Source organism: Molothrus ater, chromosome 20, assembly GCF_012460135.2.
Source record: "Molothrus ater isolate BHLD 08-10-18 breed brown headed cowbird chromosome 20, BPBGC_Mater_1.1, whole genome shotgun sequence".
In the NCBI taxonomy this organism is placed as follows: domain Eukaryota; kingdom Metazoa; phylum Chordata; class Aves; order Passeriformes; family Icteridae; genus Molothrus; species Molothrus ater.
In genome coordinates, this window is record NC_050497.2 from 4252590 (window position 1) to 4324678 (window position 72089).

Consider the following 72089-nt stretch of genomic DNA (forward strand, 5'->3'; position numbering starts at 1 on the left):
GGATCACCACAGCATCTCAGAGCCTTGGCCCACCATGTCCAGCAGCAGCTGAGTGGAGCAGTGCCTGCCCTGAGCTGCTGGCAGGGATGCTGAGGGCACTCCTGTCTCACAGCTCCTGTGTCCGTGCAGCTGTGACAAGGAAGGGGAAAGAGCAGACACAGAGGAGGCAGGAGCAGAAACGGCCCTGAAAATTCCTCCTTGTTCTCTGGATCAGCACAGCATCTGAGAGCCTTGGCCCACCGAGCTGCTGGCAGGGATGCACAGAAAGGCTCTGCTGGGCTTGTCCCTGGCCAGGGAGTAAAGCCCAGCCTTGGGTGAGGCCACAGCTCAGGACAGGCTCCTTCTGCCACGGAGCATCCCCAGGCCAGGGCTGTCACCAGCCAGCTCTGCTGTCCCCAGCCTGGGTGGGCTGGGAGGGCAGGGGAGGAGGAGGAGGAGGAGGCAGGCACACCACAGTGCCAGCAGGACCTGCGTGGGTGAGGCACAGCAAGCCTGGTGCTGTTGAATCTGGGGATCAACATGAGAAGGAAATGGAGAATAAAGAGCAGTAAATGAGCTGGATTAGAGGAGCTGTTTTACATAGCCCTTCATTTAATCCTTTGCTTTCCTTTCATTGTTTAATTGGTTTAGCTCTTGTACTTTAAATGCTGCAGGCAGAGAGAGCCAACCTCTTCTTTCCTTCTCTTTTCCTGCCTTTCCTTTCCTCTCTTTACATCTCACTATCTAATCCCATTTCTGTCTTTCTCCTCCATTTCTGTCTCTATCCCTTGTTCTCATTCCTCCAGCTTCTTTCTCTCTCTCTTCAGGCCCCATATTACTCAAGCAGCTTTTGTTCGTGCTGTCAACTGCATCAGCCTGTAAGTGAAATTGTACTGTAAGTGAAGTTAAAAGTATTTCTATGGTGGGATATTTAATCATTTGAATCCTTGATAGGAGCAGCTCTTTTTATTTTCACTAGCTATAAATCCAGGCTCTATCTAATCTCTGATCTCGACGAGGAGAGAATTAACCAAGGGAGTGTGTGACTAGAAAGGAGAAGGCTGGAGAGAAGGGACCACTTTATCTGAGTGTGGAGTGGAGCAGCATAGGAATAAGGCAAGGAGCCATTCCCAGCTCCCTGCCATTCTTCTCACTGCCTTTCCCTGAGTCTACCTTCGCTCCCCTCCCCAGACACTCCAGCATATTGAAAATGCCATTTTCCATTTGCAGCTCTCTCTTTTCCCCCTTCAGTGAGTCACTCAGCCCATGGTGGTGGGGAGGAGTTGTGTTTCTCACTGCAGAGCCCTGGATTTTTGTCCATCTCCAGCTTGCACTGCTCTGGATTGGGGTGGCTCCAGGTGTGGATGGCACCTGTGGGCCTGACCCTCTCTTGAGGGGACCCTTCCTCTGCTCTGCTCCAGGAGCTGCCTGTACAAATGGATTATTCACCTTTTCCTCTTCACCTGGCTCTGCTTAGAGCAGGCATTGTATGGAAACCCCTACCCAGGCTCCCCACACCTTTTCCTACTGTGCCCAGAGCAGCTGGGGCTGCCCCTGGATCCCTGGCAGTGCCCAAGGCCAGGCTGGACAGGGCTGGGAGCAGCCTGGGACAGTGGGAGGTGTCACTCACCCCACACTCCTGGAGGGGAAGCAAAGGGCTAAAGAAGGGAAGCTGTTGAGATATGACCTTCATCCAGAGCTTTACATAAAAAGGATTTAAGTTAGAGCAGCAGGATGGGTGGCTTCACTGCACAGAGGAGTCCTGGGAATGTGTCTGAAGAAAGACCTGTGCTTTGGAGAGGTGACAGCATGGAAGGCAAGGAAACTTTCCTGCTGCTTTAGAGGCACACAGGTTATGAGGAAAAAGGAAATGTCCACAACTGTTGGAATGTGCTAGGAGAGAGGGAAGTTCAGTGGCAGGACTGCATCCAGATCTTCTGGAAGAACTGCATATTTCTGTCTCCTTAGGGCTGAGATTGGACCACCAAGCGAAGGCAGCAGCCATGTGCATCAAGGCAGGCATGGAACACAGAATCCCAGAATCCTACAATGGTTTGGGTTGGAAGAACCTTAAAGCTCATCCCATCCCACCCCTGCCATGGCAGGGACACCTCCCACTGTCCCAGGTGCTCCCAGCCCTGTCCAGCCTGGCCTTGGGCACTGCCAGGGATCCAGGGGCAGCCCCAGCTGCTCTGGGCACAGTAGGAAAAGGTGTGGGGAGCCTGGGTGGGGTTTCCATACATTGCCTAAGCCTTGCCAACAATTTAAGCTCTCTTAAACCCCCAGTCCAAGAACTCTAAGCAGAGAGCTGCAGTCTGATTACACTCCATTAGGGCATCAATATTTACCTTGAGAATTTGTCTGAAGGATGAAAAGCGCTACAGGTGCTCAACATCTTGGCTGCATTTCCCTGCAGGAAAAATCCAGGCTACCCTTTCTCCTCCTCCCTCTCACTTCCAATTCTCCAGCACTTCTCTTTTATGTCTGGCCTGCTTGTTTTGCAAAGTCACCACAGGAATCATGGCTTGCCAAGGAGATGCAGGAGCTCTGATGACTCCAGGGTGAGGCTCCCCCTCAGGATTTCAGCTGGTCAGTGATTCTGAGATACACGCACGTCCCTTTTCTCAGCCTGGCAGTTGAAGAAGGAGTCAGGATTGTTCTGTTCTCGTTTTCAAAGTTGTTTATTGTTTCTTATCTATAAATTCTTTCTCTGGCCCGCTGAGGTCTGTCTGGCAGGTCAGACAGAGGAACACTGACCGCCCTTGGAGGCGCTGTTGTCTTTTATGCTGAAAACTACGTGTGCATTATTTACCATAACTCCTTAATAGTCATTATCTATGTTAGACAGTGAGCTTCTACCTTAAACTAATCTAAAAGTGCCAGCATCACAGCAGAAGTTGGAGGCTAAGAAGAAGAAGGAGAAAGGCTGGACACGCTTGTGACCGTGTTCACAGGGTCTGAGGATGAGGGAAGAGATGAGGATCTGGCTCCATGTTTCAGAAGGCTGATTTATTATTTTATGATATATATTATATTAAAACTATACTAAAGAATAGAAGAAAGGATTTCATCAGAAGGCTGGCTAAGAATAGAAAAAGAAAGAATGATAACAAAGGTTTGTGACTCGGACAGAGAGCCCGAGCCAGCTGGGCTGTGATTGGCCATGAATTAGAAACAATCACATGAGCCCAATCCCAGATGCACCTGTTGCATTCCACAGCAGCAGATAACCATTGGTTACATTTTGTTCCTGAGGCCTCTCAGCTTCTCAGGAGGAAAAAATCCTAAGGAAAGGATTTTTCATAAAACATATCTGTGACACACACTTAGATTCTTCTATCTTGCTTCTTGAACTTCCATTCTAAAAACCTTAAAATTCTACATTTTCACTCTGTGATAAATTCACTATCATTCTACTCAAACTTTTGTGGCTTGCAGATCTTCATATAAGGTTGGCAATTTTTTTCTATGGGTCAAAATCAAAGGCACAGGGGGGTTGGGCTCTGTGCCAAGGTCTCTGAGCTCTTTGTCAGGATCTCGAGTCTTCTAGGGCAGCCAGAGGAATTTCTTGGGTTCCAACAGCTCCCCCCTCCTCCTCACTCCCAGGAGGTGCTGGAGCCATGGCTGGTGCTGGGCAGTGCTCTGCAGAAGTGGACACTCAGTCACTGTCACTGGGAGGGGAGGAAGCAGGGGGGATGCAGAGCTTGCCCAGAGCCCTGGCTGCACAGTGAGTTCCACACAGCTGTGCTGCTCCCAGTGTAAGGATGGACAGCCCCATTCATCACCAGCCTCCCTTCCTCAGCACACGGCCAAGGGAGAGGGATGATTTAGTGCCTGCAGCTGGAACAAGCACTAAACTTCTCTAAAACAGCAACATTTAAGAATTGGGGGTGTTTTGCATGTGTGTTTTGTGGTTCTGGGCAGAAGGGAGGAGGCGATGCCAGGAGCTGGAAGCTGCAGAAGAGGGGAGGCCTTGCAGGGAACCAAAAAGATTTTCTGTTCTCTCACATCTTCCACTCACAGGGATCTGCATAACACTGGCCCTAAGGATATTGTGGAGCAGGGTCACTCCAGCATGCTTGAAATCTATAGGAAAGGGGCATCAGGAAAAACAACAAATTCAGGGGATGGAGGAACAGGAGCCAGCATGGATGGAGTTGATCAAGAGGCGTGGGAGGATGCACTGAGACTCAGGAGTGAGGAGCAATGGTCCCAGGAAATGGGCAGTGCTGGACTCCTCCCCAGGGCCCATCCTGCAGGCCTGCCCCCAGTTTCCCCCTGTCAGAGGTTTCCTCAGTCTCCCCTGCCAAAGCGGCTCCTGCTCCTCACAGCAGAGATGTCAAAACCCTGAGAGATGGGAATATGGAACCTGGGGGGGTGGTGGGGTGTTTGCTGCAGAGGTGCTGGGAGCTGAGGGCTGGGCAATGCTGCAGAGGGTGCAGGAGGGTGCAGACATTGACAGAGACAGAGAAGGGTGACAGAGAAGGGTTCCCTGAGGATCTGAGGGAGGGAGGAAGGTTGGGCACCAACACACTGGGAATACTGGGGGTCTGAAATGAATAAAAGTTGAGGAAGAATTTTCTCCATCTCCTAAACCTCGTCACCCCCCGCTGCCAGGAGTGAATCTGCTCTCCTTTGGTGGCTGCAGCCTCCCAGCAGACAGCAGAGGAAGGAAATGGAGAGAGGGCAGCCCTTATCTTTCCATCCAGCAGCAGATTTACTCCTGCCATGCAGGGTCACTGTGCTGGGGCTGGCTGTCCTTGCCCATGCCTGGCTGTCACTTGTGTCCATCTTGCAGGCACGTTTCCATCCTGTGTGTGGTTTGCTCAGCCTGTGCTAATTATGCCCTTGACATATGCAGCAGAAGTGCCTGTGTCTATAACAGCACGGGGTGAGGGAGGTTAATTAACTCGGAGGAAGGAAGCTGAGTGTCCCCACATCACACCCCCTTCCATATGCATTAGTTTTGAAGCCTGAAGACACTGTTTAACCAAACACAGCCCACGACTTGCTAACTTTCCTGAATCCTGCCTTCCTTCCCTGTAGCCTGGAATGGATGGCTCCCCAGGTAATGCACAGCCTCACAGAACAGTGGCTTTGCCAGAGAAGACCTTGCCTCACTCTCAGGTGGATTTTCCAGGGAGTGCAGGCAGGATGCTGCTGTGGACAAGGCACTGGCACACTTCCCTGTCTGCCCTGGTGGCAGTGATCCTCACTGCACCCTCTGCAGTGGGATTTGCTGTAGGAGATGCACAACAACACCCCCAGCCCGGGGGTTCCTCCTCCCAGGGCTCCCAGACCATGTCAGCATCCTCTGCTGCTGGCAACCACAGGCACAGAGCTCCCAGATTTTCCTTGCCTTGCTGGGCAGGAACAGCACCTGCATGTTATCCAACTGCAGCACAGAACACCTGCCCTGCCCTTCCCCAGTTTAGGGAAGCCTCCTTGGAGCTGGGCTTGGGGTAAGGGTGTTTTACTACTCTAAATATGCTTCACTTAGGGGATTCCTGCACTCAGATCACACTTGAGAGGTACCAAAACCCTCAGGTGCAGCAGAGGCACCACTGCTGCCCTGCAGGGTGATCACACACATAAATACACCATGTGTGTGCCTTCGTCAAGCAGCACAAGTGTGTTTCTTGGAGATTAAATCTCAGAGGCTGAGTGGCAGCTGCTTGGCCCCTGACGTTTTCTTCTGTTAACACAGAGCCTTGAAGGACTCGCTGTCCTTCTTCTTCCTCACCACTGTGCACAGCCCTCCCCCCTGCACACTTTATCTCTCAGGGCTGTAAATCCTTTGCAGCGAGGCTGCTGCCTCTCTGTTTGCACAGCACCTTCTGCAGTGGGGCTTTCAGGTGCTGCTGGAATATCAACAGCAATACAGCTTTCATTATAAACCCTGGGAGGAGATGGAGACAGCACAAGCCACATGTTTGTGTCTCAATCAGGACACTCCACAGGGGCCACTTTGTCAGTGCAGCCCCATTTTTGTATCCATTGGGCAGCTGCTAAGAGAGGCCAGTTATGCTCCTTTCTTTCCACTCTCAATAATTACAGGTATCACAGGAAAAGTGGCCTTGGAGCAGAAATTTTAGAAAGGTTTTAAAAGATTTTATTAGAAAGGATTTGGTTCCTGTGCAATTATTAGTTTAACAAGGCACTTTGCTCACCCCCTGCTCTAGAAATGTTATTGATCACACTGCATTTATAGAGAGAGCAAGAGCTCTGTTTCTCTCTATTGGGTACACTGGCATATATTCATATTTAAACACTTCCAAGGTCCTGAATGTGTGCACAGATGTGTCCAGCTGTAGATATGAGCCCACAGAGCCCATGGGTGGAAAAGGCTGACAGGTATGGAATGTATGGGTCTGTCTGTCCTGTTGGAGTGTGTCCATCCTATTCACTGATGGCAACTGGGGGACATGGTCTGGGGGTTTGGGGAGCAGACACCCAACAGCTGCTCTGTGTCCTGGTCACAGTTTTGGTCATCTCTTCCTGGAAAGACTGGAGTGACACAATCCAGGGTTAGGTCTGGAATCCCACACAAGGAAAGGCTCAAGCTTGTGCCAGATGATGAGTTATTGCCCCCAAAGCAGAGAGAGCGAGCTGTAAAGATGTAAAGATCCAGAGTGCTTGAAATCCTGCAGTGACAAGTGCCACGTGCAACAATTATTGTTATTCCTTGCATTAGCAAATTTTGCTGCTTCTCATGATATTCATTTTCATCAGGAAGGATTCTGGAGCAAGTGTTTGCTCCAAGCCAGCAGGATCTTGAAAATTACTTTAAACACCTGAGCCTTCTCAAAGCCCATCCTTGCCCCAGCTGCAAACCTGGTTCTCCTGGCCAGAGCTTTATCCAGTGAGTGCCTGGTGCTCCCAGCACTGTGTCTTTCCCCTCTGGATGGCAGCCTGGTTCCAGCAGCCCATCTCAAAGGCTGCTCCAGGCACCTGCATGGTAGAGACAGGAGGGAAAAAGCAACTTAGGATAAAACTCTCAGCTGCTGGCTGATGCCGAACCAGCTCCTTTTGCAAAACAGCACAACTGGTCCAGGCAGAATTTAATTGTCATGTGAAACCTGGAGTAATGCAGAGAGGGAAGGAGCAAATCCTGTTAAAGCTGTGGTGCCCTGGGCACCCCTGGGATGTGCTGGTACAGAGTGGGGAAGGCAGCAGCACCCTCCTCTCCCCAGGTTAAAATCCCTTTCTACATTGCCCAAAAGTTATCCTACTCTCAGCTCAGGGAGGTTTAAGTCTGCACCTCCCCAGCCCTGCTGCTGTCCAAAGGCTGGACCAAGGAATTTGAAATACAGAGAAAATCAGAGTGGAGAACAACAAACTGAAGTTGCTGGTGCCCTGATGACAAGCCAGATTCTCGAGATATGTTTAACTTAGAGGTTTGCTGCCTTCAGCATGTACTGATATGATTGCCTGAGTTCAGAGGCTTTCCCAAGCCAGGGTCACAAAATCAGAGACAGCTCCTGCCTCTCTCTCTGTTTGTAGCTGGGAGGTTTCATGGTGTTCACGTGGCTCACAGGGTCCTTGGGTGCCCATCATTCCCCAGCCACCTCCATGCCTTTCCACAGGGAACAAGTTTGGTGTGAAACAACTGGAGATGAGCAGAGAAGATATTTTCATTCCCATTTTCACCAACATGAGGTTCCCCTTGGGTGGCTCTGGGGCTCTGATTTACCCCGTGGGAGGTTGGTCAGTCTGTACAGGCTGCCCAACAGGCTCCATGTTTATTTTAGCAGTGCAGGAGACATTTCAAATTTGTGCTGTTTGCTGGGCTCAAACCTGCAGCTCAGCTTGGCTGTGCAGAGGCAGGGCTGAGGCTGGAGGCAGCACTTTGCCCAGCCAATCCATTTCTCTCCCTTTGCATGGCAGTGGGGATTTTTCTTCACACCCATGTGCCTTTCCCTCCCGGTGCTCACACACCTCTCCTGCAGCAAATGACTCAGTGTGTTTACAGAGAAGGAGAGTTAATAGAAACCAGGCAGAATTCGAGCCTCTCTGGGACTGCTTTACACACTGACAAAATCATTCTTTCCTCCTCTGTTAAATATTCATGACACTCAGATTTTTAGATACAAAGGTACATTTTGTTACTAAATGTGTTGATCCAGAATAGGTTCCTCAGCACGGGGAGTTTTCCACCCATTTTCAGAGGGGAGAAAAAAACCAAAACCAAGCAGGGAGTGTGCCCCCAAAGCAATGCAGTCTGACTTCATTTCCATCATGTCTCTTTTGGGGGTTGTTTTGATTCAGGAGCAATTTTGCCAAGATATTTATGGCCTGAACTGCTATTTGTACAATGTTGTGCTTCTGTGTACACGTGAGTGTGTGTCCCTTGTACAAATAACGCATCAACATCTCCGTGCTTTCCCCCCCCCGTGCTTAAGCCCATGAAACAAGATGCTTTAACAAAAGCCCCATATATTACTGCCATTCTGAATATTTGTAATTTTGAGACAATATTTACACAGCCTGCTCAGACTAAGCTCCTGGGCCTGCTGACAGATCACAGGCAGCTGAAAGCACAGTGCGTGTGCTGCAGTTTAGTGCTAAGCAGGGAAAGGGAAAAAAGAGAAAAAAAACCAAACAAAAAATACAAGCAAGATAAAAAAGAGCAGACTTATGTATTAACAGACACATAAAGCAAACGGAAGAGAGAGAATCAGGTAGAAAATCAAATTGTACACAGCAGTGCTGGAAGGGAATTTTGCAGTCGAGCTTCCAGAGAGGTGTTTGGAAGTGGGGCATCACCTGTGCCCACCTCTCCACCTTTTTACTGCAAGCTGAAAGCAAGGTTTTCCCAAGAACTCAACTCCAGATTTGAGGTGAGATAAATTTTCCCCCATGAAAATATCACTAAAGGTAAAAAAACCCAAACAGCCAAAAAAACCGAGGCACAAATTTGGTCCTCTGCTATTTTCTGTTGAATTTGTTCTTGTTTACAAGCACAGCAATGTTACAAGTTCACTTTGGTTTCATTCTCTGGAATTGATCTTTGAGTACACAGGGAACAAATTGAGATACTGCAAAAACCTGGAAAATGATGTCCATAGCTCCCTTTTCCCTTTTAAAGGAGAAAGCTGTGTGGGGATGCAGCTGTGGCTTGGGGAAGCTGGCAGTGGTGTGTGCCACAGGCCAGACCCTGTCCCCAGACCTGAGGGGCTGCTTCCTGTGCCTGGAATGGCCATGCCTTGTCCTCTCCTCTTCCTGAGATATTAAAATAACCCCTACTAATTGTCCTTTTCCTTCAGCATGTGATTACTGAGCCATTCATGCAAGGAGTTGGACCAGAGGTGCCTCCTCAGCCACCCAGAGCTCCCCACTAAATACCCTTGCTGCTTCATGGGATTTGTCCCCTCCTTTTGTGATAATTTATTGTTTTATGGCCTTATTTTGGTGGTAGCTGACACACACAGAGTGCACATTTAGTTTATGGAGCCAGGAATTAGGGTGTGACTTTGGGAAACAGAAATGATGAGTGAATGGATGCCAGCCTGAGCACCTTCAGAGCCAGCCTAACCAGAACTGGGGCTGAGCAAAACATTTAAACAGGGCTGGGGGCAGAGTCTCAAATTCCTGCTGTCCATTGGGGAAGATCCACCAAGCTGCAGTGCCAGATCAGCTGGGTGTGAAAGGTCCTCACACCACAGAAACCAGAATCAAATTAGCACTAATTGGAAATTGCAGCTGAGAGACCAAAGACTGAACGGGCCATGAAGGCTGAACTCCACATTCTCCTCAGGGTTCTCAAATCAGCACTAAAATCACTTGTATTAAAAAAAAAAAAAAAGAATAACTATTATTTTGCAAGTTCTTGGATATTTTAAAATGTGTGATTCAGTCACACCCCACGCCCATGCAGGAATGATGTTTCATCAATATTATGCATTTGCAGAGTGGTGGAAAGTCCTGGTTTGAAGTCTTGGAGCAGATGCTGCACAAAGTCAGGATTTCTTTTAAAATCACCTCACAGCCCACAGGCACTGCTGGTTGTGCCTCACACTAACAATGGGTGTTTTATGGCTTCCATCAAATGTGGTTTAAAAGAGAATATCCCCACCAGGTGAGGCTACAAAAGAGCTCCCCAGTAGCTGCCTGGCCTCCTCTTCAGAGTCCCCAGGCTTACACAAGGAGGGTATGACCCCTGTGAAAGAAGACAAAAGACTTTTGCAGACACAGGTGTTTGATTTGAGCTGAATTCCTGCTCAATGGAGTCCTCACCAGTTTACTGAGTTGTTTATTGGCTGTAAACCATCTCCCTGTGTTTGGGGCACACCTTGCAGGAGCCTTTGAGTCTCAGTGTGGTTTCCATCTCCACACACCCTTGCTGAAAGCCTCACTGAACATTTCTTTTCAGTGAGCTGCCATTGCTGGCAAAAAAGGGTGAATCTTATTTCTACTTTGATTTCCTCTGGCTTTCTCCTCCAACCCTTCATTCTCTGTGTGCCTCTTGCTGGGTGTCTGCCAGTCTGTGTTTGTCCCTGTGACTGTGCTCTAATACCAAAATCTACAGTGTCCCTTCCTTCACGTTTCAGATCTGCCCTGCAGGAGGCTGTATCCCCTCTAGCATGCACAGCTTCCATGGCCCTCATCCCAGACTGTGCTGTCAACCCTCTCCCTAATGCCAAAAAATCCCTAATGCCAGCTCATCTCAAATCTTGGGAGAGGTTTCCAGTCCTGTTTCCTCTCTTCCTTGCAGTGATAAATGGTGGTTTTGCAGTAGCACCACACTCATGCTTCTTCTGAATACTCTGCTGGCATTCCCTTGTCCTGGGAACTGCCTGATATACCAGAGCTGCTGAGCTGCAAGTTACTCCCATGAACATCATTGATGGGTCCATTTCCAGAGGGAAAAGCAGTGGAACTGTCCTAACCTTCAGAGAGAGCAGTGAAACTGGCTCCTGGATGAGGGAGCTTCCACTGTAGGTGGGAGCAGAGACAAAATGAGCTCATTACTGCTTTCACCCAGTGCCAGGCATTAAAAGAATTTAACTGGTTTAGTGCAATTGGCCTATTTTCGTTATGTATTTGGGCTTCGTGATGGACGAGTCGTTAAAAAATAAATACAGAAGTAATGATGGTAGCAATCACAGAAAGCAATTCTCAGATATAATAAAGAGTCTCCTGGATGTGTACAGCCTGTGCTCCACTATTGATTTCTTCCTTTCTTTATTGCACTTCACTCCTCTCTGCTCACCCAAGCCCCAGCCCTCGTGCTTGCACAGCCTGCCAGCCAACCACAGCCATGAATTATTAACATGAAGGAGACCTTTAATTGGATGAGCTGCAATTAATAATTCATTGGAGGTGCTTGCAGAGAGAGGGAGGGAGGGAGGGAGGGAGAGCAAGCGAGGTGTCGATGCTGAGAATGGAGCCCACACTGTGGGAGCAAGTTGGGATGTTCCAGCTGGAGCCCTGGTGCAAACCATATCACAGAAATGATCCGTGGTTAAAGCCCACAAACACCTGCCCCTCACATCCTGCTCAGTCATTTCAGGAGAGGGATCCCCTTAAAAATGCCACTGCCAGTGCAGAGCGTGGATTTAAACCCCACCACCCCCTGCACTGGCTGGAGTCCTGCTCACCTCTTGTTCTGCTCCTGGTGGGCAAATCTGCTCAGACAAAGCAGATCTTGGTGAGCAGGAAAGGAGCACATCTCCAGAGTGAGTTACAGGCAGCTCATGGAAAAAAATGATCCTGGGGGCATCTGCAAAGGAGCAGCAAGAGGTGAGTGCCCCAGGAATGCCTCTGCTCTGGGGGTGATTTGTTATCTGTTCCACAGGCTGCTTCCATGGCCAGTTTCCCCATCCCTATAAAATGTTAATGTCACTCAATAGCTGATGGCTATGAGGGAGATAAAGCTGGAGTTTTCCTCTAGGTGACAGCAAACAGGGCCCGTTTCTGCTGTCCAGAGAGAAGAGCTGTCCTGAGCAGGTCCTGCTCCTGTGGGAGCAAGTGGGGATGTTCCAGCTGGAGCCCTGGTGGGTTGCTGTGAGCCTGGCTGCAGGAGGAGAGGGGCACAGAGAGGAGAGACCCGCCCAGAGAGTGAGGGATGCTTTTGGAAGTGTGACCTCCCCCTTGTAATATATGTTATAGAATAATTCATGCTTAAGGGGAGAATGTATAAAATAAAAATTGTGAAAATAATCTAACATCCAAGGGGCCTCTGACCACGAGCAACCTGGAGACAGATTGGTACATTGGAATAACAAAACTTCTGGTGGCAGCAGGAGAACAATGCCTCGTTTACTAATAAAAGATCATGGCTGCAGCAGAGATGGGCTTCCCCTGGAGCCATCAGGGAACACCCAAGGATGATCATCGCTTGGTAGATACCATCAATCAAGATAACCAAAGTCACCAAGGAACATACATCTGAATACACGACTTTCCTTGACATGATCAGCGGGGAAACAGCGATTGTCCAGCCCTGCACAGTTAAAGAAACTCTCATACATATGCGGGGTTACAAAAGAAATGGAGGCACCTCTGCCTCAGGCATAAAAATCTGTATAAAACAGTCCTGGAAACGGCATTCATGAGCAGAGGTGGATCCGATGCTATGGAGGCTGGATCCAGGTCCACCCAGCGCCGATCCCGGGCTCGACGCTGTCTCTTTGGCTGTGGGTTTTGAGGACTGAAAGAGACACGGGCGGGAGATCTTTCTCCTTTTTAATGCCTTTATTAAAAGTGATCAGCTCGGCTGGGGGAACCAAGGGGTCTGTGCTCACGCCGCCGCTGCTCCCACGAGTGACTCGGAGGAGAAGGAAGAGTGGAGCTGTGTCCGCTGGTCTGTGGGCAGAGCTGGGGGTTCTGTCCTCATGACAGCATCAGGAAACTCCCTGCTTTATGACATTCGAGATCCTCTGTCTAGCCGACATCTTATGTTAGAGTAAGGGGTAAAAAGGGTCTTAGTAGACACTAGGATTCTGTTCCTCACATCTAGACATCACTTTGATTCATCAGTTTTGTGTTGGCTCATTGTTTTTAGGGGTTTTTGGCCAGGTTTGGTGAGGGGCTTCTCCCGTTGCATGCTGGATCTGAGGTCATTTGCGTGCCAGCTCCGAGGTCTCCTCCTCTCCACCATCTGGGGGCCACCACTCGACAAAAGGGGGAATTGTTAACCATCAACAACAGGTAGTTAACGAAAACAATGGGTATTTACAATAACAAACAGTTAGAGCTCCACCCTGGCAGCAACTGACCCAACCTGTGAACTCTGCAACCCTTTAAAAAAATGGGCAGCTTTTCTACTCATAGCAAGGACCGTATTTTTGTGGCGAAAATAAAATCTTTCGCATTTATTAATTTGGATTTCTGGCTGATCATTTATAACACCCTCGAGGAGAGACCTGCCCAGAGGGTGAGAGATGCTTTTGGAAGCGTGAGCTGCCCCTCACAGACGGCGCTCCCAGCACGCCGCATCCGTGGCACCGTGCCTGGAGCTGGCAACACGAGGAGCACACAGCAGGGCACAGAGCTCAGCTGTGAGCCCGCCTCACGCCTGTGCCTCCAGTGCTCTCTGCAGCAGCCCCAGGATCCCAGCCCAGCCCTGATTTCCCTCCCTGCAGGTGACCCAGAGGCAGAGTGGGGTGGGTACATGGGAGTGAAGCCGCTCTGCTCGTTGTACCAACAGTCCCTCTGCTTCCAGGCTCCAAAACCAAATTAATATCCTCAGCCACACACTGCCTTGCTGTTTTCCAGCTGACAAGCAAGGCCACAGATCATTAATGTTAATTAATATTTACATTACAGTTGTGCCTGGAGGGCTCCATTCAGGTCACTGAGGTGTGATGCATCCTACAAACATATTGAGGATGGGGTCCCCTCTTGTGCTGCTCAGTCCACAGACACATCCAGAGACACGTTCCTCTGCCTGGAAACAGCCTTCCCCTTTTGCTTTTCATAACCTGTGTTTTTTACAGCTTCAGTAAAGGAGCCTGGATGGCTATTAAAGAAAAAATGAAGAAAAGAAAATAGGAAAAACAAAACAAGATTTAGTGCTTACAGAAGTGGTAGGAACAACAATTTCATACCAATTCCTTTGCTCAGCCTCGAATGTGTGGATAAGAGGCAAAGCAGTCCTGGCATGCAAAGACCACTATTTGAGACTTGGACAAGATATTGGGTCATTCAGCCTGACTCTTTCCTCAGCACCCCTCACCAAATTTCAGTGATTGCTCCTGTTCTGAGCCAAGGAGCAGAAGGTGTGTGACTGAAGCCTGGCTGCCAGAAACTCATCCCATGCCCTCATGATTTCCCTCTGGCAGAAGAGTGGCAAACCTGCTTCCCCATTTGTGGAGAGGGAGGCTCTGCCCTTGGGACTCATCACCAGGCTGGGCAGGGACACACAGAGCCACAGGACGGCTCAGCTTGGAAGGGACCCACAGCACACGCAGGAATTGACCCCAGTTTCCCTGTGTTGCTGAAGTCATGGGGATAACCACAATCAACAGTGACCATTCCACTTGCAGCAGCTCTGCTGAGTGCATGAAGCTGTGCTTTTCCTCTCAGGAAAAAAAAAAAACACAAAACCAAACCAGGCAAATCTGGTTTGTGGTGTCGATTTTCTCTCCAGGAATCAACTTGGGACTTCTTTCCTCAGCCTTGGCCAATCACTATTGCTTGGTCCAATCTGTGCATCTTGCCCACACTCTCCTGTGTCTTTAATTAACCTATATTGTACCTCCAAGCTCAGGTTTGAAGCCAGAGTAATAAATGATTTGCATAGTCTTGTGAGTGAAGATATGCTCTAAATCTCAAACCTTCCACTCCTGGCTCCTTCTGAAACAGAGGCAAGCATGGCAACATCTGTATTCCAGCTGAGCTGCTCCATTAGCAGGTTGGGAAGGTGGGGCCAGGCTTTCACCTCTTCCATCTGCTGTGGGGATGTAACCAGGCTTTGATTCACTGAGGGGCTCATTCTTCAATGAAAAATACTTGGGAGTTTGTGCATCTGCCAGGAGCCTGTAAGATAAACAGGGACTTAAATCCTCTCCTGAACCCAAATGTAAACAAACCCATGACCCTGCCAGGCTCTAAGGATCAAGCCTGGCACAGAGTTCTTATCTGTCCCAAAGGGGCTGAGTAATACCACAGATTTTAGTTTGTAAGCTGGCCCCGAGGGCAGCCCAGCCTGGATTCTGTGAATATGAGCATGAGAAAAACCTTGCACTTCATTGCCTCTGATTTTCCTATTCCTTCAAGAATCAAAGATATTTTCTTTTTAATTCTTTTAGAATTACTGACCATACAGCTGAACAATTCAGTCAGAAGAGACCCACAATCTATAAAATTTATGAGTTCCATGATTGTTTTGAATATTTAATACAACAAACTCTACTGTGTAGAAACCTGAAGCCTAGAAGAAGAAGTTGAGAAAGGAATTTGAGACTGATTTTATTTTTATTTTAGCGTTATTTTTTTTTTAATTGTTGAAATAATTTAATCTCCTCATGTCTCAGTTTCCCCAGATGTCCAAGTGCCATCAGAAAGTCAGGACCCATCCTTGGAGTGGGAGTTTGAGTCTTAATGAAGAGGTTCCAGGCAGTGCAAATGAGAGCTGCTGCACGGCCACTCAGAGCATTAATGTTATTATAGGAGTTCCATGGGGACCCATTCAGGATGGAGAATCATCTTAAAGGGAGATGTGGAGTCTCTCTGCTTCTGCAGGTTAACAGCTGACCTTTTAATGCTCCATCTGTACAGTCTGATCCAGTGCAAATGTTTTGATCATTTAATATCATAAACGTAGAAAGAATTTGGGAGAAAATGATGTTCTTTTAGCTGCAACCCAAGGTTTATTTGCTCTGTTTGGCTAACTCCTATTCCTTTTTGTGATAAGCAGGCTCAGGCTATGCAAGGCTGGGTTAAGGATTCCCCTGAGCTGCAAGTATGGCCACACAAACCCTTTTTCCAGAGTAAAAACTAATTAAAAAATCCTTGCCTCTGGCTGCCCTTGTGTTGCAGCTTTTTCACCCCCTCACCTGTGCCTGTGTCAGGGGGTTGTGCTGCAAACCATATCACAGAAATGATCCGTGGTTAAAGCCCACAAACACCTGCCCCTCACATCCTGCTCAGTCATTTCAGGAGAGGGATCCCCTTAAAAATGCCACTGCCAGTGCAGAGCATGGATTTAAACCCCACCACCCCCTGCACTGGCCTGGAGTCCTGCTCACCTCTTGTTCTGCTCCTGGTGGGCAAATCTGCTCAGACAAAGCAGATCTTGGTGAGCAGGAAAGGAGCACATCTCCAGAGTGACTTACAGGCAGCTCATGGAAAAAAATGATCCTGGGGGCATCTGCAAAGGAGCAGCAAGAGGTGAGTGCCCCAGGAATGCCTCTGCTCTGGGGGTGATTTGTTATCTGTTCCACAGGCTGCTTCCATGGCCAGTTTCCCCATCCCTATAAAATGTTAATGTCACTCAATAGCTGATGGCTATGAGGGAGATAAAAGCTGGAGTTTTCCTCTGGGTGACAGCAAACAGGGCCCGTTTCTGCTGTCCAGAGAGAAGAGCTGTCCTGAGCAGGTCCTGCAGAGCACTGTCTAAGGCAGAGGAGCTGCAGCAGCTCCAGGCTCTAGGACAGATCTCATCAGTCATGTTCAGCCTGTGGATGGGATTCCTGGTGCCATCCAAAGAAGATCTGGCAAATTGTCCTTGAGACAAATCTGTCATCCCTGAATTGCAGGTTCAAAGGGACAGAGCTGGAGCACAGCCTTGCATAAGGTCACACTTTTGGTAAACAGACCAAACTCTGAGCTCAGGCTGCTCTTGAATCACACAGATCTTGCAGTGGATGATTGCAGGAACATTCTGGGTTCTCCTCTGTGGGCACCAGTCCCTGGAGCCAGATGCTGTTGAGGTGGATTGAGGGATGATCACCTCCTCCTCCTCCTCAAAGCTGCTGATCTTTGTCCTGCACAAATCCTTGAGATGAATAAGCCAGTGCCAAAGAGGGGGGTGCTCCCTCCCACAAACCTCCTGCTGTGGTGATGCCCACAGCACATCTGTGCTCCTCTGGTGCAAGAGCTGAGCAGGGCGTGAAGAAAGCTGCAGCAATTAGCAGAGAGAGAGGAAAAGAGAGCAAGACATTCCAGAAAGATCCCTTTCCCTCTCAGAAGCTGTAGGCACAACAGAGAAACGGGACCACAGGAGAGGTGTCCCACCCTCTTGTAAAGCACAGCAGGGAACAGGTGACACAGTGGCCCCCTAAGCAGCTTTCTCTGAGCTCTGACAAGAGGAACAAATCCTCAAGGAGCCCCATTTGTGTCAGTGCTGGTCCAGATGTCCCACTCTCTGGGGTTCTGCTCGCTTGGTTCTCATCCTGGGAGAGCACTTTAAAGGGAAGTGCTGTAGTCCCAAAACACTGCCTGGAAAAGGGGCATGAATTGCACATACACTTGCAAATGAGCAAGAAGTTTCAGCAGCACATCGTGATTCTGAATAGGGAAAAGAAAGGGGAAAAAAAAAAAAAAAAAAGGAGAATTCTATCCAGTGAGGCTCCTGCAGCAGGAACAGAGTTCATTTCTCTGCAGCTCTGGGGAGTGAAATGTATTCAGCTCACACAGGCCACTTCAGCATCTCTTTTTGTTTTTTATCTTTCCCACGTAGGAGAACAAATTTAACAATGAGATTCCGTTTCTGTTTCCTACATGTGGAATAATTAAATTTGCATCTCGCTCTGTAGTTGGATCTGCTGTTTGAAGAGGAATGTATCAATTGGACATGAGCCCAATGTGTTCTGCTCTGCAAATAAGGCAGTTTGCAAAAAAACAAGGCATAATCTCTCACCCAGGCAATAATCACAGGAAAATCATCCCTCACTGACAGTTCTCTTCAGGGCTTGATTCATATTCTTGCTGGGGAAAGAGCAGGAGGGAGGGGGTGTAAGGGGAACAGACTTTTGGCATCTCCTTGTGACAACCTTCATCAGAAGCTGGGTTCTGGTGAGGGCTGGGATGTTGCTGTGCCCTCGGTGGTGGCAGAGCTCTCTGATTTTCTGCAGGAGGTTTCACAGGCAGGAATTGTACATCTGCTGACTTCAGACCTTTCCAGAGCCCGCTGAAACCACGGGGAACACTCCTGAAGGCTTTGATCAGTCTTGTGTGAGGCTGCTGGGGAGTGATTTTCAGTGAAAGCTCAGATCTTGTTCTCAGGGGTTTTGTTACCTGGAACAGAGCTGGGTGCCCAGCACTCCACATGATCAATCCTTCAGAAAGATCCAACCCTCCCAGCTCTGGTTGGCTGGATGCAAATCCTTCACTCTCTGACCATCAAGCCTGGTCAGATACCTTTCAATAAACAATCTCTCCCCCTCCCTGCCTTCTGTGCCCACAAACAGTGAAATTCATTTGTTTTCTCCACATTGGCCGTCTCCACTTCAGTGTTCCCTGCCTATGACATTTCCTTCAACCATTTTCCAGGGAACTGCTGCCCCTTTTCAATCCCATTCTTGTGTCCAGCAGGACAGAAAGAAAGCATGCCAGGCAGAAGGAGCAGAAGCCTCAAACTGTTGAAAAATGTTTGGATCTGGCATGGCAGGAAATGAATACAAGTTTAATTCAATCAATCAGAGAGTCCAAGTGCACCTGGCCCACTTAATCTAAAACTCCTCAGATTAAATACCTTGTTCTAAGTGGAAATTAATTGAGTTTGTTGAATGGTTCCTACTGCATTAAACACACTCTAGGTCAGGAAAACAGCAGAAATAAAAGCAATACAATTTTTTTTTTTACAGTTGAAAGGCTGTTAGTGAAGCTGGCTGAAGCTTTGGGTTTTCCTCTCTCCAATGCTCATTCCATGGAAGCCTCTTTTGGGAAGGTGTCTCACTGGTTTGATTTGGCTGTTCCAGGGGGTCTCAACACCCACTGGGGTCTCCTGTGTGGGTGAACACAAATTCTGCAGGGACTCTGGACACACAAAGTCAGAGAAAATATGAATTTTTTACTCTCAAGTTGGTGTTTGCTGTCTTGTGCTCCCCCCCTCCCATGCTCTTGCACACTTACTCTTCCTCTTCCCACCCTCCTCCCTTCTTTCCCCCCCTTTCCTTTCCATACCTGAGCTGAATCTAATGAAGATGCATAAAAAATGTTTCCATTCTGTGAAATGCAATCCATCAACACACACTTCATATATATTGTGCAGAAATGAATCCATTTCAGCCAGGAAGGCTGATAAATCAATTTAAGTGGAAGACTTTTGACAGTTTAATTCAAATTAAGTCCACTTTGTTCAATTAGAAGGTAGCTGGAGGGGTGGTGGCAGGAAACAAACAGGATTGCTAGAACAAAAACTGCATTTTTTCCCAGGCTGAAGCCACCTGTGGATCATTTTTCTTAGAGGAGGGACACAATGATACCAATTAACACACAATCAGCAACCAGCAAATTACTTGTTTTTAAAAGCAGATCCATATTTTGCACAGCATTCCTGCCTCCCTTTTCGTCAGCTGCAACAGCACTGGGAATATTTTAAGCTGAAGCGTGAGGAGGAGGAGGAAGAGGTGGCCAAGGTCTTTCTTTCTGCATTCAGGGCTGAAATTCAGCACCCTTGGAGTCCTGCTGTGGGTGTGGAGCACCCTGGAAGAACCCCAGAGCTCTGGGAAAGCCCCATTGCCTGGGTCAGGGTACAATCCCATGTCAGACCCCACATTCCCAGTGCCAGAGCATCCATCCCCAGTGCCAGACCCCACATTCCCAGTGCCAGAGCACATATCCCCACTCTCAGACCCCACATTCCCAGTTTCAGACCCCACATTCCCAGTGTCCCAGTGCCAGAGCACCCATCCCCAATGTCAGACCCCACATTCCAGTACCAGAGCCTGCTTTCCCAGTGTCAGATCCTATGTCCCTTGTGCCAGACCCCACTTTCCAGTGCCACACCCCCCATCCCCAATGTCAGACCCCCCATTCCCAGTGCCAGAGCATCCATTCCCAGTGTCAGACCCAGAATTCCCAGTGCCAGACCCCACATCCCCATGGGTCAGAGCTCAGCCAGCCTTGGTTTGGCTCCCAGGCAGAGCTGGCACACACAGCTGTGAGTGCCAAGTTGGTTGCTCACAGTTTCCACCCTTGCAGCATCACAGACACTGTGGAGGCACAGATTGTTTGGATTTTCTGGCTGTTCTGTGGCATTTTTCCTGCAAAACACCGACTTCCTCCATGCTAACAGAGGAGATGATTGCTGACAGCTCACATCTAGGAGCTGAGGCTGCTGAAATGTGGACATCCAGCTAATGGGATTAAATTCAGCCCAGGTAGTTTCTCTGTTCTGTGAAATTTGGTGAATCAATTCAGAATTCCCAGTGATCTGGGTTAAGAGAGATGTCGACTCCCAGATGTTGTAACACCTGAGAAAGTTGTGTTTTAGTGATTATTGAGCAATACATTTAAAAAGTGAATGACAGACCTGGAAAGCAGCATCTGCTTTTTCCCTTTCTAACATATTTTCTCAGCCAAACTGAGGTTTTTAAGTTCACAGTGCAAAATGTAACTGAATTTCATCCAAGTCTGCAGACTCACTAATGCTTTCTACATTCACATTGGCAAAGAGCTCCCAATTATTTTTTTTTCCCCCAACAGTTTTGCAAAACTGAGTCCTTGTCCCTGACAGATGGAAAAACAAAGACTTTTGCAATTAGCAGGATAATGTAATTCATGGGATTTGGGTGAGGTTTTTCTTCTTCTTTCTTAGTCATAGCAGGGGAGAAAATATGTTTTTTTAAATTTTCTTTCTGACGGATGTTTTTAAAAAAATGGGAATCCTTTGAGCAGGTTGAAGAAGTAGAGCCCAGACAGAACAGCCAGTGCAGGGCAAAAATGACCAGATTGTTTTACTGAGCAATTGAGAGGATGCATCAGCTACAAGAGATATGGTGGAAATTTCCTTTCTGCTACCTCTGGCTGGTACCTGACAAATCCAGGCCTCAAAAAAAAAAAAAAAAAAAAAAAAAAAGGAAAGTTTTTCATTTAGGCTTGGATAAGAACAACAGAAGGTATTTGTGGAGGTAAATATTGTAGTTGAAAATCACTACCACAGCAAGATGTTTTCCCTGGGCAGTGTCTGCCTGGTGAAACTCAGGAGTCTAACGAAGCCCAGTGGTGCCTCCAAGTGCTGGATGGCAATTTTCTAAAATCTGCTTCTGCCAGCTGCCAGGGGAACAAAAGCAGGAGAAAACAAGAGAATGTCCAAAATATTTGTGATTCAGCATTTTTCCCCACTTATTTTCCACACCCCCCTCGCCTCCAAATTAGGTTATTTGCAAAATGGACCTTGTTTTCACTGGAATTATTCTTTATTTTTCTTGTCTGTATGTGTGTGGGGAGGGGAAATCAGTTATCAAAGCATGGTCATTTAAACCATTTCACAGAAAGGAAAATGACTAAACAAGTGAATGCTTGGTAAAGATTTGCTTTAAGACAAGAAAATAAATGTATTGTCAGATGGAAAATTGGCCTGGTGGAGGGTGGTCAGGAAGGATGGCTGAGAGAGTGGATAAAAGCAACGTGAAAAAGAGCAGAGGGAGTTCTGGCAAAGGGGCAAAGCCTTTCTTTCACTGTACACGTGTTTTTCATGTCCTTCCAGCCCTGCTCTGGCAGGCCAGGGTGGCTGGGGAGGTGCAGAGCTCCTGCTGGAGTGGTTCCACATCAGAGGCTCCACGATGTGACCCCTTGGAGAGGAGCCAGCCTGGAGGCTCCAGCTTGGTTCCCAAAGCTCTGCTGCAGGTCCCCAGCCTGGCTTTGCTGTGCTTCTTTCAAATGGATTTATGGCCCCATAAATGGTGAATCACTGCCTACAACAAAGAGCAGGAGAGATTTGAGTGGTATCCAATTTAATAATTACTTGAGTAACTCAATCATTTTCAGATATGTGGTTTCAGTGTCTGCAGACCTTGAAGACCTGCTTGGAGCATTTGACAGGCAAGACAGCAATTTTTACTGCTCTGTTACCAACCCAGCTCTTCACAGAGCTTGCACATACCTCATCCACATCTCAAAACCTCAGGAAGATCGTGGGGGGGTTGTCTGAGCCTGGACTTGGAGAATGATGTGCAGAGGGCTTGTACCTGCACTTCCCCCTGTTTGAGGGCTGCTCCTCAGGCCAATTATGAAAAACTTCTGCCTCTGTGCTGATAAATGATGAATTGAACCACTCCAGTTGAAGATGTTTAAATCCAAGCAGCCCAGCTCCCAGAACTCTTGAGGTCTGCAGTGTGTCTGGATGGGCACTGAAAGCAGCCCCCCTCCAGTTTGTATTCCTACATTAGGTTTTAACAAGGCTGAGCTGAGATGCTCAAGGGTTATTTTGCCACATCTCCAAGATGAAAAACAGCCAGATCCCAGTGGAGCACCCTCACAGCTGCAGGTGGGTCCTCAACTCTGCAGCACAGCTGAATTCAGGCTGAGCAAGTGAAGTAGAAGATGAGACCACAAACACAGCTTTTCCTGAAGTCTTCCTGCCTCAGAATAAAACAGAGAAATGTGAGGATTCTGTAAATCAAATTGTTTCCATGACACCAAGGGAGCAGCATCCTACTGGTGACTCTGGGCTTTAGGGAACACAACTGTCACATCTCCAACCTAAGGACAGCAAAGGCTGCTTCTCAGGTTTCTGTGGCTGAAATGGCCCTTGAGGTATTAGAAAGTCTTTTTTTTCTCAGTCCTGCGACCAAAGAAGAAGTCAGGATTCGTTGACTCTGCTTTTCAAGGTTATTTTTCTTTATCTATTCCATTCTTTTTCTGACCTGCTGAGATCTGTCCAGCAGGTCAGGTTGTGGCACAGTCCCTGCCCTCAGGCTGGTGTTAACTTTTTATACTAAGAACTACGTGTGCTTTATTTACAATAATTTTCCAACACCTATCTCCTATGTTAGACAGTCTGGCTCTACTCTAAACCAATCCAAAAGTGCCACCATCACAGCAGGAGATGGAGGACAAGAAGAAGAAGAGGAAGGACAGGACCTGACCAGATTCCTCCATCTTGCCTCTTGAACCCCCATTCTAAAACACCAAAATTCTACTTTTTCACCCTGTGACACATTAACTATCATTCTACTCAAACCCTTGTGGCTTGTAACTCCTCACACACAGTTGGGAATTGTTTCCATGGGCTAAAATCCAAGGCACAGGTGCTTTTGACTCCGTGCCAAGGTCTCTGAGCCCTTTGCCAGGGTTTCAAGTCCTCCAGGGCAGCCAGAGGAATGTTCTGGGTCCTGACAGCTGCTGAGGAGTCACTGTGGAGCCAGGGACAAGTGACAGCCCCACCACCTGTGTGACAGCACCCTCACACCTGCACCACGACATGCAAATTCCAGTTTCTCATCACGGGACTGCCCAAAATTTGCTCAGTTTTGGAATTCATCACACAAGATATCAGCTTCAGGATGAGGCTGGGGACTCTCAGCCATTTGCAGCCTGCCCAGGGGCATTGCCTGACAAAAGCAATTTCCCCTTTGAAGGCTCATGTTGGTGGTGCAGAATTCACACCTGCACTGAGGACTCTGCAGCTGAATGATTGTTATTTAAATGCTCATTTTTTCCCTTAATAAGCTGGCAGAGGTTAAAAGGGAGTCACTGGAAACAAATGGGCCTCCATTCTTTTCTAGCAGAGAGTTAAGCCACAAATTTTGGTGGGATAAATATTGATTTCCAGTGGCCTAAAATACCCGGAGTCCCTGGGCTGATTTGACACATTTCTGAGACTCAAGGAAGCAATTATCACCCTTCCCTAAATTTAGCCTTAGGTATCAAACCCTCCTGTTCCAAGTGCTTCCTCCTACAGGAAGAGAATGCTGCCAGTGTCGCTTCAACTCAACACTGTAATTTTTTTAAGTTCATACATTATTACTCTGTATTATATAGTGTACATCAATATTTTAGGTGAATAAATTTCAAAGGACCATTTTTTTTTTCTTCTGAAAAATGTTGTTTTCAGTATTTATCCATGTGGTCTGTGGTGTTTCAGAGGATGATAAATGACCAAGTGGTTTTTATCTGTGCACAGATCTTTTTGTTGGGAGAGTGAACTGTGTGATAGTGGGATCTGGTATCTCTTGTGAATGCAATCAGAGAATGCTGGTTTATAACCTTGTGTTAAATCTTTGATCTTTAATAGCCATAAATTAAAAAAAATAATAAAATCAAAAAGAAAATAACCACGGCCTACTATGAGTACATGAGTTGTTTAACTAAGCATCAGGAAGATTTATTTTTTAGCACAAAGACTTGGATTCCCTGCTAGATCTGGGAAAAGCACGAGCATAACTTAAAACATTTGAGTCATCACATTGCAAGGCATTGGAAAAGCTCACAAAGTCCTTCCTCTATGGACTCCTATGAAACCCAAGGACATTGGAAGCTGCCCATTTCTTTTTGCACAAACACACAGAATTCAGTTTATGTGCCCAAAATGAAGGGATCAGCACACAAGTGGTGGTGTTAGCACCAAAAGAGAATTTTGGAGGTCAGAGCTTGTGCAGGTGTTAGTCAATAGTGGCTGAGGGGTGTTTAGGCTCAGGGGGGACCTTCTTGCTCTCCAAACTCCCTGGCAGGAGGTGGTGGCAAGGTGGGGTCAGGTTCCCCTCCCAGGTAAAAGCCACAGGACCAGAGGAAATGGCTCCCAGCTGCACCAGGGGAGGTTTAGGCTGGGTATTAGGGAAAGTCTCTTCACAGAAGGGATGGTCAGGCACTGGGAGAGGCTGCCCAGGGCAGCGGTGCAGCTCCCATCCCTGGAGGGATTTACAGACCTTGATATGGCACCTGGGACATGGGGTAGTGCTGAATGTTGAGTTGGGCTCCCTGGTCACAGAGGGCTTTCCCAACCTTTATAATTCCATAATTGGTATATCTGGGGTGTTTTGGGGTAGTTGTTGGTGGAGTCCAAGGGCTCAGGACCTTTTTTGGATGCTCTGCCCCATGAGAAAATTTCAAAGTCAGCTTTGCATCCCATTAGGAATCAATTGGTTTGCAGAGAGACACCCCTGAGCATGCAGGATAAATCAAGGTAGGCATGAGGGTTATCAGGGCCTGCACTGAGCTGTTTCACCTTGTCAAATACACATTTGACACCTGCAGGGCAAGCCTTGGTGGGAGGTGGTGATGGTGGAGGTGGGCAGAGGGCTTTCCACAGGGGATTTTTTTTCACAGTGTAAGAACTTTGGCGAAAATTAATGTGAAACATTAAAAATGTTCCTTTTTCAAAGAGAATCCATTTTTTAGGCACAATGAGACACTTCAGGTGGTGTGGCAGTGGTGAGTAATGCACACTGGAGTTATTTAACTTCATCTCATGCCTCACTATTCCCCAGGGGCACCCATTAATCAGCGTTACCAGGCAGTTTGTCATGTCCTTTTGCTTAAATAATATCCATACCAAACTACAAGTAATGTGTGCACCTGGAAATCAGCAGGGGATCTGCCTGTGTCAGGACAGGAGGATCTGTTCTGGAGGACACAGCAAAGCTGAAGGACTCCAACTGTGGGCTTTGAAATGGTCCTGTAGGAGATGGTTTGAGTTAGAATGTGTGTCAAAATGGGAAAATGCAGCAGCCAGAACTGCTGAACCAGCAGCAGCCTGGCAAATAAAGGTAGCAATAAGTTCACAGAAAGATGTGGTCACCACAGACCCCACACCACCCTTGGGAACCATTTCTGCATTTCTCTGCCACCTGAGGAGGGATTTCAGGTGTGTTTGGGTGTGTAACTGCAGCTCATGTGATGCAAGGGTGGTATGTATCACTGGCTGGGGTCTGTGTACAAATCACAAACAGGACAGGGACTGCTGTGGAACGTGCCTTGAGCTGGTTTATTTTCCAGCATCAGCCTCACTCCATGGTTATGACAATGGGAAGATGCCAGCAGCTCACATCCCAGGCAGCAGACACAGAACTTCATGTCACAACTCACTTTAGAAGTGTTTTGACCAATCCCACAAAGCAAAAGCACATTGACAGTAGCTCTATCCAACCACTATAAGCACAGGTACCTTTGGTTAAACAATGCTTGCTTATTTCAAATACAATACCTGCTTGTGAGCCTTCAAACACAACAGCACAGAGCTCCATTATCAAGCTCCAAACTCCCTAATATCTTGCTAGATAAACTTTTCTGTAGCTTAGGGAGTTATTCTAGACAAGTGTTAATACACAGACCATTGTTCTAGTTGTCCTTGCTTTTCTACTTTTTTAAATAACTTTTCTGCTGACCAATCTCATGGCTGCTGCTCAGCTCTAATCACAGTTCTGCTGTCTCTGAGGCTGCCTTTTGCAGCTTTCCCAAAACCCCTCTGGTTTTGTGGATTCCCACAATATGTTCTCCCTTCCTGCCAAAATTAGGCAAAATCTGCCAGGAGGACCCTGCTGGGGCAGATCATTCATGGTGGCTCCTGACTCCTGTGGCTCAGACCTACCTGCAAGGTGCTGGGGGACACTCCAGTGACAGAGGGTTTGGGAGGGAGATGTGTGCCTGCTGAGAGCCTGAATCCTGGAGTAAAAACCTTTCCCTGGAGGGATTTAAAAGATCCAAGTACAAACCTTAAGCAGACTCAAGTAACTTCTTTGTGTTTGGGTGATTAGTGGTTGGATTTTGTCTGTTTGTGTTGGTGGGTATTATGTGTTAGTGTGTTGTGGGGGTAAAAGCACTGTCCTTTATAATTTTCTTAAATGCCAAGGTGCCAGTGCCCTCTCAGTGAATTGGTGTCACCTGTGTTTGGTTAGAGCCTTGCTGCTGCATTTTTTTATTTAAGTAAGTGTGGATGTGGTGCTTACAGACAGGGCTTGGCAGTGCTGGCTTAACAGATCCAATGATCTTGAGGCTCTTTTGCAACCTAAACTATTCCATGAGTCTCTGATCCACCAGAAACTGAAAAAGCCTCTCTGATTTTATGAATGATCTCATGTCCCACCAGAACTACCACATTTTACCCACATGCTGCTAATAGAGATTGGCTACCATCACCCCCTGAGGATGGCACGAGGAGTTCCTGTGCCTGAGGATCTGAGGGGAATCTCTCCTCTCTGTACACATCCCCCCAGCCTGGCTGCTCCAGAGAGCCCAGCTTTTCAAAGCAAAGCCTGGCAGATCTTTACCCAGCTTCCTCTCTTGTTTGTCAGGTACGTGTTTAAACTGGATACCTGAAGGTTAAATCACTGCAAGCCCTCATCAAACCAGTAAATCACCTAATTCCCCACCTCCCCCAGCCAAATGTTTTCTCTGACTTGTTAAGCAAAATACAGACAGCATGGCCTGCCATTCCTGCAGAACTCACAGCCTTCCAACACCTGAAATTACTGGCAGACCTGTCAAAAATGACCTTCTTTCAACAACATCTCTCTCTTTTTTTATTCTCTCCACCCACAGGTAGAAGGTGGGGGAGGTAAGAAAACTGTAAAGATCAAGCCACAGCTGCATGTGGTACCTAATTAAACAAGTGTAAGAAAGCAGAGAAAGGTCAGGTTGTCAAAAATCATTGCTGTATCTTTACTGGATTGTATTTAGAGACTGGTAGCAGCAAAGAAAATAACTCAATAAAGAGAATGAGACTGGAATAACAAACTGACTCCAGGGACAAGCTGGTTTTGAAATGCAAAAGGCTAAAGCTGTAAGATTTATGTATATATCTACATATATGTGTATATGTGTGAATATACACACATAGAGACACAAATGGAAGGGAAACAAGTGCTGGGAATGAAAGGAAAAGTGTTTGCAAGAGTAAACAGATGACAACATGGAGAATGAGGTGGGGCAATAGAAGTTCAAACAGGAAATGTGGCAAGAATTAGAGGCTGAAAATACACAGGAAAACCAGGGAATTTAGGAAGGAATTCTTCCCTGTGAGGGTGGGCAGGCCCTGGCACAGGTGCCCAGAGCAGCTGGGGCTGCCCCTGGATCCCTGGCAGTGCCCAAGGCCAGGCTGGACAGGGCTGGGAGCAGCCTGGGACAGTGGGAGGTGTCCCTGCCATGGCAGGGGCTGGGATGGGATGGGATTTAAGGTCCCTTCCAACCCAAACTGGTCAGTGATTCTATAACAATTCTGTGATAAAAGGAGAATAAAATAAGTAAATAAATTAGGGAGTGGATAGTAAGGGGGAAAATATAAGAAAACAGAAAATAGAGTCACAGATTCAGAGGAGGAGGCTGACTTTGTGAGGGCAGAGAGGGAATTCAGACTGGGAGTGTCAGTGCTCCAAGGACTGGCTGCGCTTTGAGAGGACTGGGGGAATTTTGGGGTCACCCACCCATGCAGACAGACCTCTTTCACCAGTTTTCCCTTTCCTTCCATCTTCCCACTGTCCTTTTCTTATCCAGCCCCCCAGGCTGAGCTGTGCTGGTGTGGGCAGGATCCTGGTGGATCCTGTGCCTCAGTGACCAGCTAGAATAGAATAGAATAGAATAGAATAGAATAGAATAGAATAGAATAGAATAGAATAGAATATGCTAGACACCTTTGCCTGATGCTCAGTCAGGGCCAACATTTGGGCACTGCTCAGGAGGGAGACCCTTAGGAAGGAAAAAGGGAGAAAGGGAAGAAAATTGTCTCCATGTGGAGGAGGAAAGCAAAGCAAACCAAATCTCCTTCTCTGTTACTTGGTGGTTTCATAGGAGCCTGAACAAGGTAGGGAGATCAGGGAGGTTTGAGTGATCTCTGTTATTAAACATCTCTTCATTTGTTCTGTCTGGGCTGGGATGGCCTCCAAACATTTGCTCCTGTTGGTTATATCTGCCTTCCTCTGACACTATTAAATGTTTTATAAAGCCTGCTCTGCCAGTATCTGTAGGCTGGAAGAAGCTGCACAGGCTTTAAGGGGAGGAGAAGGAGATTTTTTTCCCCTTTGACAGAAGAGAATTTTTCCTCTTCTATTCCCCCACAAACAACTTGGAAAAGACACACATGGTGCATTGCATTTAACAAACTGACAATGCATTTAAATAGTGTACCACTGCAAGTATAATTGCAATTTGTTGTAATTTCTTCTCCAAATTCCACCCTGACACAGTTGATTTATTTTGCAAATCAGTGCATCTGGAGTGTGTGCCGTGTCACATTATGGGCCTTTGATACAGAACCTTTGTTTTATAACAGGGAAAATAATTAGCTTTCGGACAAGCTTGAGCTGTGATGTCAGAAGCTATCCATGGCTGCTGAAAGAAGTTATTAGTGTTGAGCTGATGAAGGTTCCCTGGCAAAGCTCTGCCTCTTTACTAATTTGTCTCTCTGGGATTTTAGTAAAATTAAAAAAAAAAAAAAAGAGGTACGTGTAAAAGAATGCATTTATTTATGTATTAAAAAGATCTATATTTGTATGGCATAAATGCCAGTAATATTGCTGCTGCTGAGATCTACAGACAGCTGAGAAATAACCAAAACAAAAGGCATTGCTTCATTCCAGCAGCAACAACACTTTCCTCCAAGCAAGGAAACATTTGGGCATTTTTTTAAATTAACTTTTTTCTCCCTCCTCCTGCCCTGCTCCTTGAAATTCACAGCGTTCGTTTGCAAGTCTGGTAATTATCAATCATTAACAGCATCAGCTTTCCTCCAAGTGCCATCAGCAGAGCCCTCTCCCAATGTCACACGTGCCGGGGGGGGAAGATCCTTCCCTGGCTGTCCCTGCAGTGATTTCTCCCAGGCTGGAGCCATTTCCCTGCTCCAAAACAAAAACACACCTGGGGAGAAGCTGTGCTGCATGTGGGTAAATACGATGGCAAGATGTGGAGTGGGATGAATGAAAATGTCTGCCTGATCCATGGAGGGTTTGATTTGACCCAGGAGGAATGAATGAACACGGATCACTCCGAGCCTGGAATGTCCGAGGCGTAATCGAATTTCTCAATGTAGTCAACCAGTTGAAATGTGCAAAATATGGACTCTGCTGGGAATCTGGCTGAGCTGTGTCTGATTAGCATGTGCAACTGTTCACTGGCAGGTTTTTGTGAGCATTTAGTCTCTGCTTTAAACAGAATCATCACCAGCTGGTTATTTTTTACTGTTATTAGGTTAGAAAATAGCACTGAGGTATACAACAGTAATCACAAAGCTATGATGCCAGGGAAAAAATAATCACGTTAAATTGACCTTCATGAATAAAGAGTGAGGTTCCATTTCGCCTCATTTCTGTTCATTTTAAAACCAGCATTAGCTTTTCTGGCACATAGTTTTTCATTGTTTGCTGAGCATGGCTCGATTAGAATGATTCACTGTCTTTAATATTAGTGATTATGGTCCATTTCAATTACACAATGTGTTGTAGTTTGTTGTATAACTCTCCTGCCATCTCTCTGTTGACTTCCTTTGAGGGAAGTAAAAGAAGAGAAGGAAATAGATGCTGAAAGTGGGAGCTGGGGAAGTGACCACCCTTTTCCTAAATGGAAATCTCAGTAGATGAGCAGCAATGTCTGTCATGTTTAAATATGGGGTTCCAAGCCCAGATGAAGTTACAGCCTCCAACCCATAACTTGAGATTCTGCCTGGCAGCCACTGATCCACCTGGTCCATGGATTTAAACAGAGAAAAATGAGCAAGGCAAGGAATGCTGCATGCTCTGAGCCTAGGGCTGGGATTAGGGCAGGATTTAGGAGATTTATACAAGTGACAGATTTAGGGTTTTTTGGACAACACGCCCAGAGACAGGGTGGGATTGTTGGGGTGTCCTGGGAAGGACCAGGAGTTGGGCTCCATGATCCTGGTGGGCTCCATAATCCTTATGGGTCCCTTCCTACTCAGAATATTCTATTCTATTCTATTCTATTCTATTCTATTCTATTCTATTCTATTCTATTCTATTCTATTCTATTCTATTCTATTCTATTCTATTCTATTCTATTCTATTCTATTCTAGGGGACACACAACAATGAAATACGAATTGAGCTTTATGTGGTACCCAAGTGCACTTAGGGAAGGTCCCCCAAGCTGCTCAGTGAGCCACCCTGAACTGTTCCAGCTCACCCCTGCCTGCCTGATCCTGGTGGCCAGACTCAGAGTTTCCTCAATTTTTTGCCAGCCAGAGTTGGAATGCAGAGAGAATACAGCATGGGCTTTCAAAACTGCTTTAATCTGAGTTTCGCCACAGACATTCCAGAAATACAGAGAGATCTGTGAACAGTGGGTTTGGCAGAAGCACCGTTCAAGTGTTTTAATAGAGAGAGATGGTGCAATAGGGAGAGAGAGCTGCTGGAGAAGCTGCAAGAGCTCAGAAGGGAAAGGTGAATAACTGACCTGTATTTTCAGGTGTTCCCCCAGGCACTAGGAGTCAACAAACATGTAAACCCTGAAGCATGTAGATCAAATTCAGAGATTGTAGAATCAAATTCTGAGATATAGATCAAATTCAGCACCTTTTTCACTAAAAATATCCAATTTCAACTAATTCACCATCCTTTACCTATAGAGGTATTTCCAATCAAAGTCAGGACTGGGTCCTCCATCAGAATTAAATCACCAAGGTCCCACTGAAAACAGTAATCACAAAAAAAGGAATAAGAGTCTGCTTCTCCCTTTTCCAGGGTGGAATATGTTGCATTTAAAACACCATTACAGGGCACTTGTTACTCATTCAAGCATGAGAATGTGAGTGACAGGGGAAAACATGCCCTCTTCATATTGCATCCTTCTTTTCACCTTTTGGTTTGGTTGTGCTCTCTCACTTGCCAAGGAAATTGCATGTGTGTGGAAGAAAGGAGGAAGGAATTTGACACATTTAATGGACATTTATAAGGGCTGCAAAGCATTTATTATAGTAGCAAATGAATTAACTAATTATAGGTGACCATTAAATTGAGGCTGCACTTAGAGAAGAAATCCTGTAAAATTAGCTCAGTTTTATTCCACTGCTCTGCTCTCTTGACCAAACCATGTTCCCAACCCTGTTGATGTAAATCCAGAGTAATTACTCTAACTTGGTGAAATTAGTCTCCTTGTTCTTTGGGGTAATCAAGAGCCCAATCTGGCTACTTCCACATGTTCCCATCCCAAATGCTCACTTCCCCAGGGAAAACAAGAGTTGTTCTCTTCATACCACACAGCCAATGAAGCTGTGGGCAAGGAGCTGCAGATAGCCTGTCTTTCTAATCAGCAATAAAGTTATCAATTATGTTCTAGCTGTAAAAGCTTAATTACTGAGGATTATGAAAGAGGCAGGAGAGCCCCAGTCCAATGAGCACATTCCAGATGGAGAATGCTGCACTGGACCTAAGGGGAAAAACAATGATGGTTTTAGTTTGGAAATTGCATCCAAAGACTACTGTGCAGGAAGAGCTCGTGGCATCAGGTGTCTTTGGTGTCTTTGCTCAGTTATCACAGCTCTTTACTGCAAGTGGTGATACATTATTCAGGCTGGAGCTCTCAACCAGCTACAGATTAGAAAGTGGAAACTGAAGATGCTTGGGATTTTAGGAAGTTTTGGATCAGGAGCTTTTACAAGAAATGCAGTGAATTTCTCTATTACTGAAACCAAAGAACCAACTCCAGCTGTAGTAAGTCCACAAGCCTTTGATGCAGAGGAGTTGTAGTAGGAACCACTGACTGCTGCTTTGCTCTCGTGGGTTGCAGGTGATATAAAAATCTCTTGCTGAATAAGAATCACTCAGTATGGTGGCTGGAAACAAAGCAAGGGGGTTGGCACAGAGGGGAGGGATCCTCTCATAGAAGCATTTTCTCTTTGGAGCTTTGCTGCCGTTTGGAGCAAGCCTGGCAAGGCCTTGCTCACACAGGTAGTCTCAGGCAGAGCCCTCAGGATGAGAGTGTGGTTATACCACTCCTTCCCTACTAAATACATAACAAAATGAGGTGATAAAAAGCACAATAAAAGCACATTCTAAAAAAAAAAAATTAAAACAAAATCTGGAAAGAATGTGGCCAAAACACAAAGAGGAAGAGCGTGGTTCTGTCTGAGACAGAGGATGTGAGCAGCAGGGAGGAGGGGAGAGAGAGAGTGAAATTATGAATGGGAATCAATAAATGTGGGTTTCACACAAGTTCTTCAGCTCCACAGGAGAAAAAACAAACATATGGTTCTGAGCAGGAACACTTTGTTATGTCCCATGGCCAAAAGCCAGCAAAGCCTATGGAGCACTGTTGATGGAAAGCCTTGGGAATGATCAGGAAAAGGAAAAGGGCCTCTGAAGTCAGCAGATCTCAGGCTTGGAGAGGGGTATGTGCCTGCCATAAGGCCATGGAGTTGTTTCCTTTGGAGCAGGGCTGTCTATCCAGAAACAGAACTAAAGAGGGGATCAGTGAGGGGAGGGAAATACCCACCAGCTCTGATGGAAATCTATTTTTATCTCGTGAGAAATATCTTAATTTTCACTTATATTCCATGCCTGTAGCTAAGGGCCATTAAAACTAATAAAAGTAAATCATTTGTGACAGATCTTAAAAAACAGTTTCTGCAGTGCACCACACTCTCAAATGCTCATTAGAAATAGTGGTTTTCTTTTCGGAAGAATGCTTGCTGAATGTTTAAAACATGTTGCCTCCAACTTTTGACAACTAGCACAGGCTATGAGAAGCTTTGAAGCAAATGTTTGACATAAAAAAGATGGTCTGATGCTATATCAAATAAGATTGGGGAAGAAGCATCAAAGCAGAAGCATTAGGATGAAATGCAGTTGGAGGAAAGAAAATCAACATACTCATTTCTGATTTCACATTTTCTGGCATCAGTATAAACAACTGATTTGCATTTTCTGAGGACAGTACAATCAATTCTTAACAAATTAGCATTGAATGGAGTATCCTCCCCAAAATTCTTTCTAGTAACATAGGCCAAAGCCAAAAAAAAAAAATCTTGGTTACACAGTGATGGTTCTCAGGAAGAAAAATTATTGTCTCTGACAATGGGAAGACACCTGTTGTCCTCCTCCAGCCTCCATCTTTAATGAAAACCAAGGATATCCCTGTATAACACAGTCTCATGGTTCATTCTGAGCCAAATCCCTGCTGGAAACCAACGAGACTGAAAAACCCCACCACAGTGTAAAATAACAAGCATGTCAAGCATCTTGGCTTAACTCCTTAGAGGGTTAGTGAAAGAAATGTTTCATTTGTTTTACATGGTATTTTTTTGTTAAATACACTTCAAAGTCTCTTGTACATTGATCTAACCTGAGCAGTGTGATCTTAACCTCCAGAAGAGGGCTGAGCCACTGCCAACCAACACTGGATTTCCTGCAATAGCCCTCAATCAGCTCAGCAAGGCTTCAGCTGCCAGTCCTGCTAAAAGGACAGTTGGAATAAAAAAAAAACCATGGAAGCCTTCAGACAGGAAGGTGCAAAGCCAGGAATCACAGACAGTGTCCAGGCAGGGGTTTTCTGGAGAGATGCTCCTCAGATGCTCATTCCTGGCTCTGATTTCCTCAGATGCAGCAACACTTGGGGATGGCTCAGGAGAATTCACAGTCTCAAGCTGTGCCAAGGGAAATATAGGTTGGATATTAGGAAAAATTTTTTTCATGGAAAGAGTCACAAAGTTCTGGAATGGCTGCCCAGGGAGGTGGTGGAGTGACCATCCCTGGATGTGTTTAACAAAGCCTGGATGTGGCACTGGGTGCCACAGTTTATTTGAGCTGTTAGAGCATGGGTTGGACTCAATGATCTTGAAGGTCTCTTGCAACGTGATCATTCTGTGAATTCCAGAATGGTTTTGTTTAGCCTCTGTTTTAATGTTTTAAAGGAGGGGTTTGAGTTGATTCCTGAAGTGGGGATTGTGAGAAATGGGCAGTAGGGTTTTCAGTGCCAAAGTCACAAGAGCACAGAAGAATAGTTTTGTATAGATGCAGGGAAGAGGATTCCACACACCAGCCTGGTCAGACCCCAGCCTTGCAGCCCTGTGCAGTTGCAAACCAAACCATTTACTTTGCACATTCAGTTCCAGGTATTCCATTCCAATTATACTCTGCACAGACCCCACTAATGCAGCCAAGCATCTTTAGAAGTCCTGCAATTTACGTTTCCCATCCATATTTTATTCCTCTCTTCCGTTTGCCCGCAGTCCCTCTCCATCACTCGATCGGTTTCCATGGTCATTCAAGTCATAGGGGTGATTTGTTCAGGTAAAATGGAAAATTGAAATGGAACGGGTGCTGGATACAACCTCATCCACTTTTTCTATTTTGTCAAAGTGCTGCGGCTGCTCATTTTTTCATGGCCATGAGTTGAAATAAATTAAACTTCCCAGAGGCGAAACTTCTCTAAGATCAAATTGGAATATATTGATTAGGCTCTTTGAGGGCTGATGGATTGGACTCTTATGCTTTATAAACACATTTACCAACACGCTCTCAGAAAGAGTTGCTTAGCACTCGGCAAACTGATCGTGTTTATTTAAAACTGTGACAGTGGCCTACACCTGTAGCCCTCATTCTGGCCCATAAAGTCTCACTCACTGATTGATGGAGACAAGTTGAGCTGTCTGCCTGCCTGACTCCCAGGACTGGTCCCAAAGGTTGCCTGGCTGATGGAGTCCAGCATAATGCATCACTGTCAGGAAAACAACTTAGCATGTCATTGAGAAGATCTGATCAGCACGAGCCAGGAGGGAGGATGAAAGCAGTAAACTGGAAGAATTTTTGAGTGCTGATGATGGCAAAGGGGACAGGGAGCCCCAGAGCAAGAGAGTTTTGAAAGAGCATGTGTACTAATAGCTTTAGATGCATGACACTGGAGATGAATGAATGCAGTTACTGGCCAAAATGTCCAGATACAGGAATCCCAGGAAACAAAGCTTGGATGTAATTCACTCGTATGAATAGCTGGGAATAAAATAATGGATTTCACCCAATTAGAGAGAAAGGTAGAACTGAGAGCTACATCCCATCAACCAGCTCCAGCTCAGGAGCAATGAATGCACAGTCCTGAATGACCCCAGCCTGCCTTGCATTTTCCAGCCTCAATCTGCAGCCACGATTTAGGAATTGTTTTCAGAATGAGAAATCTAAGGGAAACATAAGGTGAGGTTGGCAATGAAGGACAAAGATATGGAGCTAAGAACTGTGAACTGGAACTTCACCAGATGGAGATAAGGATTTGTGGAGATCATGTCAGGAAGTCTAATAGTCCGAGGAGAAAAATTACTTTTCTAATTTCTTACTTGAGAGAAAAAAAAAGGTTTTAACATAAAAGATATGATCTATTGCTGTATCAAAAAGCAGCAGCAAGAAGAAACAAAGCAGAAGCCTTTAAATGAAAGAAGGCATCTTGCTCCCATCACTCTCTCAAGGTATCTGTAGCGTTTCCAGCCTCGGTTGCTAGTCAGCATCAGAAAGTGTGGGTGGCACTTGAGTGCTTTTCTCCCAGTCTCTCATGGAATCTGCGTGGATTAGACCATGTGGGATGCCAACCTGCTCAGGCACATCTCAGTGACATCTAACAGGCTGTTTTCTGCCACAGCCCAGAGCAGCGTGGGAGAGAGCGTTAAAGGAACAGAAGTCAAAGAGCAGAATTTTGCCTTCAGGTTTCTGCCTGAAACAAACAACTTGACAGGGGGTGTGCCTTCCAAGAGAGAATAAGCAGCCACTCCAGAGAAACAGTGACATATCTCATTTCCCCCAGTTCACCTGGTGCTACAAGCAGGATTTGTGGCTTGCTTTGGAATACTTGGGCTGCAGCTGGTGTGCAGAGACACTGCACTGGATGGTAGGAGAAATTTCTTCACTGTGAGGGTGGGGAGGCACAAAGAATTTCTGGATGCCCCATTCCTGGAAGTGTTCAAGGCCAGGCTGGATGGAACACTGAGCAGTCTGCTTTAGTGGAAGGTGTCCCTGCCCATGGCAGGGGGTTGGGACAAGATGATCTTTAAAGTCCCTTCCGACCCAAACCATTCCATGATTCTGTGATAGGTGCACATGGAGCAAGTCCCTGAGGGATCAAGGCACAAGAAGTCAGTGTGGGAGAGTTTCAGCAGGTCAGCATCTCCCACACAGCCTAACAAAGTGTTTTCTGCTGTGTTATGATCTGAAGTGCTTCATTTCAGCCTAGCTTAGAGTGACTCAAAGCCATACATTTTTCACCAACTGGCTTTATAGACTGTCTCCCTAAATCATGCATTTTGCTTTTTAAAATTTGCACCATCTTCCTTTGAGATTATTCCCCAGGCTAACAGCTCTGGAGACAACTTCTCAGCCTAACAGACTTTGGTCTTTTATTCCCGTTAGTTGGCCTAAATTTCCCCTTCACTTAATTCAAGCCAATTATTTCCAGTGATACCCACTGGAGCACCCTTAACATTTTCTTTTTTGCTTTATGGTATTTTAGCTCTTCAAAGGCTTGCAGACATTTGTCCTAATGGAGAGTGGATAGAGAGTTATCTGACATGTCGGGGAGGAGAGGTTGCTCTGTTCCAATTCCATTACAGCAGGAAACATGCTGGATATCAAAGGGAAATTTATGTAATGTATTCCTACATTGTTCACAATACAGCATCATGTTTTATGCAAGCAAGAGGAGCGTGAGGAGAGAGGGGAAGAAAACTCTGTTCAACTGGCAGAGAAATGACAATAAAACAACAAATAGAGAAGCAGCAGGAGCTAAACCACAGCTTTTATGGGCAGATCCCTCAGTCACCATCATGAGTGAAAGGCATGGGGACATCTGAGGGTGGTGAGGACCAAGAGAGGGATGCTGGGAGGGAGCAAAGGCTCTGGGGTGGATTTGGGGGTTGGTTACACACCATTCAGAGCTGTGCCATGACCTGGCCACATACAGGCACAGGGACAGAAAAATCCCCGGTGTGACAGAGCTGGCTCAGCCCAGCTCCCAGCATCACACAGCTCTCAGGAATAACCTGGGTGAGGTTTGGAATGGGCCAGATGAGGTGGAGCAGAGGATACAAATGCTGGGCCAGATGTGGCATTTGGTCCTGACATTTCCAGTCACAGACATGAGCTGGAAGCACAGTAACACTGGGAACTGCACACACTTGATCCTCCAGCCTGTACTCATCACCTTCTCCCAGCTCTCCTCTTACCCTGCCCAAAAAGAATTCTCTTAGCAGAAAGAGAAAATTTGGATATTTTCCTCTGAACTTTAGAGTTCCAAACAGCCACCTTGATGTCCAATGAAGGTAGAAGTGTTTCCTCTCCAGGAAAGTAACACAGTTTTGGGGGAGCCTGGTGTTCTGATTGCATCATTGATTTTCAGGTGAATTCTGATCAGTGGTGGCAAAGTAACAGGATGAAGCAACAGATATGAAGATATTGAGCACAGTAGGATGAAAAAATTATGGGAAAAGTCAGAGGGAGAAGCTTGATTTTCTCTTTTGGGTCACCAGATCAGCTTCTGTTCATTACATTTCAAGTCCTCTGGTAGAACAAGATGTTAGTACCCTCTGCTAAAAAGCTGTTAATCTGATGGCCTAAATACTAATATTCACCTTAATAAAACCTTTCTGATAAAGTTTTTCCTTGATGCAAGAGTTTGAAGGATTAACAAAAACCTCATAGGGTGAGAAGGTGATTCAGTTTAGGGAACCTGCCAGGAAATATAATTACTTTCCTTATTTTTTTTGTTGTTGAAAGAAACACACACACGCACACACATATATAAATAAGTGAACAGACTTTCAGAGACAAAAGAACATTTCCATTTTGCAGCAATGATCACAATGTAAAAAGGCTGCATCGCTATGGAAACGGCCCTAAGCCTCATCATATCTAATGGTGACTTTCTATAGAAGTCCTTGAAACATCTTTTGTTTCTTGCTTTGAAGTCAACGGAAATGGTTGAGTGCCAAGAAGAGGGCTATCAGCTCCAGATCTCCAATCAGGGGCCCGGGCTCAGCTCTGCAGGCTCGCTTAGAATAATTGCCACACACGAGTTAGCAAGGGGAGGAAAACAGGACCAAATATCCACATGCACATCTAAACACAGGTGGCTCAGGGAGAAAAATTTCCTCAACAAGTGGCAAACACACCATTTCCATTGCCCAGGCAGGATCCTCAGCAGAGGGCTGCTTTACCAGCACTTAGAGCAGCTGGACAGGGAGCTGGTCCTGCCTGTCCTTGCTGAGCCCACTTTTCCCTCGTGGCAGGGACACGTTGCTGTGGCAGCAGCTCTGGTGTGCCTGATTCAGGAATTAATGACCTAATTAGGAGCTCTGGAGAGGGGGAAAGGGAGGAGGGAGGGAAGAGGGGTTTTGCCACTGCTAAGGGGGTTTCTCTCTGTGTCTTGGTTTGGAAAGACAGGAAGGCAGGAGCCTCTCCTGAAATGGAAAATGTAAACCCTCCCCACCCCTCCCAATTGCTATAAATTTTAAATTAAGGGGGCTCTCAGGCAAAAATATGGGAGCAGGAAATAACAGTTCTTTAACAGGGAAGGGAAAAAAATAAAAGGATAAAATAAACAATGCAGTGCACTAGAACAACACTGCCAGAGTCAGAACCCAGCCTGACACCCTGTGGGTCAGGCTGTTGTCACAGTCCCATTGGAATTGTGGCTCAGCCCTCCTGCAGTGTCAGGGGTGGCTCTGCTGGAGCAGGGATCCTGTAGAGAAGGATGGATTCTGCCTCTGAAGATCCAGTGGAAGAAGAGGCAGCTGCTGTTCCTCTGGGGAATCCAGTGCAGAAGCCGTGCTGGTGTCTCCAAACCTCTGGATTATATCTGGGTAGCAATGCTTGGCTCCTCCCTCTGGGCTCACATCTCCCAATGGGATGCTGTAGTTCTTATCAGCCGTGCAGGGACATTCAATGGCTGTTATCAGCAGATGTCCCCTCCCAGGGAGGAGTGAATGTGGTCACTCAAAGAGAGAGATCAGGCAAACTGCCCACTTGACAAAGGTGATCTGCCTTACAGATGGCAATTGAAAACATCTTGCATTGCAATCTTCAACACTGTTTGAGGGACTCCCTGAGGGTTCTGAGCAAAGGGTTCCCAGCCCTTTTCAGCAGCTGATGGGGTTTGCAACTGCACCAGCAGGGAAAGCAGGAAATGCCTCTAGAAATGTGGGCATCGTACTGCCTGCCCCAACACTTGGCTGTGTCCCAGGTGCCTTTTTGTCATGGATGACAGTGCCAGAGTGGGGGAAGAAGAGCCAAGACCAGCAGGACAGCAAGGACAGGAGACAGTGGCTGGATCTTTTCAACACTGGTGGCCTGAGGCAAGGAGTCTCAGTCTTGGAAAAAATAAGAGTAACAAAGATGAGGCTGAAAAGGGGAGCAGTGATCTCAGAAATATTGCTTGTTCTGGAGGACAAAGATAAAATAACAGTCAGCCCCAGCTTACCCCCATGGTTTGGTCTATCTGACCCTTTTCTTCTCTGTTCTCTCTTCTGGTGTATTTTCTTGCAGAAATTAATTTTCCTTCAGACATTCAAATGCCAAGGATCCTGACCTGAGACATTGTCACTAATAACTGCTCCTAAACCAGCCATCAGTAAAATGAGAGGGCTGTTTTCCCCTATTTGCTTTCTCCTCCCTTTTAAAAGAAGTTTATTCAAAAGAAAGAAAAGAGAATATTCTCTACATTCATATGAAATCCCATAAAATCAGCCCTTCATATATATTTTAAAGTGGTGCATGTCTATAGAATATAGGTCTGCACATGATTTGTTTTTAACATATTTATATCCTCAAATCCAAATACTCAACGTCCCTCTGAAAAGTGCAAAAGAACTTCATCCATTAGATAAATTCCAGTTGCCAGCTCTTGGCTCAGATCCATGAAGGCTTTGGCATCCAAAAAACTAGGACTTAAATCTTAGAACCACACTTTAGTGGTGACTTTGCACAGAAATAATAATAATAATGATGATGGTGATGATGATGATGATGATGATGATGATGATGATGATGATGATAATAATAATAATAATAATAATAATAATAATAATAATAATAATAATAGTAATAATATAGTAATGAAGACAGATGGCAAGGGGCAAGCAGCAGAGATGCTCCAGACAGTTGCCAGGTTGATTTTCTTTCAAGAAAGGAACAGATGCAAGATGCACCCACATGAAAGTGTTCCCTGATACCATCTCTGTGCATCAGCTGAACATGAACATTCCTCACCTGCCACTCGAGGTGCAGGGAATGGGCTCCTGCCTCACATCCATCCTGGTGATACCATCTCCCATGTGCTGCTCTGAAGCCTTCAAACACTTGGCAGGGAGTCCCAGCCCTTTCACTTCACAGGGAAGCCAGACTGTTTGCCAAGAAAAGGATTCAGAACTGGATAAACATTAAACAAATGCTTCAGGGAGATTTGTTTGTGATACACCTTTAGATTTTGCATTTGAACTTTCTGTGGAGGATTAAACTTTTGATGTGCCAGCCCCTTCTTCTCCCTCACTCTCCTCACCCTCCTCCTCCTCCTCTCGCACTATCTCAGGCAGTGGTTGTGAGGCAGGAAGACAGGGAACTTAGAGGCAATTTCATCCCTCAAGGACTTCCCTTGGAGCAGGTTTGTTGTCAGGAGCAGCTGGGTCACCTTCACTCCCAGCAGGAATACCCCCAGTCCTCCAGAAACAGCCCAGACCTGCAGTTTCACCTTTCATGGGAGAGGATTGAAGGGTCAAAAGAAAGCTTAGCCTTCCCCTGACACGTGGGCAAGGCTGAAGCATCCCCTTGATCTTTCTCCAGGCATTCCTATGTGCAAACTGGATATTATCAGAAGCATTTTCATTCATGTCTTGCCCTATAGCAGTGCTGTGGCATAGAAGCAGGTTCAGGGCTGAGGTGCATTCTTTGAAATGTAACATTAATCATCTTCCCATTTCTCTGTTTCTTTGCCTCAGCACCAAATTCACCCATTTGGATGGAAGGGTAGAGTAAGCAAACATACATTCCCAGCTGTTGTGTGACAAAGCAGCAGCTGGATAGAGGAGGGAGAGGAAAAGATTTGGTTGCTGAGAGAGAGAAGTAATTGCTGCTCTTGGCAGGCATCAGAGACTCCCCACTGGCTGTCATACCCAAGATGCAAGTCCAGAGGAAGACCAGCTTTTTAAATCCTGATTTTAAATCCAAGATTTTCCTGGTTTCTAACACAGGCCCTGGGTTTCTGACATGGAGGTGGCTTCTCTTGGCTGTGGAGGATATTCTGGGGCCTCTTAAAAGTCATAACCAAAATAGCAGAGCTGCCTGTGGGGCTGTTTGCTATTCACATCACATTTGCAGAAGGCCCAGACAGCAGTAGGGGAAAGATGGGAATAAATAGAGAGGATGGGAAAGGAGGGAAAATAGAAGCACTAATGTGTTTTCAGCTTGTGGGACTTTTTTTTTTTTTTTTTTTTTTTTTGGTAGATGTTCTGTTCTCTCTCACCTTGATGCCTCATTTCACCTGCTCACTGCCACAGGCGATTGGGCAGCGTGCACGGGAAACAGTGAACAAGAAATTACAATAACAAAGTGCGTCAGCAGCTCCCCAGCTCTGATCAGCTGTAGGATCTTTGGCAGCTGGGAGCTCCCATTTACACAGGGGGAAGGAGCTGCTGCACAAAACGCTCCTCTCGCTGCCCTTGGCCAGTGAAAGAGTTGGAAACCAGGGACAGCCAGGCTTGTTCACCTTGGGATGTGCCCTACCTGGATCAGTTTTTGAGGCTGCCTGTGTTGCCTGGCTGAGCAGGAAGCTGGAGGATTGTTCAGAGTGTGTGCTGCTCTGCAGGGGTTTGAGCAATCAGGGAATTGCAGCATCTGGAGCACGTGTGGTGAGCCTGGAGCTCGCTCACCTGGAAGACAGCAGAGTCCTGATGTCCCCATCCCTGTGTCACTGTGGAATAAAAGCCACCAGCCTTGTGCAGGCAGAGCTCCAACTTCAGCAAAGCACCAGGAGACCCAGTGCTGAGTGAGGGTGGAGCACTGTGAGCCCAGGGAGAGATCAGGTTCTGTTTGCACCCTCCACACCTGGCTCCTACATCTGCAGGGGTTTTCTGCTCTGGGAAAGGGCAGGTGAATAAGCTGGGATCTACCCCAGCCTTCATTTTCTTCCTTGGCATTACAGAATATGATAAATATCAGCCGTCCTAAGCTTCAAAAGTGATGGAGCAAAGGTGCCTCCCTGCATGGGAAGCCAGATTCTGTCCCACCATTTCCTCCTTCCCTCCCCTCACAATGCTGTCAGCTGAGGCACATCCCTTCCACCTCTGCTTTCATTTCCTGCCACCTCCTCTGGATAGTCACCAGTGGCAAGGGACAGGTCATCTTGGAGGCCATGGATTTCTGGTTAGAGTAAAGCCAGGCTTACCAGATCAGGTTGATTCTGAGACATCTGACTGGCTTCTTTTCCACTGTCTAGAAATCCTTGGTTTTTCCTACAGTGGGTTGACATCCAGGCAGCAAACACATCATGATCCCAAGAGATAGCTGCGTGCTGTTGGCCAACAGAGCACCCCTGGCTGCTGTTCAGATGGAGCCACCACACATGTTCAGACATTTAGCTTCTCCTGGTTCCAATTCCCTTCCTGGACCTGCAGTGAGGAGGCCATGCTAGCTTGTAATTTGCCTGTCTTGGAAAGAAAAATGGGAATAAAATCTGAGAGGGATCAATGCAAGCACAGGGTCAATGCTCCTGTAAGTTCATGTCACCTCCCAGAGGAGTTTGGAGCCTGCCCACTCCCGTGGCACCAAGGGAATTGGAACCTGGCACCCAATTCTGATGGAACAAGTGACAGCAGAACCACCTCTAATAATCACCTCATTTGAAGCTCTTTTTAGGGATGGATTGGAAGAAGGATCCCTGTAATGAACAGGAAGCTGCGTCCCACTGGGGCACAGTGACATGGTGTCATGCAGGGGACACATTTCAGACACGTTGGGTTTGATCTCTGTAGGAAGTTTGTAAAATCAAACCCACAGGAGCCATGATTCATCTGCAAAGGTAAAATGAACGCCTCTGTCGCCTAACAGAGAATGTGAGCTAGCTCCCATTGGGAGTATTTCTGTTGCTTTTGATGGGGTTCAGAGCCAGTTTCATTTAACCTTGTATTAATTTAGAAATGGGGCTCTTTGGTCCCAGTTCTGATGCTCAGAACAAGTCTGCCATTCAGGTTATTGTGGTTTTTTGTCATTCCAAAGGCAATGGACAAACAGGTATAAGAGGACAAAAACATCTTGACACCCTGATCTGGAGGGAGAAAAGGTTCTGGATTTATCTATTTTCTTGGCATCAAAACCTGGTCCAGGGCTCACTTGGGTCAACAGAAAATTTCCTGTTTATTCCAGTGGGCTCTGAGTGAAGCTCTGAGGATGAATTTAATCATATTTGACATTAGCTGTCTAAAACCTGGTCAGCTCAAAGCCAGGCTGAGCAGCTGGACTCCTGTAAAAGCAGCTGCAAGGATAGGCACTTCTGGGACAATCCTTCTGATCCATCTTAAACACCACCATCGAGTGGGATGAAACACAGCCCTCTCCACTTGCTACAGACAGAGTGGAACTGTCTCAGAATAAGTCCCTAACTTTTATAAGGATTAAATCTGATGAGATCAATACCACCTAAATTGTTCCACGTGGGCCTTGGCAGTGCAGCAGAAAGCCCCGTCGACATCCAGAGAGATCTTTGACAGGAGAAGAACTAATAAATGCAGAATTTGATCCTTTATTATTTCTTTTTTCTTTAGAAAGAGCGTTGCTATTCCTGCAGCTCCAACCAGAGCCTGGGTTTAATAAGACATGCTAATGTGTGTGGCTTCTGGGAGCTCTGCACTGAACCCATGTTGATAACAGGCTTAGCCTCAGAATTGATAAATCACAAGGGGGAGAAGAGATATGAAAATTCTTTTCAGCCCTTGCAAATGAAAAGAAGATGTGATTGTAGAATATGTTTGGGATGTATGAGTGAGGTTCCTATAATCAATCATCCTAAATAAACCATTTTACTTAGCATCTGTTTGAAGGCAGACAATCAGGCTAGGAATAGGTTTTCTCCATGTAAAAATGCTTACAGAGTCTTATATCTGAATTTCTCTATCTTTCTCTTTATATGAACCTTCATTTTATAGCATGTGAGTCTCTGGCAGTTTTCAGAGAGGTTTTAGGCATTATATCTGAAAGTAATGCTGCTTGCATTTTACCCATAGTGCAAGCAGCCTTGTTCAAAAGCAAACAAGACACGTATGGCAGAACAATACAAATAAAACCCAGCACTCTCCCAGCCCAGCTGGCATCAGTCACAGGAGCAGCTTTCCTGTACTGGCTCCCTGGATGGCTTTTCTTATCCTCATAAACTGCAATGAGTGTCCCACTTTAAGATGTTTTTTGAAAGGAAATTCCTCAGTTTGGTAAATTTCTACTGCTGTAGAGGGATTATTGGTGTTTTATTTTGAGTTAATATCAGGAAATTACTGGTCAAGTAAAACAACTCCAAAACCCAAATAAACCCAATAACATTTCTCCCATAGTCCCAGTGTCACAGGGTAGGAATAGGCTGCTGGAGTTTGTTCTGTCCCTTTCCTTTGGGACAGTCACAGACACTATTTGTGTCACTCCTGATGCTTGACAAACCCACTCACAGCTGTCCTACAAGGCACATCCCAAACTCCACCCCAGACAGCTCATTCCAGCCTCCCCATCCTTCCTATGAGAAATAAAGAAATTCCCTTATGGGAACGTTGGGGGTTTAGGCAAACAATACAACTTTTTTCCCCTTATCCATTGGTTTAACTGTGATTTCAGTTTTTTCAGCTTCCAACTGGATACCTGGGTATAAATGATACACAAATGATCAGAATCAGGACCAGGATGCCTGGGATGGGAAGAGCTGCCTTCATCTTTATGGAGATCTGGGTCTGATACATTCTCCCTCATCCCTTTGCCTGAGTCCTCATTTCTTCTTTTTCCCCCTCTTTTCTCCTGTTCTTGCTCATTACTGGTGCAAGCACTTACTTCTAACATGTATAATATGAGGAATATATAGATATACATTGCTGATAATTCCTGCCATGCACAGCAATGCCCTAAAGCCTCACCATTATTTAGTTTAGGGAGTCTTTGCTCACCTGCAGGAATTTGGCTGGAAAGCTCTCACAGTCATTTTGTAGAGTACCTGTGTTTTTCCTCATCGTTTTCTGGCAAATTTCATCCTTTTTTTGTTTTTCCATCCTGGGCAGGCTCTGTCAGAGCCTGGGAAGCCCAGCCTTGCAAAGGGCTGGTGTAGGGTCACCCTGAGCACTTTGCACTCTCTGCCAGAAGCTCCCCCTATGTGAGGCACTTGATTCCATGATGATTTTCTACCTTTTCTTTTTATATCTCTGATGTATTCTCAGTGCCCTTAGCATGCATACTTATCATTCCTTGAGTCTGATGTCTGAACATTTCCTGGTATTCTGTTGAGCCAGAAGACTCGAGGACCTCAGATTTGGAAGCTGCAAAGCTGTGCACTACCTCAAGAAACCAAGGTCCTCTATAAAACACATCCCATAAACTAAGAAAAAACCCATCTAGGGGGAATACATTGGGATAGGGGTGTGGCAGCAGCTCTCTAGCCACAGAGAGCAGGCACAGATTTGCCCAGGATTTTCCTGGGAAGCTGTGAGAAAGCTCAGAGAAAGAATTAAAACAATTCTTATCTTCCCTTGCTGCACCTGCTGTGGTGCACGTGTGGAATGTGTTATGGAGATTGCTTGCCAAAGGGTGGTTTCTTAATTGGACACTGGTGATGGTGTTTTGATGGATTGACCAGTCAGGTCAAAGCTGTACTGGACTGTCTGGAAGGGTTAGAGGTTTCTTATTAAAACAGTATAATATAGTGCAGTGGAACAAAGCAATGGTTCAGCCTTCTGCAATCATGGAGTCAGTGCTAATTATTACCCCGCTGGGGGCCTGCTACCACACAGGGGGATGTCATGCTGTTAATTCAAGCCTCTCATTGGGACATCTTTGTTAGATATGCTAATTTGCAAGGTCTATAAAATCGTATGCACAATCTATCACATGTGCGTTTTGGTGTGGTCCACCTTGACTAACTGTAAAAATAAAAATCCTAATTTAATACTGAGGTAAAAGCCCTTTATGCCTTGTGTCTGGCTCTTAATTTTAAGACCAAGAGAAAGGCATTGTCACTGTTTAGTAAGAAATGACACAGACTCAACACAAGGCTGATTGGCATGGAGAGCCATTTACTTCAGACTGCTCTTTCATACACTGTTCCCATCCAGGTGGGCTTGATTGGTCATTTAGTTAATACATTTCACCTGAATGGATAATTAACAAGATGCCCTTTTATAAACACTCTTTGAGAATAACAAGAAAACAGATATTATGAACAACAACACCTGCAGGTTGTTTTTCAATAATAAGCTATCATTGTTCATCTCCAGCTTCCTAAAGTCTCCCAGGCCAATTCTGGGAAAACTTATCTAGTTTTGTGCCTCTCTGACCAGGCTGTCACATCCACAAGGCATCACACTGCCATGATGGGATTTCAGTTGTGCTGATGCTCCCCCAAATTTTGGAGCCGTGTTTGTGCACATCTCATTTGGCTCAAGTTCATCCTCTGGCCTGGCTGTAACCTCACACCCAATAACGCAACAGTTCACAGCCCCCCCTCAGGCTGGTTTATTTGTTGTGTTTGCTCACATCCAGCACAATCCCTGCACGGCAGGAGTGTGAAGGCATCCAGGCAGCTGCTCTTGTTGACAGACACCCAGCTCCGACTGTGCTCAGCTCAGAGCCATCCCACCAGTGGAAAGGAGCAGCCAGGAGCTGCCAGGAAGCTCCACAAGATGCTGCTGCTGAGTCCAAGTCTCTCCCACAGGCAGCTTTGAAGGTGACTTTTTGCTCCTCTGGTTGCACTCAATATCTCCCCTTTCCCATCCCTGTGAGGGTGCTGTGGCCACACTGAGGTGCCCCTGCCCTCACCCCTGCCCTGCCCTGCTCGCAGCCAGCACATCCCCAACGGCTGCTTTGCAAGTACAAGCATTTGACATTTTCTCTTTGCAAAGCATGTGTAAAACCAGCCCTGTGAATTACACAAAACAGGCCAGAATTTGATCACAAAACCTGATTAAAGGAGCTGCATGAAAGAGCAGCATATATTGTATGCAAACAGGAAAAGCAGCTTCCCATTCAGCCTTCATGCTCAAGAGAGATTATTGTCTGACATCTCTGCAGTCTCCTCCTTTCTTTCTGTGCAATGAAAAGGCCAATATAAACACATCCTGGAAATATTTATGATTTTTCAAGAGAATCAAAGTTTTTTTAGGCTTCAACTCCAACCAGAAGTGCCTTCAAATTGGTAGTGAACAGAAGAGTATCATCAATGAAACAGAAAAGAGGTAAATTTAAAACTTATATGATTTGCATTTATACAAAAGCACATGGAACTGAGTGCTAAAGATGTGAGTGAGTAAGATTCGGATAAGAAATGGAGATTGTGAGAACAGAAGCTCTTCAGCAGCCAACCCTCCCCACAATGTTCAAAGGGATTCATTCAAGGACACAAAGCAGCTCCTCACCATGAGGGAGCTGTGAGCCTCCCTCCCCTGTGCTGTCTTATTCCAGAATCACCCCTGAGGCTTTGCAGCCGTGCTCCTGCTGATGAAATCCTTCCCTGGGACCAGGAGCTGCTGCTGTGGGGTGCAGGGAGGGGACAGAGCAGTGCTGTGGCACCAGCAGGGCTCTCCTGTGCCTCCTGTGCCTCTCCCCAGCCCCAAGAGCTCAGAATGCAGAGCCACCCCAGCACAAATCCCACTGTGCAGCTCCAGAGTGGAGGGATGCTCTGGCACACAACTCAGATTTCCTTGCTGGCAGCTCCTGGCATCCTTCTTTCCCCCCGTGGAGCGGAGCTGACACTTTCCCTGGGTGGGATCATGGGGATCCACCCCTCTGCAGAGCAGGGGTCACCCCTGTGGTGAGTGGCAGGTTCAGCATCCTCGCCGTGCTCAGCCTCACAGGTGCTGCACAGACGGAGCTGAAAGGCACCGCAGGGAGCCCGGCACTGCACACACTTCACTCAGCAAAGCTGCTGCACGCAGGCAGTTCCTCCCCACAGCTTCAAACCAGGCCCAGGTTTACTTTACATCTCCTTCTCCTTCACTCCCAACACTGTGGTTGCTTGAGCAGAGAGGTTTTTCTCACTGCCCTCCCTCTGAGACATGGGGATGCTGAGATCCCCCTGATTGCTTCTTTTTTTTGCTATCCCTGTCCCTCTGTGGGAGCTGCTGGGGGCTGGTGGCAGCTCTGGGGATGGGATGCCATTCTATCAGATGGGATAGGACACAGGCAGTCCAGGGGTGACAAAAGTTAGGAAAATATGGGCTCCCTTCCTTGCCTTATGCTGTACAGTTGGTGCAAAGGTGTTTTGGACTTGGCTTTAAGCCTGGACATTGGTTTTAAGGGGTTGCTGAGCATTCACTGACATCCTCCACGAGGGGTAAAGCTTCAGTGCAGTCCCCAACTGTGAATGCTTTTCACTGCTGCTAAAATAACTTAATCTACCTGCTGCATTTGCTAGGCATCTGTCACCCCAGGATCTGAGTGCTGCTATGAAATTACCCACCAGACACAGGAAATACAGAGACAAATCTAGTGCTGGGTCCCCACAAACAGCCTGAGACAAGTACCGAGCTCTTCCAGCCTTTATTTCACCATGCACTTCACTGGTGAGCATGAAAAGCTGGAGTAAAGCATGAGGGAAGAGGAAGATGGGAAAATTGATGGAGTGGGAGGGAGCTTGATTCCAATTGCCATGAGCTCCTCCACCAGCCCCACCCTGGCTCCCCCATCCTCTCCAGCACCCTGGCTGCTGGCTGCACACCCAAGCCACTGCATGCAGTGGGTTTATGGGGGTGGGATAGAAAAGATCCCATTGTTTAAAGTCACTTCTTTCTCAAAAATGGAAATCTCAAGGCTATATTTGTTTAGCAGCCTCGTTCTGCAAGTTGTGTGACAGCAGGAAGAGGTTGGCTGTGTGAAACCATCAGCAGCACTACCTGGAGCTTGGATCCAGCCCTATTTTTGCAAGTACTGAGACAATAAAAAGGTGGAAAACAAAAGAATTGATTCCCCGAAGTGAAGCCAAATCCACCTCCTTGTGAGAAAACTGAGCCTCAGAGACAGTCTCCAGAGGTTCTTCATAAGCCCTTGTCCCACTGGAGTGTGAGTGCAGCAGATTCCCTCGGGCACAAGGTTCCAGCCAAAGTGGGGGGTTTTCTTTTTGACTTAAATAATCTTGGCTGACAGATGCAAGTTTTTTCAAGAAGTCATTTCCAGGTGACTAAGCCCAGTCCTGGATCTGCTTCTAAGCTTTGCTTTGAGACTCCTTACAGGCAGAGCATGATGGAAAAAATCTCGACTGGGTCTCAGAATCCCCACACATTTGGTCACAGTTTCTGGGACTAGGTCAGATCTGTAGCCTGTCAAAAGGATGATGAAGAAATTGGTGCACAAGGGAGCTGTGCAGCTGCAGCCAGGCCAGATTCAATGCCCCTCTCAGGCCTTGCTCATGTTCAGTGATCACTTGTGGGGGATTTCTGGACACCAGCCACAGCTGGAATGATGAGAAATCCCAGATTTTGATAGAAGCGTGCAGGGGTTTTGTGGGCAAAGTAAATATGTCATGGTTGAAGCAACAGGCCACTGGCCTGCTCGGAATACCCAGCAGAACAAAGCAGAAGGGCAGCTTGATTTTTATATCTTAAATAAATAAACCTTTCTGATCCTTCAGGCAGAGCCTGTGATTCTGCAATGTATCCTTGTGAGCTGTTGCTTTACTGTAAATATCCTTTGCTATATTAAATCATACATCACTTCCCAGTGCAGCTAATTTTCCATTCACACTGATGCTCGTGGGCAATATCCTCCTGCCCTGATGTCCCATAAAGCACCCAAGCAGCATCCCTCAGTCACGTCTCATTTGCATACTCCCAGAAGCTCTGGGTGAGCATCTCAGCCAAAGGAAGGAAAATGAAATATTTACTTTTTTTGTTTCCACATGCCGGTACTGAAAAGATATTGATGTGGTGAGGATGGGACATTAAAATCAAAATTATGTTGGGAATAAAAAGCGAGGCATAAATTAGCACTGTTTGCCTCATCTCTGTTTTAAGAGAGTTTGCATTACCCCAGTGCCATATAACATGCCAGGGATATTTGGGGAAATCTGCAGCACTGTATTTCAAGAAAGCTTTGGAGCCAAGATGACGTTTCTAAAGGCCACAGCAAAATTAATGAATGGCCACCAAAAAGACTTTGTCAAGGGCTGGCTGTGGAGGTGCCATGTGAGAAAGTGGAGAGGAGAGCAGAGCAGATCCTGACAGTCTGTCAAGACAAAAGAAGATCAGCAAGAGGGGAAATGCTTTTTATGCTTCCCTGCTGGTGCTGTCCTTCAGCTGCTCATTTTCTCCTCTCTCACTGTCTATCTTGGTGCTGTTTCCAGGGAATTTCTGCCACCATCTTGCAAACCTTGCACTTGGCTTGACACAAAGGTTTTGGGTTGTCTGCATCCACCCCAAAATGTGAGCTGGACATTGTGTGTGACGCCAACGTGTCCTTGGTTAATCAGTCAGTGCAGTTGAACACTTCATGGCCCAGGAGGTGACTCCCCCATCAGAGGAGTTCATGGCCCTGTCTGCCAGCTGTGCTTCTTCAGCCATGGTCCAAATCAGCTGCCACTGAGGGCATCATCCTCCCTGAACCCCCAGAAAAATTGGGACAAAAAGGTGAAAGAAATCTGTTGTGTCGTCAAATCCAGTTCTTTGTCTTCTCAGGCAGTCACACAGAGAATCCTGATCTGAAACAGATTGAACACCAACTTACAGAGAGCTGAATTCCTGTCCCCTTTTCCTTATTCCAGGAGTTACTCCACTCCTCCTCATAATTCTCTTAGTGTTTGGTCCACCTGTGACATTTTATATCCAGGAACTACTGTGCTACTAATGCTGCTTAACCTAAACAGCTTTTCACTCTCCTGTATTTTTATACCTTTCCCATTTTACTCTGAGGATGCAATCACTTTTGCTTTCTGGTTCACTGAATTCCCTCCATCCTCAATTCCTAGGAGGAAACATAACCAGCATAACTGGAAAATATATATTTAAAAAAAAAACAACAAACTAAAAACCCCATACATATCTCCATAGGGAGGAATGAAAAGTCTCCATTTCATAGCTCTCCTTGCAAGATAATGGAGGATAAAGATGTGTCCTGGAAGCCCACAGTTCATGCAAGGACTGGCTCACCTGCTCTTGTACAGAAAATACAGTAAAAAAAGCCCTTGGCCAAACATCAGCCCACAATGGCAAGGAAAGGGAGAAAAACTGGGGAAAAACCCACCCAAAAATTCATGAAGCATAAGATGGCATGGAAACACTCGTGCTCAGTGTGACAGATGGAGGGAGCAGCCCTGATCAGAGGCTCACTCCTGCAGCTGGGCTCTCTGAAGCTGGAGGGGGGCTGAGGAAGTTAATGGACCTGCTCGCACATGTAAAGACTCCTGGATGAAACCATCAATTTTCTATAGGTCACTGGGACCAGACACAGCTTCAGAAGCAACGAGAGAGCAGAGAGTAGAGCTATTAGCACAAAACCTGTCACTTTTTTTATTAAATCAGAACTCGTGCCAGAGGGCTGAAAAGTGGCCAGTGTTGTATCCATCCTTAAATAAAGGTGGAGAAGGGGGTGAAGGAATTACAGGCTGGCAAACCTTGCTTCAATTGAAGAAAAGATAAGAGAGAAACCATTGAAGACAGAGTTACAATGTCCCCAAATGCTTGGGACAAACCAGCATGGAGGCTGCCACAGTAAATCAGGATGATAATTTTAATGCATTTCAAAATGTTAGCAAAAATAATGGATATCTCTGGACAAGCTGAGGTGAATTATTTAGGTATTCAAAAGATTTTTTTTTGAGAGGAGCCCTCACAAGGAGCTATTAAGGATAGCTTAGTGGGTTACCTTGATTTAAATAAGAGGCAAAAGTTCTTTCATGGATTGAAAACAAACTATGACATAAAAATCAAAGAGCTGTAATAAAAAGTCCAGTTCTCAGCATGGAAAGAGGTTAATAGTGGCAGGTGCTCCAGGGACTGCTCCCAGGACAAGCATTGTTAAAGATGTGTTTCAAGAGCCTGAGGATGTGGCAGAAGAAGGGCAACATTTGTTCAAAGAACAAAATTTCCTCTCTCCCCCATCTCCTTTTTAGGTCACTCAGGTCTGGGGAAGATGGCAAGAAATTAATTTAAGAGAAACCTCAGAGAAAGATGCAAGTGGGCAAAAAAACCTCCTGCCATGGATTGCACACACAACAAGAGGCTTTGGGAAGAGCAATTGGAATAGTTCACATCCAAATGAATTGTGTCGTCTCTGAGATGAAAGAAGATGTTGGCTGCTGTGGGGAGTCCAGCACAAGATACGTGTTCAATGCACAGTGATCTTCAAAGGGCTGGATGAAATGCAAAGCTGTTTGGAGAGATATTGTATTTCCTCCCTTGTTTTCTAACAGCAGCTGCATGTTTTTGCCCTGGGAAACATCATCACGTGAGAGCAGCAACGTAAGGAAAGCATTGTAGAAATAGAGAAGGGCCAAAGGAGGTAAGGGAAAGAAAGGATTTCTGCAGATATGGGGGGAGGTTTAGTCATCCATAGGAAAAATGTCAACACCAGCGTGCCACGCTCTTGCAAGGGCATCCAGATGGTGAAAGTGCAGAAGAAAGAAAAGGTAAAGAATTGAAAAGTGCTCTTGTTGTTTTTGTTTGAGGTTTTTTGTTGTTGTTTTTTGTTGGTTTAGTTTTTATTTTTTTTTTATTTTGTTTATGTGAAAGCAAATAGGCTGAAATCCCAGAGAAGTCAGCTGAACTGTGTGTGAGTGAGCACCTGGGTTCAACAGCTCAAGAATAAAGATATTCAGGTCAATCAGCTGCTCTGTTTGTCCTTTTCAACATTAAATGGAGAAAAGGTCACTTGAGAAAATTAAGAAGAAAACAGAGTAAATAAAAGAAAACAATTTTCCTTTTTAAACATAACTAACCTGTGCCATTTCCAGCTGCTTGTTAGCTTGGAGGCAAAGAACAACAAGAGTTTCCTGAATTTCTCTGAGGAGGAAAGCACGGGCAGCAATGACAACCTGAAACCTCAGAACAGTGGGCACATAAAGTCACTTCTCATTTTGTTACTTCTGGACCCACAGCATGGAAATAGGACAATGCTTCCCTTGGAGGGGACACATCCAGGTCCAAAGACTTGGGATAGCAGGGAGATTGGGAAGGAAATTCAGGTGATTCAAAGAGATGAAGTACCCTAAGGTGCACTTCAAAACAGAGCCAAAATTGACCTGTAGTTCATGCAGGGGCCATATGATCCATGTAACCCCAATAACCCTTATAGCCTCTATAACCCTTATAACACAAATAACCTGTATAACCCACATAACCTGAATAATCCATATGACCCATAAAACCCCTTTAGCCCATATAACCCACGTAACCCAAATAACCCCTGCAGTCTATATAACCCTTATAACACAAATAACCCAAATAATTAATATAACCCCTATAACTTCTATGGCCCATATAACCCAAATAACCCCTGCAGTCTATAGAACCCTTATAACCCAAATAACCCAAATAATCCATATAATCCTTGTAAATTCTATACTCCATATAACCCAAATAACCCCTGCAGTCTATGTACCCTTATAACACAAATAACCCAAATAATTAATATAACCCCTATAACTTCTATGGCCCATATAACCCCTGTAGTCTATATAACCCTTATAACACAAATAACCCATATAACTGAAATAATCCATATAACCCCATAAAACCCAAATAACCCCTGAAGTCTATATCATCCTTATAACACAAATAACCCATATAACTGAAATAATCCATATAACCCCTATAACCTCTATAGCCCATGTAACCCAAATTATGTCTCTAGCCCATATAACCCCTATACCCCATATAACCCACATAACCTCTATAGCCTATATAACCCCTATAGCCTACATAACCCACAAATCCCGTATAAAACCTCTAACCCAAATAACTTCCCCACCTTCTAGCTCTGGTCCAAACGTCCCTTGTGTGCTCCAGATCACCATTTTAACAGGAGATGCTGTCCTGAGGGATTTGTATCAATCATGGAGCACTTGTGATGTGAACTTTTAGAATTAATTTATCAACCATGAGATTTAAGGTCTTTTAAAGCCTATCAGAGACCCAGGTGCCCAACAGAGTTAGAAATCAGATCTGAGATGTGGTGTTGCACAGCCTTTCTCCATGGGCTTCCCAATTCCACCACCTCCCTTGTCCCTCCTCCTCCTCCAGACTTTTAATCTGACATGGGAAAAGTCTTAAAAGCTCCTTTGAGCAAGGACAGTCAGCAACAGCAAGAGAGTGACTCTAAGTTGCCTTTCTGACACTAATGGGGGAAGAATTCCTGCATATTTACAGCCTGGATCACAGAGATTTTCTCTTTCTCCAGCTTCTTCCACAAAAAATCCCCAAGCTTTTCACAAATATTAAAGGTGGGATTCTTAGCCCCTTGCTCCTGATGAGTAATTCTTTGTTCAATGTGAAATGCACTCAAGTCGATGGGATTGCTCATGGAAGAAACACTCCTGACTGTAAGTGCAGATATCCCAATACCATTTATTAATTTTGCTTTACGGTGCATTTGTGAGTCTTAACAGATGGGAATATTGACATTAGAAGTTCATGGGATTGGCTCAAGGTCAGAAAGTGACAGGGCTGGGAACTTGGCCAAAGCCTTGATTTTCTTTTCTCTCGTTTCAGTCGCGAGATTTAAAAATATGGAAACCAGCAGCACCAGCAAGTCTGGAACTCTTCAGTCTGCAGGAAGGAACTGCCAGATTGAAGGAACAGCTCCACGTGTGGCAGGCAAGGCAATCAGGCTGAGTATGGGGAGGATGTGGAGCAAAGTTAAATATATTGAGGAGCTGGGAAAAGGGAGGAAAGTCACGTGCTGATTTTTTACTTATTTCACCCCCAACACTTAAAAAAAGAGAATGGGCTTGGGATGATTGTCAGGGTACTGAGTTCTTCTGTTTGCTCGCTTAAAATCTGTATTTTAGAACAAATATTTGTTTTTAAAGCCTCTAAAGGGATGGAAGGATCTCTTTGTTCCTATCAGAAGACTTCACTATGGTGTTTGACCCTTCTAGGCTGAAAATAGGGACAAATCTGTATTTGACTCTGGACAATCACCCTATTGTGGGGGTCTGCACAAGCCTAAGACTTCCCTAGGATCCCACAAAGGCTCCCTGTGATATCTTTTGGTTCAAGAGGGAACCACTTTCTCATGCTCACTCCTCCCTCATCTCTCAGCTTTCCCTCTCCGTTTCTCTCTTCTAGCAGGATAAAAACCAAACCTCTCAAAGAACACTTTTTCCCCACCCCTCAAAGGCTTTCTCACACCTGCCTTGATACTGCAGCCACCACTTCCATCCCGCAACATCTCCATCCTTAAATGGTTTGGGAACTCTATAGCACCTGCTCAAACAGCTGCTCTGGGGTGGCAAGGACAGATAATTAGCACCATTTTTCTAATGACCAATTTGTAGCTGATGAGGCAAAGCAAACAGAGTAAGGGTGGTGTCCATGAGCCCTCAGTGGAGCCATGGCTGCAGGAGCTGCCCCAGATGAGCCATCCATTCATCTCCTTGAGCCCTCAGTGGAGCCATGGCTGCAGGAACTGGCCCCAGATGAACCATCCATTCATCTCCACGAGCTCTCACTGGAGCCATGGCTGCAGGAACTGGCCCCAGATGAACCATCCATTCATCTCCACGAGCTCTCACTGGAGCCATGGCTGCAGGAACTGGCCCCAGATGAACCATCCATTCATCTCCTTGAGCCCTCAGTGGAGCCATGGCTGCAGGAGCTGCCCCAGATGAGCCATCCATTCATCTCCACGAGCCCTCAGTGGAGCCATGGCTGCAGGAGCTGCCCCAGATGAGCCCTCCATTCATCTCCACGAGCCCTCAGTGGAGCCATGGCTGCAGGAGCTGCCCCAGATGAGCCATCCATTCATCTCCTTGAGCCCTCACTGGAGCCATGGCTGCAGGAACTGGCCCAGGTCCTCCATGGCTGCAGGAACTGCCCCAGATGAGCCATCCCTTTATCCCCAACTCACAGGCTCCTGCTGAAACCTTCATCCTGCCCGTGTGAGACCTGGGAGGTCCCTGCTTCCATCCTGTGCCAGGCTTTCCTCTTGTCTCCAGTGGCACGAGGGCCAGGTTGTCATTTCACCGAGCAGCAGTGAACAGAAGGACCCAAATGTAGCTGAGACAAATCCTCAATCTGGCATTAATCACCTGCTTGGAGCTGGCGGCAGGCAGTGACATTTTCTCAGTGGCACACAACCAGACATCTGCAGAACGAGCCAGCAGCTCGATCCAAGGGGAGGTGGATGCCTTTTTGTCTCCTCCCTGTAGGAAAGGAAAGGTCGTGGCAGTCCCAGGGAAGCAGGGAAGGAAAGGTTATCCATGGAGTCAGGGTCCCTGGGCAGCCAGGGGTCACTTGGTGGGGAGCCCAGTACCTCCATGAGCAGCCCTCAGCACACGTGGGGGTGAATCTGTGTCACCTCAGAAGCTGTTGGGAGAATTAGAATTAAATAGAGAAGTTTAAGAGTGTGAGTGGCTCTCCAAAGGATGCAAATGTGGGGATTCACTCAGAGCAGGATCATGGAGACCACGAAACTGCTCACGAAGCTTCAGCGGCATCAGGGCTGTGAAGAGCAGGCTGGGGAGGAAATTCACCCAGAGAAGGAAACTCCATCCTGTGCTTCTGGTGATGGATTCTGAAATGACCTCTCTGCTGCACTGTCAGATGCAAAATATGAATCCAATCGAACTATGGATCTGAGCCAGCACAGCAATTCACCTGGTTCTGAGGCTGCCCTGCAATATACATTTTTCTGAAATATAACACTGATCAAAAATAAAATAAGAATAGGCAGACAGATTTTCTATTGGAAAATGCTGATTTATTGGAACCAAGATGTTTAATAGGGATACATTGATTTCTTAAAAAATTTTGAGGACTTTCATTAAAAGTTACAAGATGCAAGGTGGGACAAAGCAAGAAGCCAAATTTAACTCTTTAGTGTCATTTAAGCTAAGCCTGAAGAATAACATCTAAAGAAGGGTTTTGAAGGAGGGTTGGAAAAATGCTGATTTTTCTTTTCCTAATCCAGATCACTTCCTCTCACTTGCACATTGGCAAATTTATAATCATATCACATTTGACACTTCTGTAGTAACTTCAGCTGAAAAGACATAGAAGGCTTCATCTTGTGGAGGGCTACGAAGATGATGGAGAGACTGGAACATCTCTTGTGAGGAAAGGCTGGAGGAGCTGGGGCTGTTCAGCCTTGAGAAGAGACAGCTGAGAGGGGACCTCATTAATGTGTATAAATACTTCAAGGGGGTGCCAAGAGCATGGCTGAGGCTCTGCTCCTTGGGGCCCAACTGTGGCACAAGAGGAATGGGCAGGAACTGATGCCCAGGAAGTTCCACCTGACCATGAGGAGGAACTTCCCTGTGCAGTGACCAAGGCCTGGACAGATTGTCCAGAGAGCTGCAGAGTCCCCCTCACTGGGGATATTCCAGAACCCTCTGGACACACTCCTGTGCCCTGTGCACTGGGATGGCTCCTCTGGAGCAGGGGGGTGGGACCAGATGGCCCCTCTGGTCCCTTCCAACCCAACCCGTCTGTGATTCTTACCTGTAGGAAAAAAAAAAAAACAACAACAAAAGAGCACTGCAACTCTTATAAATCCTGTTTGCCAGGGCTGGTTGAAAGGCCCCTGTTGCTTTGAGGGTGCTGTGCAGGTTTCTTACAACAAAAATGGGGGTGGCAGGTAGTGACAAAAAGTCTTTCCATCCTTGGGCTTTGCCCAAAATCAATATGGAGTGTCAGCCAGCCTGGCACCCCTTGCTAAAGAAGACTGTTTCATGTCAGCTCCTGTTTTTATATCATCCAGTCTTCATTTTGATTTTCAAGGGACGTTCCTGTTGATTATTTTTTTTAATCACAGATACATATCATGCCAAACGTCAGCCCCAGCCAAAGAAAACCTTTTTCCTGGCAGGGTTTGTGGATTTTTATCACTCTTGCTCTGTTGATCAGATTAGATAGGATGGGGCCAAGATTTCTCTTGGCTCTGGTACTTTCACATCATTCAGTGCACCGCTGGGAAGGGAGCATGAGGGACAGGATGCAGAGTGTGCCAGAGGAGAGCTGCTACCTCTAGGATGGCCTGAGAGGGTTTTAATGAAAATCAACACTGTCCCACAGGCTGGGTGCAACCCTAACAATCTCTAGGGAAGATTCTCTGTTTACAGCATTCCTTCCTTCCATCAGGAGCTGGATAAAATGTGTAACATGGGCAGGGAAGCAGAAAAGGGTTTCTTTATGAGCAACCATCTTCAAGGAGCAGCAGAGGGAGGACGATCCAGTAGCTGGGAGCAACACTTTGTGGGACAGCTGGGCACAAAGGAGTGACAAATGTCACTGTGCATTTTGATTACGTGAGAGATTCGGGGACTTGGAAGGTTAAAACTTGGCTGGTACAAATTAAAATTTGGCTGCCACAACAGCATTGCCAGAGTCTGTTCTCAGGAGCAGTGGAAGCATTTCCTTGGTAGTTGCAGTTGGTCAAGACTTTGATGTTCTCTCTAATTTCCAAAAGGGTAAAATGGAGAGTCAGGCATCATTTAAAGCAAGATGAACCACAAACACATGAGAATGAGACCTCGTATTCCCACTCATGAACAACATATGAATAAGTAAGTGTGTGTATATGTAACTTACTTTATATATAGTTATATGTATAAAAATATATATATTGGAATCAAAGAGGTGAAAACCTTGGATAGATTTCAGACTCCTGGCTGCTTTCCAACAACACTTGAGAAATACAGTACTAAATTTACATTGGTTTCAGTAATGCAAGACTAGAATTTGCCCCTGGAGATCCCATCTGCTCCTCGCTTACATGAATCCCCCAAACTGGAGAACAGCAGGGCAGACATCCTATTAAATCACTGGTTTTATCACACCCATTCAGTTTTTTCCCCTGGATCAGATGATCTGCCAGGGCAGGATGCTGCATCATTTGCTTCATCAAAATGTACAAGGTGCTGTGCAGTAATCCAGGCAGCAGTGAGGCGTAGGCACAATGGCTGGTTCCTGAAGGATGCAGCCCCTGTAAAGCTTTAACTGCTGAGTTCCTGGGAGCTGACACACGCTGGGGCCTCTCCCTGATATCCAGGCATTAGCAAATTAACTATTCAGACTAGCTGGGGGTAGGGGAGGAAGTAGTTCAGAAGTTTTCTTGGATGTTAGTGGAGGGAGAATAAACTTGTGAAAAAGAAATGAGTCAGAGATGAGACTTGGCCAGGCTTCCACAGAAATGGGAAAATCAAAGACCAAGGTGGACACCTTCCAGGATCTGAAGGGCTGGAGAGGGACTTTCTACAATGGCATGGAGTGACAGGGCAAGGACAAGGGGGAATGGCTTTCAGCTGAAGAAGGGCAGATTTATATTAAATACTGGGAAGAAATCCTCCCCTGTGAGGGTGGGCAGGCCCTGGCACAGGGTGCCCAGAGCAGCTGTGGCTGTCCCTGGATCCCTGGCAGTGCCCAAGGCCAGGCTGGCAGGGCTTGGAGCACCTGGGACAGTGGGAGGTGTCCCTGCCATGACAGGGGTGGAATGGGATGAGTTTTAAGGTTCCTTCCAATCCAAATGTTTCAATGACTGACAATATTGATTCTGTGATCAATATGAGGCTCAGGTGACAGGAGCTCATTCAGGGGCCACACTGTTTCTTATACACTCTGCCTAAATAATTACTCATTTTATCCCTTGACTATTACAAGGGATCCCACAACATTTTCCAAACACTTAATTTAAACTATTAAAATACCGTGCACTTGGCACCATGCTCAGCCAAGAGCAAAGCAGAAAGAACCAAAAAAAAAAAAAAATCAGTCTCTGCATGTGCTGGTGAGGACACCTGTGAACCCAGGACAACACCACAGCAGAGCAGCGATGGCAGGGGGTGGTGGAGATGGAAAACACAGAGAGGGTGGGAAGAGAAGGATAATCCTTTAAAAGCGTGTCCCAAAGGGGCCTTTTCCAGGGCGCAGGAGCCGGGATGAAGGCGGGGGAAGGCAGGCGGGGGTGCGCCGGGCCGGCGATGCCGCCGCTGGGCTCACGGGGGCAGGTGCGATCCGCGGCTGCGGCTCCGCACGGACACCGCGCCCGCTCCGCTGCTCCCGCCTGCACGGAAAGGGGACCCAGCCTCCAGGCAAGGCTGCACCGGAGGGGAAAAGGCCACAGGGTTCTCTTTATGGATGGCCACGTCCATACCAGTTACTTAGCATCATAGCCCAGCCCTCCCATAGCTGCACGTGGCTCTCGAGCAGTGCCCAGCGAGTGTTAAATTTTCTTCCAGCATCTCCTTGCCAGTTTGGTTCCTCCGTTCTGCTGAGGAATCACCTGAACAGGAACATTCCTCACTGAACTGAGGACCCACCCTGGAGGAAGGGGGGGAGACCATGTCCATGGCACCCATGGCTGACACACCACAGGTGCTCCGAGGTCGTATCACCCTTGGCGTCCTCCTGGCAAAATCCATAATATTGCCTGAAATAATCCAAAGGCAAAATAATCAGAAATACAACGTGTGAAGAGCCTCAGAGTGTCCCCACCTAAGCCCAGCTCTGTTTCTTGTCCTACCACACGTTGATGTCTGACCTTGACCAAGTTGGTCACCTTCTTCTTGTCTTCAATAAAATCTGCCTCGTAAAATCTGGATAATAGCATTAATCTTATCTACATCAGATGAAGGTTTTGATGCTTAATCAATAAAGATTTGTAAAAAGCTCTGAGATCTTCTTAAAAAAAAAAATGTCCACAAAAGGTTTCAGCATAAGCCAAGACTAATGAGTGAGTGAGAAGAGGCACAAGCTGCCCCATTGCCAGGTCGGTGCTGGCAGGGCTGGGTGCTGGAGCACTCAGGGAAAGGCAGCCATGGCCATGCCATAGGAAAAGAGAGACATTTTGAGCTCCAAAGGGCTCAGCTGGAAGTGGAAGCCAAGCTGGAAGTGCCAGCCTTGCACCAAGCATGGGCTTCTACTTTTGACAGGGTTTGGATCGGCTGCTTTGAATTTCTGACACACCAAAGACTATTTCTTTCCAAATTCACATTTTACCCTGCCTTTCCTTTCCTTTGCCCCCTCAGGCTCTGGCAGTTTGCTGTAGAGCCAAGTGAATTATTTCTTTGGCAGCATAAGAGTACCCCCAAAGCTTGATGCAGTGCTGGGAGATCACCAGAATATAACTTTATAAGAATATATAAATATTGTGTTTACCCAGGCACGTTTTGAGAGCTATCCCCAATTTTTTACCTTTGAAAATAACAAGAAACTGAAGGAAAGGAAAGACTTTCAGATCTCAAATCCAAGCAGAAAAAACGTCTGCAGAGCAGAGAAAAGGTCTATTCTTATCATGTCTCTTGTCTGAGCAGAATTAGGAGATCTCAAGGCAGATACCAACCTGCTGAGAGCAATTTCAGCGCAGTCTGAGATGCTCTGCTGAATTTATACTGTAGAGAGCTTCTGATTAAAGCTATCTGAATTAAACCTCTTATTCCAAACCTTCCTTTGAGATGCCCATGTCTCCTGTACCTGGGTGCCGCCCCTGGAGTGGCAGTGGTCAGGGGTCAGTTGCCAGCCTTGGATGCCCATCAGGCAGGTCCCTCGGCCCAGGGACAATTTCCCTCTGCAATATTTCACTCCAATGTTTGTTTTTTTTTGGAGGAGTAGGAACCAGGCAGGTGATGTCCTGTTCCTCAAACAAATGAGTCCTGGGTCTGTGCAACCTTCCTGCCAGCAGCCAGGGGAGCCCTGCGTGCTCCAATTCCCAAAGATGAGCTGGGGATTCACATGTTACTTACTGAGGTATTACATGGAATTTTAATAGGCCTTTAACAGGACTCCTGTGAGTTCCACAGCTGATCCAAACAAGATCTCTGCTCCAAGGCCTAATCCCCTCCTAGCCTAAAAGGATCTCCTTCAGAGAAATTGTTTTGTCTTCAGGCAGTGCTGCTGAGAGAGAGGAAGAAAGGGGTGGACAGAAAGAAGAGAAAGAGAGGCAAGTTTAAAGAAAAAAGTTATCTGAAAAGGAAAAATGATGTTAATGCAGGTAGAAAATGCCAGAAAGATTTTTAAAAAAGAAGTGTACAGCTTTTTTTTTTTAATCTCACTAGTTAGCACTTTATGTCAAAATCTCCTCATCTTAACAATCACTAGAACTGAGTGAATAATTTAAAAGGAATAATTTATTCAAAGAACATGGCATACTGATGCATATCCACATATTGTCTGAAGAGATCACAAAGTTCTCCAAATTTCATATGTTACTCAGATCTATTTGCCAGTTCCTGCAGCTGACAACTCTTTGCTTCCAGATACTTTGTGACTTAACCCATGAAAGGAAATAATTTATTCTAAGCACAGATTCCTTTTGTTTGTATACAAGCCCTCCAAAATCAATTGTTATTTCAGTAACCACTCAAGTTGTGCTGCTGTACAGCCAGGAGTGTTTCAGAAGGACTCTACTGCTTTTCTTCTCCCCAGAGGTTAAGTGTCTGAATTTTGTGTGACTACATGCATGCACTTACTTGCCCATACAAAATTGAGCAAAGCAACTGCATTTCTCACCCACAGAGTTCTCAAACCCAGCCAAGAATTCAGACAAAATCTTGTTGTGGTGCTTAAAGATGGCTTAAAGATGTGCTTTAGGAGGTGGGCGGGCAGCAGAGATCTGTGCTCATGCTCCTTCTCTCTTCGTGGTTCTAACCCAACCTGATGGGGCTGGTGCAGCACCAGAGCAGCTGTTTGGATGAACAGATGTCACTGCCACACTTCCCAGGGCTGAGGAGCTGGGAGCTTTGCTCTGATGATCAGGCCTGTTGTCCAGACATCTTTGGCACAGCAGTGTCTGCACATACTGCAAATGAAGACACTTTAGTAAAGAGTTAGAAGGGCAATAATGGACCTGAACCCAAATGAGAAGTCATGGATCTGAATAAAAATGCACATATGGCAAAGGTCTGGCCTGTCAATGATGTGCTGCACCCCTCACACTCACAGGTTTTGTGGTTCCTGCTTTGCTTCTGGTGCCACAGGAGAACATCCCCAGCTGGTTCCCTCTCTGAGCCAGCCTTCCTGGAGGTGCAGCTCCAGCACATCAGAGCTGGCATTTCTGGGGCTTTTAGGACTGGCAAAATGCACAGATGACAACTTGGGATAAAGTTTAAACTCCCTTAGGGATCATTCACACGTTAAAATAAAGTGAGACATCTTGGTTTGTTGGATTAACCCACTCACAGATCTGTGGCTGAAGGTTTAGTCTGTAGAAATAACTGAACTGAGTGCATTTGTCCAGAATTCTTCATACAGCAAGAAACCTCCAAATGAACCCACCCCAGATGAATGCCAGTAGGGGAATTCAGATCAAAAATAAGCTGAAAAGTTCCCTGGTGTCAGGAGAGGCATGATTTTTATCTGGCAGGCAGTGGAAGAAGAGAAGGTGAGAGCTTTGGGAACGGAGTGAATTGAGTAGCAGATGGGCTTTTCATTAAGAGGAGTTCCAAAACTTCATGAAATCAGTCAGGGCTGTTTTTGACTGGCTTTGGTGGCCTTTGGAGGAGGCCCTGACTCAGGCACCCCGAGCTGCAGGGGTGAAATCCCCCCCTTGATCTGGGGTCTGGATGTGAACAAACACTTCTGCCACGCTCACAGGGCTGCCAGGAATTTGGGCCTCATTTCTGAGTCTCTTTTTGTTCTGAGACTGGCTTGAGCTTTGAACTCCAGCCTCAGGGCACTGCATAGAGATAATGGATTTCCCTTCTCTGATAGATGGAGGTTGCTGCTCTTTTTCTGGCTGCTGTGGTATTTGGTAGCTGCAGTGTCCAACCATAATGTTTACAGATTGCAGCTCTGCTGTACCTGCCCAAAAAGACTGAAGGTGTTTTGGAGTGTTACTATGATCCTTGGGCTTGATTTTGTTCTTCTGGAACTAAAACCAGTTGTGAAACTAGCCCAGCTTCCTGAATAACCACATCTAAATTTAACCGAATTTATGAAAGTGCAGAAAAATCTCCATCATTGTCATGTTGTTCCCACTGGCATTTCTGAACAAAAATGGACTGACACTTTCTGTTTGGAAATTCCAGTTTATAGCACAAAACCCCCAAGCTGGGATGAAGGTCAGCATTGGTGTGGAATGCAAAGCTTCATCTATCTTGATCATCCATAACCTATGTCCCCACTCAATGCAGGTGGTTTTTGTTCATGGTAGTGGTTTAAAAGTTGATTTTCAACTCACAATTTTGCTTTTCTTTAGAAGAATTTTCTAGAAATACACAAATGATTTCTCTGCTATCGTAATTAAGATGTCACTTGATCTTCTCACTTCTTCACATTCTGATGCCTCAAAGTAAACTTCTGTTAAAATGAGAGCAGCAGCTCTGGAGGTGATCTTGGCCATTGGAGTGGATGAGGAAGGAAGGGAGCAGAAGAGGGAGGCTGAAAATAGACTGAGATGTCCCTGCTGCTACAAGAGAACAATGTGCTTTGTCAGAAACATGGAGCTGTGTTCTATTTTCATGAGAGCCACGACCATCACAGACACTAGACTTGATTTTTTCTGACTTGCAGGAAGACTGGAAAATAAAGGAAACCCAAAAACCTCCCTTACCACAACACCACAGTAATTTCTTGGTGTAAAATAGCGTTTGAAAAGAAAATTAGCAATAGCAGCAGAGAGAGGTGGCCCACAGACCCTCCTGTTCATTCTTTGACTGAAAAGAGAAAAAAAGGAAAAAGAAAACCCTAACAAAAAGCCAATATAACATCCCCAAGCTGCCAACACTTTCCACTAAGCATAATTTCTTGCCTGAAGTGAACACAAGATGGATATTCACTGCGTGTCATCACCTTCCCATCAGCCCTTCCTGTGTCTGGCAGAATGTCTCAGGGCCCAGGGACCAGGAGTGACACGTCCCAACAGCTGTTGTATCGATTTTAATTCCAAGTCAAGCTCTCTGTTACATACCTGATCCTACTGTAATATTAATTACAGAGCCTCCCTGGGCTCCAGCCCCACTCTGTCATCCGTTATCAAAATGCAGCCACGCAAGTGGCTGTCACCTGCAATCCATTTTTCATTAACACGAGTGGCCAGCCCCGTGTTCAGCATCTCCTGGCTTCTGGATGACATTGCTTAAACGCTGCCTGGTAGATCGTAAATCACTGCAGTGTTAAAAGAATCCCTACTCTGAGCAGCAGGGAGCTAATCTGTGTCTGCAGGTTTTTAATTGAGTAAAACAAACGAGGATGAAACCCTCTTTAGGTGCACTCCAGCCCTTTCCTCTGGATTCAAAGGAGCTGAAATTGTTCCCTCTGGGACCATGTGATGGCTACTGAGATGTAGGAATGTGCCCCCTACGGAGGGAGTGACCAAATTATCTTGGTCTCCTTAAAAAATGAAAAAAGCCCAGAAGTTTCTCTCCTCAATTAGTAGAGAAACCTAATTTCTCATAAGACCTTGGGGACTTCACCTCAAATTTAAGGATAGTCAATTGTACGTAACCCAAAAAGTCCCACCTAAACAATTCACTAGAAAAAGAAGAGAACAAAGGAAATAATCACTTTTGCGAGGTGTTTTACCAGGAGCAAGAACCTCTTGCACCTAGATCAGTTTTTCTCTGTAAGGAACTTTGGTATTTTGCCTTTTATTAAAACTTTTCTGTTTCCAACACTACCACAGAAGCCATCCTGCTGATTTTACGCCGTCTGAGGTGGCTGAGCTGTCTCAGCTGTGATACAGATCTCTTATGAGACCTGGCTCCAAGAGGCCCATAAATCAGTGAGGGAGGGTGAGATCAGCTGAGAGGGGACACTTGGCAATAATCCTCCTTCTGTCCATCACCCCTGCCTGTTCCAAGGAGCAGCAGATAGAGAGTTTGGGATGGAGCAGGAGCAGAGCCAAGAAACTCAGCAGATATTTCTGAGGGATCAGCCCCCAGCACTGAGCTCCTTGCATCCCTCTCATGATCTTTCTGAGAGCTTTTCTCCCCACATGACCCAAGGACATGTGCTCATTATTCATTCTGAATATGAAAGCAGTGCACAGAGACTTTAATGTTAGGAACGAAAAAACTGGGCCAGCACAATTGTCCAGAAAATGAAGAACTAAAGGAGTCTTGAAAGTGGCCCAAACTGGGAGAACAGGACCACCTTTGGTGCCTTTGAGTGGTCACCCCAGGTCCCAGCACACATCTAAAACACCACACATGGATTTCTGCCTGGGCTCAGAAGCCTTCATGGCCTTGCTGGAAAAAAAATATTGCTGAAGTTGAATAGGTTGGAGGAGGACAGGGTTTAGATGCAGAGAAATTGGCAAAGCTTGGCTCAAGTAAGGATGGGGATAAAGCCCTTATTTAGGAAAAATAAATACCAAGTTGCTCTATTGTGCACTTTCAAATTGATATTTAGGGCAGGGATTAAAAGTGCATTCCTCACCTGTCATCCTGCATTCCCAGAGCCACAATTTCACCAACAAGGCCTGACAGACCCAGACCCTGAGAGAACAGCAGGAGGTGCTTCCCAAGAAGTTATAACCAATGGAGTTGGGAAAACCCCTTTTCCTCCACTCTGGAAGGAGATTCTCAGAGTTATGAACTCATAGATGAGCCAGGTTTGGTGGATTTTCCTTCAGATATGTACAATATAGGTGCTACAAGAAATAAATATGTTTGGCTTTCTAAACAGCTTTTTGATACTAATGTGGATCACAATGATGCCATGAGGGGAGCCCTGGGCATATCTCCCAAGTGGGTAAGGTGAAGTTTTAAGGCAGGAAATTATGAGAGTAGCTTGTTTTATTTTAAGCCTCAAATTCCATGTTCAGAGATACGTAGCACAGCTCCTTTTTATGATATAATTAATCATCATTCCATTCAATGGAGTAAGAGGATCTAATGGGATATATTGTCCCATTTTAATGATAAGCACGTCAGATAACATAAATAGGTCAATTGACGTAATTGCAGTAAATACAGAAAAAAAAAACCCCTCAATATTTCGAGATGAATTATGCAATTTACATAATTATGGCTAAAAATGGCATGTCACCACTAAGAGTGCTTATCCAGCCCTACCCTCTGCCTCCCTCCCTCCTGTTTGGCAGGGCTGCACTGCTAGCCCATGTCACATGTGACTGGAGGTTTCTCCAGCTCCTGCAGCTTTGTCAGAGCAGTTTAATGTTGTTTGGACAGCAGCACTGGCCTGACTCACTGGGTGCAGGAGAATTGCAGGCTCCCCAGCTGTCCAAGGCATGCAGGAGGCACAAGGGAGGATGGTAATGAGGGAAGGCACAGGGCTCAGCCAAGAACTGCCTCTCCTGGAACAGCAGAGCTCCTGTAACATTTTATTTTCCCCAGCCACGCTGATGAGAGATGAAGGAAGGTGATGCCCCTGTGGGATTCACTTTCCTCTCTCCACAGGGCAAAAGGTTTCTGCAGGAAAAAAGTAATGCAGTCATGTTAAAACAGTAATTTGTTGTAAAGTTAAAAATATAAATATGCAAATGGCTGACTCCAAGGTGCCCAGCAGGAAAAACTGCACTGAGCCCACTTTGTGGACAACATTCAGGCAGCTATTGGCAAACCTGGGGTGCTGACAGCCTGCTGTCCCCCACAGCCCTATTTGTTCATTGATGGTTTCGATAATCTTAAGGCTTTACCTTACCTAAATGATTCTATGGTTTGCAGCTGGTGACAGACCCAAGATGTCCCAGAGCTAGCAGGAAAAATTCTGCCCCAGATTTCAGTGTCTCTGCTCAGGTGAAACTGCCTTGTACAGAATAGGGAGAAAAAGGCTGGTGAGTCTCTCTGTGTTGACTTTTATTAGGACAAATACTTTATCATGGTGACTTCCCCCAAGTTATTCCACGTGCACCTCCATGCAACACCTCCAGTACACCATTAAACTGGGTTTGCCTCCTTCTTCTGCCTGGGCCATACAAGGAGGATGTATTTTAGCTCTGTGGATGTGTTTTACTCCTGTGGATGTATTTTAGCTCAAGTTCATCCTTAGACCCAGAAATCCAGGTTCTGCTCCAATGGGACACTCTAATGGGGAAAAGGGAAATGTATTAACCATGTAAGGATGAGGATAACGTGATCCAGATCTCAGGCTGTTTAGAGAATTAGTCATTTGGGGGAAAAATAATAATCTAAATCATGTTTAAAGTTGAGGCAGACAGGTTGACACAGGTCTGCTCTTGCAGCACATGCAGCTGGAGTCTCCTGGCTGGGGAGGAGAGGGGGCTGAGGAGCTGGGAACGATCCCCCCTCCCTGCCTGCTGCTCCTTTTGACTTTCTCCTGCTCTGACAGTCTCTGGGCATGTCCTTGCTCAGTTAGCTGTGCACAGAAAGCCATTTCCATTGCCCCTGCACATTTTACCCAGCCACGTCTGAAAATCAGGAGAGAGAACTCCAGCTGCTGAAGTGCACAATTTGCTTTTAGCTACAGCCCAGTAATTGAAAACTGTCATTCTGCAGGAAAATGGCAACGGGAGCAAGAGCAGGAGCAGTCTGGAGTTTGTCACACTGCATCTGGAGGTTTTGTAACTAGTTTCAGCTGAACTTTTCCCCCTCTGGGCTCTGATAGCTTGGCTGCTATTTACCAGCCCCTCGGAGAATTGCTTTAGTTATTTTGTTATTGAAATACTTTAGAGGTTGTTGTGTTTGTTTACACTTTCTCTTGTTCCAGGGCTGAGGCAGAGGAAGGGGGGGGAGATGGAGCTGGGGTTGAAGACAAAGAATATTGGGCAAGTTCAAGACCCCTGGGAACTATTTATGGGTGTGAGGGGGCAGAACAAGGGGGAATGGCTTCAAACTGAGGGTAGGCTTAGATTAGATGTTAGATATTTATTAGATATTGGGAAAAGAATATTCCTTGTGAGGATGGGGAGGCTCTGGCACAGGTGCCCAGAGAAGCTGAGGCTGCCCTTGGATCCCTGGAAATGTCCAAGGCCAGGCTGGACAGGGCTTGGAGCTTGGGATAGTGGAAAGTGTCCCTGCCCATGGCAGGGCATGGAACTGGGTGGTCTTGGAGGTCCCTTCCAACCCAAACCATTCTACAATTCAATGATTCATCATTTGTTTCTAAGTACAAAGACAGAGAGACATTGGAGGGATCAACATCATCTTCTTAAAACCCAATAAATTAAAAAACCCCCACAAATTAAAAGTTCCTAATTCAAAGCTGAGATGGAGATAATTATTTTTGTTATTTTTAAAAATAAACTGGGGGATATGGTTTTCTTGCTATTTTTTTTTTTTGCTCTATTTGTCATTTTTGTCAGGAATTTGTTCCACAGTAAAGTTTGACTTCCATCGATTTTTTTTGGTTTTTTTTTTTTTAAGTGAAAAGAATATGGCAAAACTTTAAAGCAGGAATAACTTTCCTACCTTTAAAGCTAAGTAACAACCTGCCTGGAGAGCTGCCAAGCCCTGATGGCAAATGCCAGGTGATGTCTGTTCAATTCCATACAACACTCGTGATAATGTCATCTCTCCACGTTGAACTGTTAATCATAATTGACATTTCTTACAACTTCCTTTTTCTATTTTTCATTAAAAAGCAGAAATTTATTATCTAATCCAGATTTTTATTCATTTATTTAAAAAGAAAAAAAAAAAACCAACAAAGAAAAGTGATGAAAGAGCTGCAGATCTATTAGTTCTCAGTAAGTGACCCAAGACCCTGGCTGGAGGTGACTGCTGGGATTCAGTAAAAGAGTTTGGGCTGAGATTCTCACCTTAAATCCCTTCATGGGGAGGTGGAGGAGGGAGGGAGCTGGAGATGTACTCTCCTTTAGGACACTGGGGTTTGATGCAAGGAAGAAGGTAAGCCAGGAACATTTGTCCTGTGTACAAAAATGCTCAAACCCTGCAGTTTTCAAACCCTGTCAGTTAAAGCTTCTGGCCCAGCAAGGGAGCAGAGTGAGTTTGGTTAAAGGTGCTGTGGGCTGTGCAGGGTTGGGAGCCTGGGACAGCTGTGCAGATTTTGAGTTATCAAAAATATCCCTTCTAAGCCAGATGTGTCAAAACCTGAGCTGCTGCGCTTCCCTATGTATTGTTTTTTTTTTCCCTATCCCTCAACAACTGTTTTCTCCTTGCTGTAGTCAAAATAAGCTTCTCAGAGCACACTTGTGGCAGATAGGACTGGGATCAACAGGTTGCCTTCTGAAGTGCCATTCAGAGTGAAGGAGAGATGTGGCTGCTGACGTGTGATAGCTCTTCTCCTCTGATGGGAGAGAAAGGCCTCCCCAGCTTGCTGAGCAGGGATCAGGGAGAGGAGCTTTGTACAGCCCTTAGAAGTTCCCTATCTCGAGAGCTGAGGGGGCCCTGCTGTCTGCCACAGTTTTGTCAGCCCCAATCCTAAATCTGGCTGCCAGGAGTAAGGATTACTTTTACTGCTGCAGCTCATGTCCCCAGGCAGGTGAGGTTTTTTACTCCATAAACGCCTCCTCTCCTGCAAACCTGAGGTGGTTTTTTGCCCTCCAGTGGGACAGTCAGTGAATCCTGCAATGAGGGGACATGGGCAAGGCAAAGGGAAAGGAGCCTGGGAGGAACAGAAGGTGATGCACTGTGACAGATGCCCTTTTTGATGCTGTTTGTTAACCTTTTTTGATGCTGTTTGTGAAACATGCTGCCACTTCCTTCTGTTCAATTCCCCAACTTGCCTGTGTGCTCCTGACATCTGCAGGGCCTGGGGAAGGAAACTTTTCCAGAGATGGAGATGAGAGAGAAGCTCCTGCACTCACCTCTGACCATCCCATCCCAACAGCTGAGATAATGCAAACTTCCAAAACCCATCCCCTTCTCATTGTTGCTTTGTGTGGTCTGTAGGGAGATAAATCCCTTCAAAATCTCTGTGCTATGTCCAGCTCTGGGCTGCTCTCTGTAAGAAGGGCATGGAGGGGCTGGAGCAGGTTCAGGGAAGGGAACAGAGCTGGGGAAGGGGCTGGAGCCCCAGGAGAGGCTGAGGGAGCTGGGCAGGGGCTCAGCCTGGAGCAAAGGAGGCTCAGGGGGCCCTTGTGGCTCTGCACAGCTCCTGCCAGGAGG